This window comes from Anarhichas minor, unplaced genomic scaffold (genome assembly GCF_050575085.1).
Source record: "Anarhichas minor isolate MPS153535 unplaced genomic scaffold, ASM5057508v1 ptg000003l, whole genome shotgun sequence".
Lineage (NCBI taxonomy): Eukaryota > Metazoa > Chordata > Actinopteri > Perciformes > Anarhichadidae > Anarhichas > Anarhichas minor.
This window is the reverse complement of record NW_027466449.1, coordinates 4084319-4156407: the sequence shown is the minus strand read 5'-3', so window position 1 is coordinate 4156407 and position 72089 is coordinate 4084319. Positions and strand designations below refer to the sequence as shown.

General features: G+C 39.8%; 3 protein-coding genes, 1 long non-coding RNA gene and 1 pseudogene across 4 annotated transcripts; 2 read left to right on the top strand and 3 right to left on the bottom strand.

Annotated features, from left to right (window-relative positions):
* Nucleotides 1–26466: 26466 nt before the first annotated feature.
* LOC142948818 (complement C1q-like protein 2) lies at nucleotides 26467–28067 on the bottom strand (annotated as a pseudogene).
* Nucleotides 28068–32361: 4294 nt separating this feature from the next.
* On the top strand, nucleotides 32362–35972 carry tprg1l (tumor protein p63 regulated 1-like). Its single transcript, XM_076094304.1, has 6 exons — nucleotides 32362–32724; nucleotides 32929–33020; nucleotides 33389–33439; nucleotides 33544–33669; nucleotides 33921–34074; nucleotides 34369–35972. The coding sequence occupies exons 1-6, from the start codon at nucleotides 32497–32499 to the stop codon at nucleotides 34561–34563; spliced, it is 846 nt and encodes a 281-aa protein (XP_075950419.1). The 5' UTR covers nucleotides 32362–32496; the 3' UTR covers nucleotides 34564–35972.
* Nucleotides 35973–36077: 105 nt separating this feature from the next.
* wrap73 (WD repeat containing, antisense to TP73) lies at nucleotides 36078–49830 on the bottom strand. The gene is made up of 13 exons (XM_076094291.1): nucleotides 49678–49830; nucleotides 48997–49066; nucleotides 48475–48627; nucleotides 47185–47301; nucleotides 40583–40655; nucleotides 39675–39778; nucleotides 39368–39454; nucleotides 38646–38780; nucleotides 38057–38134; nucleotides 37878–37980; nucleotides 37635–37760; nucleotides 36784–36975; nucleotides 36078–36632 (listed from the first exon to the last, which is right to left on the bottom strand). The coding sequence occupies exons 2-13, from the start codon at nucleotides 49063–49065 to the stop codon at nucleotides 36520–36522; spliced, it is 1350 nt and encodes a 449-aa protein (XP_075950406.1). The 5' UTR covers nucleotide 49066; nucleotides 49678–49830; the 3' UTR covers nucleotides 36078–36519.
* Nucleotides 49831–52522: 2692 nt separating this feature from the next.
* On the top strand, nucleotides 52523–71599 carry tp73 (tumor protein p73). The gene is made up of 11 exons (XM_076094282.1): nucleotides 52523–53398; nucleotides 54252–54402; nucleotides 59622–59870; nucleotides 67979–68165; nucleotides 68390–68505; nucleotides 69099–69208; nucleotides 69682–69828; nucleotides 70062–70119; nucleotides 70404–70531; nucleotides 70861–71015; nucleotides 71208–71599. Exons 1-11 carry the CDS (start codon nucleotides 53340–53342, stop codon nucleotides 71357–71359), a joined length of 1512 nt encoding a protein of 503 aa, XP_075950397.1. The 5' UTR covers nucleotides 52523–53339; the 3' UTR covers nucleotides 71360–71599.
* LOC142952555 (uncharacterized) lies at nucleotides 64579–68501 on the bottom strand. The gene is made up of 3 exons (XR_012954678.1): nucleotides 68364–68501; nucleotides 64968–65074; nucleotides 64579–64884 (listed from the first exon to the last, which is right to left on the bottom strand). It is a non-coding gene; the product is annotated as an uncharacterized LOC142952555 (long non-coding RNA).
* Nucleotides 71600–72089: the final 490 nt, after the last annotated feature.

The following is a 72089-nucleotide window of genomic DNA, read 5'->3' as shown; positions in this document are numbered from 1 at the left end:
CATTGAACTGAATTGATTTTAATGTAACTAGATGCTTTTAATCAAATGCTGTACTTAAATAAAATGTTGAAGTACTTTTACTTGAGTATTTTCCATTATATTCCATTTTAAAGTACTTTATACTTCAATTCCACTGCATCTCACAGGGAAATATTGCACTTTTTTCTCTATTAGATTTGTTTGACAGCTTAAGTTACTTTAAAGATTCAGATTATTAAGTATATAAAGTAAATAAAATGAACACGTAACACATTAATGCATCGCTAATTATAGATATAGCAATATAATTATTCTAAAATTAGCCATTCTGCAATACATTTACTTTTAAGTATATAATGATGTTCATCATTTTGTACTTTCAATTGATTAATATCATGGATGCATAGCTCTTACTTGTAAGTATTTCAACACTGTAGTATTGCTATTTTTACTGAAGGAAAATATCCTAGTACCTAGTACTTCTTCAACAACTGTATGTTAATATTAGTCTAGTGGAAAATTAAAAGGATTTATTTCATTCACACACACTTTTTAGACAGTTAATGTGATGTAGTGCATGATTTGTTCACCTCTGCATCATGTGCTGCTCTCTCTCTCTCTCTCTCTCTCTCTCTCTCTCTCTCTCTCTCTCTCTCTCTCTCTCTCTCAACTAACCATATATCAATTAACATACATTACATTTTTACAAACTTCAGTTCTTTATTCCCTGAGTGCATAAGCAGCCAGCAATATGACCTCGGAAGTGTAAAGCTTCTTAACTGAAAATGGATCAATGAGTGTTCACTGAGCTTGTAATCTATGTGACAACAACAACAACTCTGTGTACAATAACAATTAGTAACCATTTGATAGTGAATGAACAGGCAGAACAAAATGTAACAGGAAAATTAAAGTTATAAAAGTAGAGATCAAAATACTAGATTTAACTACTTGTGTATTGAATAACAGGGTCACTATAATCTCAAGGACGACCACACAGTCAGTTTGAATCACAATATACAATACATAATGTAAAAGAAGTATTGATGTTTGAGTCGTGGGTTACCCTTGTTCAATAATACTTACTTCATACTACATTTATTTGGTTTTCTGCTACAATTAGAAAATATATTATTTCCAAACACAATTCAACAAGTGTTGAAGAAACCTCCAGAGATAGTAATGTAGTGATATCATTATACTTTTATTCAAATGTAAGAGAACATAACAATAATACAGTGTATACAATATGTACAAATTATTGTTGACATGAAGCTTTGACATTAAGTTTCATTTACAGGCTAAATACTGTGAATGAGACAATAATTAGCTGGTACTGATACAGTTTTCCTGTTTGTCTAGATAATCAGTACTTACAAATAAAGAAACACAGCGACTGTATCATACATTTGAAGGAATAAAGGGAATGTCCCCTCTCACACTAACAGCACCAGACAGTTTGAGTTTCTCTCGAACAAAGTAAAAAACAATCAGACAGTGAAAGTGAGGTTGTTTGGTTGGATGCTGTGGTGATGCTGAGCAAGTAGGTTCTGGTGTTTATCTGGATCCAGGTGAAGTTAGAGGACTTTGTTTAGAATTTCTTAACAATGTGAGATAAGTCATGGGATTTCTGAACATTTACACGCGTTTCTCAACTATTACGACACTCCCTTGATCTAATGTTAACAAAACATCTGGCACAAGTATTCCCTCACTGTCTATGACTGTGTAATTTGAATCAAATCTGGAAAGACATGCGGATGAAAAATGAATGAACCTTTTCTTATGAAAAGGATTGTTGTTCTGATGCAGGGTTGTCAATCAGCATTCATACACAGGAAAAAAATGTCATTTTCTGATATGTGGCTGCAGTGTACACGATAATCTTAAACTGAGGAAAACAAAGACCTGTTTTTCTTTTACATGGTGAAAAGCAGATTACCACAGAAGGTGCTATGATGATTTTCATTGTCAAAAATTCTTGAGTTCTCCCAGAGACGCAAAAACACAACATCTCCGACCTCTAGAAGCAGTGTGGCACCATTAGCAGAGCTGCCATGATGGGACGTCTGATGCTCATATGCTATAAAAATATGTTCTCCGTTCTTGACCAACACAGCAGCTGAGGGATGTGAAGGATCACCACCTGCACCTATGTAGAACTCAAAGTGGTAGGCTCCTCTTACTGGTGCAATGAAAAAACCTGTGGGACAGTTTTGTCAGTGAATGGGGAATTATCTGTTTATGATGCGGTTGAAGCACACATAGCAAAAAAGTCAATAAATATTTAAAATTGTGAATTAAAGTACCTGTGTTTGGGTTGTAGGCATTTCCGATGTTTGTGAGAACGTATCTGAAGACCAGAGGAGTGTGTGTGTTAAATGGTCCAATAGTTCCTGAGCCTGAAGCCAACAGAGATGTTGAGAAAGCCACCTGTTTGACTGAGAAAGAGAGAGAAACATACTCATTTTAGAGAATGATGTTACAGCGATAATGACAACATTGACCATGACGATAATGAGCTTTTTTCTAAGTTCATTATTGTTATCTATTAAAAATACACCATTATTCTGTGTATTATTATCACCATTCTAGATAGGGTTTTAAATGATCTATTACAACCGAACTGTTCAAATATCTTATTTTATCTTACCTTCATTATCTCTTTTCAGAGCCTCCACCTGGTTTTCTGTGACATCTGTCCTGGCTGTCATGTTGGTCAGCTCTGCTCTCGTGTTGGTCAGCTCTGCTCTCGTGTTGGTCAGCTCTGCTGCCTGTGCTGAAATTAATTAGAATAGGTGCAATGTGAAATACATTTTTGTCTCCAATAAAAACAATCTTTGACAGTTAAACGTATTTCATCATCATTGTTTTCATGAGGGTGTGCTTTAGCCACTGAAAACCTGTATATTGTTCCAACAAATTATTTAAAACTGTCCAGCAAAAATTGGGAAACATGTATTATTCAAATCCTGTGTATATATGTAGGAAAAGCAGTCTTATACTGTTCATATTGTCTCTAATATGTCATTTTGAGGTATAACGATTCAGCATTGCTCAATATATACGTGTACCTTTTAGCTGTTGCTTCAGCTTGTCCACCTCAGTCTTTTGTAACTCCAGTTCTCTCAGTTTGGCTGCCTGTGCTAAAAAAAACAAAAAGGGAAAAAAGAAGATTCAATGACATATTTTTTGTAAACATTATTTCGGTCTGTTCTGTAATAACAAAGTGGTTCGTGCTGCAAGTTCTTCCCTAACAACTTAACATACTACAGCACCTTCATTTTCTCTCTGTAAGTGCCTCATCTCCACCCTCTGTTCAGCCAACGTGGCGCTCATCTCTCTCAGCACAGCATTGATGTCTTGTGTGCAGGTCTGTTGGCGGTCAGAGGCATTTGTTGGTTCACTTCCCTGGGATTCGGTTTGCTTTCCATGTGGAATAATTTCATGGTCAGACTCTGTCTGAAGCTTAGCTGTGGAGAGAGAGCAGATCAGCAGCAACAGTGGAAAACACATTGTCATCTCCATTCTCAAAGTGGCAGTCTATGTATGCAGTTCTGTAGTTCTGTAGTCTTCTGTACTTTCTGTGTTAATCCCATCCTTAAATAATGTGCTTCAGTTCATCAGAAACATGTGCAGGACACCCTTTTGATAAGAATCATTACTTGGAGCAAGTCATCTGGAAAACAACACTGAAAACCCAGCACACTACTGTCTACCTGTTCAAACATAAATGACACAGTGAGATAGTGTGACCTCCCTGAGGTTGTTGATTGGCAGAGATGAGCAAAGACTTACCAGAAACCCAAGTTAGAGGAGAACAGTTTTCTCTCTTTGCTTCCTGAATAAACCCAGCACAGTAAAGTCAGACTTTTGTAAGAACAATAACAATAACACAATGTTACAAAAATGTTGGGAAAAAATCTAAATGACTAATTATTATGCATTTAATAATTAGTGAATGTTATTCATTTAACAGAAGCTCATGTCCTCTGTAGTGTTTAAAGCCTGTGTCCTTGTGTGAACTATCTGGGACACCAGGCGTCTTCAGCAGATGTTTAGTCTATTAAGAAGCAGTTGATTGCCGAAAGAACACTTCAGCTGTTTGTCCTGAATAAGAATGATAATAAACTTGGAGAAAGCGTCAATACTTACGCAGGCCTGATTTGCGACCATGATTTACGAGAAAGTGACCTTTGTACTAGAACAAATTGTTAAAGTGTCCAGATACGTAGACGCCTGTGTGAAACGCAAAATGTGTGTGTGTTACCCTGTGCCAGCCCACTGCATGTTGTTTACTTAGTATAAATACCAGAGACTCGGAGACAGATCTTCGAGCAGTCTTGATGTACATTCCGTATGTGAATCAACCCTGTCTCCTTCTTTGCAAGGAATAAATGTCCAATGATTAATGATTTTCACACCAGTCTCGCGTGAATTTTTCTAACAAAAAACATCCACTGAATCAGAATCAGAATCAGAACCGTTTATTGCCACGGTATGTTGAACATACAAGGAATTTGGCGTGACGGGAGGTGCAAACATTTAACAATCAACAACAATCAGTGCAAGTAGAAACATATTCAAATTTACAGAGAGATATTAAATAAAGTAAGATATAAAATAAATGAAATATAAAATAAAGATGAAATCTAAAATAAAGTGAAATCTAAATTAAAGTGAAATATAAAATAAAGTGAAATCTAAAATAAAGTGCACAAACGAACAGATAACAGGACTATAAACAACCAACAGATGACAGGACTATACACAAGTGAGATGTAAGTGTAGTGTAAAAGTGTCGAGTGTAATAGAAGGGATGCAGGGGAGTGACCAGTGGGAATTTGTCCTGGGGATGACAGAGTCAGTGGGGGTCCCGGGCTCTGTTAATGAGCCCGGCAGGCAGCAGCAGTCATGTGTGTAGTTTATGTGATCTTCACCGCAGCCTCAATTTTCATAACTGACATTACCAGGTCTAAAGATTCAGATTATTAAGTATATGAAATAAATAAATTGAGCACGTAACACATTAATGCATCGCTAATTATAGATATAGCAATATAATTATTCTAAAATTATCCATTCTGCAATACATTTACTTTTAAGTATATAATGATGTTCATCATTTTGTACTTTCAACTGATTAATATCATGGATGCATAGCTCTTACTTGTAAGTATTTCAACACTGTAGTATTGCTATTTTTACTGAAGGAAAATATCCTAGTACCTAGTACTTCTTCAACAACTGTATGTAAATATTAGTCTAGTGGAAAATTAAAAGGATTTCTTTCACTCACACACCTTTTAGACAGTTAATGTGATGTAGTGCATGATTTGTTCACCTCTGCATCATGTGCTGCTCTCTCTCTCTGTCTCTCTCTCTCTCTCTCTCTCTCTCTCTCTCTCTCTCTCTCTCTCTCTCTCAACTAAACATATATCCAGTGGTGTATAAAGTACCCAAAAGCCATACTTGAGTAAAAGTAAAGATACCTTACTGGAAAATTACTCCAGTAAAAGTAAAAGTCACCTATTAGAATACTACTTGAGTAAAAGTCTTAAAGTATCTGATATTTATTGTACTTAAGTATCAAAAGTAATTTTCTGATATTAAATGTATTAAGTATTGAAAGTAAAAGTACAAGTAAATGCTGTTAATAAAAAAGCAAAGGGTCAGAATTTTGAGAATTATGAAGTTTATTCTTTTAAGTGCTGTGATACCATGACCAAGGACATGGAGCTGTGTTGAACATAATTGGGTTGGCTGTGATCCATCCAGGAGCAACAATGTTCAACATAATATATTGTACATAAGTATACTTTTGCATCTACTATGAACTTATCATCATAATTCTCCGAAAAGCAATATGACAAGGAGTTGTAACAGTGCGTTTATAAGTATGCTCATTCCGACTAGAGGACGTAGAGGGCAAATGCATAATATTGTGTTCAGCAAAAAATATCCACTTGATGCATCAGGTCAGTGTTGTGAGAAAGGACACCTGCCTTGTAAACTCCTATGGGCCTGATTTGAACACAATAGGCAAAGGTTTTGCTCAAGCTGAATCTGCAATTGGGCGACTGCTACCATCATAACTCCATCTGATCATCCACAAAATGACTCAAATATCTAAACATGATCAATACTAAAGCAGCACCGAAAGTAACAACCCATTACTTGAAGCTGAAAAATGTCCTGTTCATCTTCAAAAGACAATTCTAATACAATGTAGCTTCTTTACATTCTATGTAAATAAGCTACATTGTATTAGAATGTAAAGAAGCTACAATGTAACTTCTTTACATTCTAATAGAATGTAAAGAAGCTACATTGTATAGAATGATTCTATTGAAGTTATTCCTTTTTTTTAATGTTTTAGACGAGTCACTAATCACTTTAAAATAGTGATTATAGCTGATTTAACTTACAGACATGAGATTGATCTTCTCATGTCACTCTCTTTATACAATGATATAAATTCATCCCCGTTTTATTGATATCTTACGAAAAGTTACTCCTCATTTTTCGTGCGTTTTTCCTGCAAAAGTCCAGCAACATGAGTCTGTTTTCGCTTGTTACATGCATACTGTCTTTTCAAAATAAACTTCCATCTTCACAGGAAACAACTAAGGTTTAAGCGATGAAACTACTTAGTTAGGTTTAGGAAAAGATCGTGGTTTGCGTTAAAATATCTACGGAAGTGACGTTGCTTAAGTACGGAAGTCACGTCACAAATAAATCAACATTGGCTTCTCGTTTCACACACGGCACAAACTGCGGCCTCCTGGAGGAAACACCAGTGTTTGTTTGACCCATCCACCTCTCCTCATCCCACCGTCCTGTGTGCAATTATACTCGTGTAGTCGCTCGCTAGCTATAGCATGTAGCATCCTGGGCATCACTGGGAATCTAAACACCGCGGCTTTGAGAGCACTTGTTTTGCGCATTAACGTGATTAACCAATGATTTAACCTGCAAGCTAGGACCACTGATTCACCAAACCTGCTTGCTTGCAGTCTCTGTTCCACCACAGTCCCCGATGTTGGTCTCATGATTCATTTTGTTTCTAAAGATAGATTTGATTTTGTAGCGAGTAACGAAGGTTTCAGGGGAAATGTATCGGAGTAAAAGTATCAGTTTTCTTTGCAAAATGTAGTGAAGTAAAAGTAAAAGTAAAAGTCAAGAGAAATATAAATAGTAAAGTAAAGTACAGATATCCAAAAAAACGACTTAAGTACAGTAACGAAGTATTTCTACTTCGTTACTATACACCACTGCATATATCAATTAACATACATTACATTTTTACAAACTTCAGTTCTTTATTCCCTGAGTGCATAAGCAGCCAGCAATATGACCTCGGAAGTGTAAAGCTTCTTAACTGAAACTGGCTCAATGAGTGTTCACTGAGCTTGTAATCTATGTGACAACAACAACAACTCTGTGTACAATAACAATTAGTAACCATTTGATAGTGAATGAACAGGCAGAACAAAATGTAACAGGAAAATTAAAGTTGTAAAAGTAGAGATCAAAATACTAGATTTAACTACTTGTGTATTGAATAACAGGGTCACTATAATCTCAAGGACGACCACACAGTCAGTTTGAATCACAATATACAATACATAATGTAAAAGAAGTATTGATGTTTGAGTCGTGGGTTACCCTTGTTCAATAATACTTACTTCATACTACATTTATTTGGTTTTCTGCTACAATTAGAAAATATATTATTTCGAAACACAATTTACCAAGTGTTGAAGAAAAATCCAGAGATAGTAATGTAGTGATATCATTATGCTTTTATTCAAATGTAAGAGAACATAACAATAATACAGTGTATACAATATGTACAAATTATTGTTGACATGAAGCTTTGACATTAAGTTTCATTTACAGGCTAAATACTGTGAATGAAACTATAATTAGCTGGTACTGATACAGTTTTCCTGTTTGTCTAGATAATCGGTACTTACAAATAAAGAAACACAGCGACTGTATCATACATTTGAAGGAATAAAGGGAATGTCCCCTCTCACACTAACAGCACCAGACAGTTTGAGTTTCTCTCGAACAAAGTAAAAACAATCAGACGGTGAAAGTGAGGTTGTTTGGTTGGATGCTGTGGTGATGCTGAGCAAGTAGGTTCTGGTGTTTATCTGGATCCAGGTGAAGTTAGAGGACTTTGTTTAGAATTTCTTAACAATGTGAGATAAGTCATGGGATTTCTGAACATTTACACAAGTTTCTCAACTATTACGACACTCCTTTGATCTAATGTTAACAAAACATCTGGCACAAGTATTCCCTCACTGTCTATGACTGCGTGTTTTAATGCAAATCTGTGAAGACATGCGGATGAAAAATGAATGAACCTTTTCTTATGAAGAAGATTGTTGTTCTGATGCAGGGTTGTCAATCAGCATTCATACACAGGAAAAAATAATGTCATTTTCTGATACGTGGCTGCAGTGTACACGATAATCTTAAACTGAGGAAAACAAAGACCTGTTATTCTTTTACATGGTGAAAAGCAGATTACCACTGAAGGTGCTGTGATGACTTCCATCATCAAAAATTACTGTGTTCGCCCAGAGACGCAAAAACACAACATCTCCGACCTCTAGAAGCAGCGTGGCACCATTAGCAGATTTGCTAACACCGGATGTCTGATGCTCATATGCTACAAAAATATGCTCTCCGTTCTTGACCAACACAACAGCTGAAACATGTGAAGCATGTCCCTGTGCAAGTATGTAGAACTCAAAGTGGTAGGCTCCTCTTACTGGTGCAGTGAACAAACCTGTGGGACAGTTTTGTCAGTGAATGGGGAATTATCTGTTTATGATGTGGTTGAAGCACAAATAGCAAAAAAGTCAATAAATATTTAAAATTGTGAATTAAAGTACCTGTGTTTGGGTTGTAGGCATTTCCGATGTTTGTGACAACGTATCTGAAGACCAGAGGAGTTTCTGTGTTAAATGGTCCAATAGTTCCTGAGCCTGAAGCCAACAGAGATGTTGAGAAAGCCACCTGTTTGACTGAGAAAGAGAGAGAAACATACTCATTTTAGAGAATGATGTTACAGCGATAATGACAACATTGACCATGACGATAATGAGCTTTTTTCTAAGTTCATTATTGTTATCTATTAAAAATACACCATTATTCTGTGTATTATTATCACCAGGGTTTTAAATGATCTATTACAACCAAACTGTTCAAATATCTTATTTTATCTTACCTTCATGATCTCTTTTCAGAGCCTCCACCTGGTTTTCTGTGACATCTGTCCTGGCTGTCATGTTGATCAGCTCTGCTCTCGTGTTGGTCAGCTCTGCTCTCGTGTTGATCAGCTCTGCTCTCGTGTTGATCAGCTCTGCTGCCTGTGCTGAAATTAATTAGAATAGGTGCAATGTGAAATACATTTTCATCATCATTGTTTTCATGAGGGTGTGCTTTAGCCACTGAAACCTGTATATTGTTCCAACAAATTACTTAAAACTGTCTATAAAAATTGGGAAACATGTATTATTCAAATCCTGTGTATATATGTAGGAAAAGCAGTCTTATACTGTTCATATTGTCTCTAATATGTCATTTTGAGGTATAACGATTCAGCATTGCTCAATATATAAGTTTACCTTTTAGCTGTTGCTTCATCTTGTCCACCTCAGTCTTTTGTAACTCCAGTTTGGCTGCCTGTGCTAAAAAAAACAAAAAGGGAAAAAAGAAGATTCAATGACATATTTTTGTAAACATTATTTCGGTCCGTTCTGTAATAACAAAGTGGTTCGTGCTGCAAGTACTTCCTCACAACTTAACATACTACAGCACCTTCATTTTCTCTCTGTAAGTGCCTCATCTCCACCCTCTGTTCAGTCAACGTGGCGCTCATCTCTCTCAGCACAGCATTGATGTCTTGTGTGCAGGTCTGTTGGCGGTCAGAGGCATTTGTTGGTTCACTTCTCTGGGATTCGGTTTGCTTTCCATGTGGAATAATTTCGTTGTCAGAGTCTGTCTGAAGCTTGGCTGTGGAGAGAGAGCAGATCAGCAGCAACAGTGGAAAACACATTGTCATCTCCATTCTCAAAGTGGCAGTCTATGTATGCAGTTCTGTAGTTCTGTAGTCTTCTGTACTTTCTGTGTTAATCCCAGCCTTAAATAATGTGCTTCAGTTCATCAGAAACATGTGCAGGACACCCTTTTGATAAGAATCATTACTTACAGCACACTACTGTCTACCTGTTCAAACATTAATGACACAGTGAGATATTGTGACCTCCCTGAGGTTGTTAATTGGCTGAGATAAGCAAAGACTTACCAGAAACCCATTAGAGGAGTAATAAAGAACAGCTTTCTCTCTTTGCTTCCTCAATAAACCCAGCACAGTAATAAAGTCAGACTTTTGTAAGAACAATAACAATAACACAATGTTACAAAAACATCCACTGGCAGGCAGCAGCAGTCATGTGTGTAGTTTATGTGATCTTCACCACAGCCTCAATTTTCCTAACTGACATTACCAGGTCTAAAGATTCAGATTATTAAGTATAGAAAATAAATAAAATGAGCACGTAACACATTAATGCATCGATAATTATAGATATAGCAATATAATTATTCTAAAATTAGCCATTCTGCAATACATTTACTTTTAAGTATATAATGATGTTCATCATTTTGTACTTTCAATTGATTAATATCATGGATGCATAGCTCTTACTTGTAAGTATTTCAACACTGTAGTATTGCTATTTTTACTTAAGGAAAATATCCTAGTACCTAGTACTTCTTCAACAACTGTATGTTAATATTAGTCTAGTGGAAAATTAAAAGGATTTCTTTCACTCACACACACCTTTTAGACAGTTAATGTGATGTAGTGCATGATTTGTTCACCTCTGCATCATGTGCTGCTCTCTCTCTCTCTCTGTCTCTCTCTCTCTCTCTCTCTCTCTCTCTCTCTCTCTCTCTCTCTCTCTCTCTCTCTCGCAACTAAACATATATCAATTAACATACATTACATTTTTACAAACTTCAGTTCTTTATTCCCTGAGTGCATAAGCAGCCAGCAATATGACCTCGGAAGTGTAAAGCTTCTTAACTGAAAATGGATCAATGAGTGTTCACTGAGCTTGTAATCTATGTGACAACAACAACAACTCTGTGTACAATAACAATTAGTAACCATTTGATAGTGAATGAACAGGCAGAACAAAATGTAACAGGAAAATTAAAGTTATAAAAGTAGAGATCAAAATACTAGATTTAACTACTTGTGTATTGAATAACAGGGTCACTATAATCTCAAGGACGACCACACAGTCAGTTTGAATCACAATATACAATACATAATGTAAAAGAAGTATTGATGTTTGAGTCGTGGGTTACCCTTGTTCAATGATACTTACTTCATACTACATTTATTTGGTTTTCTGCTACAATTAGAAAATATATTATTTCCATACACAATTTACCAAGTGTTGAAGAAAAATCCAGAGATAGTAATGTAGTGATATCATTATGCTTTTATTCAAATGTAAGAGAACATAACAATAATACAGTGTATACAACATGTACAAATTATTGTTGACATGAAGCTTTGACATTAAGTTTCATTTACAGGCTAAATACTGTGAATGAGACTATAATTAGCTGGTACTGATACAGTTTTCCTGTTTGTCTAGATAATCGGTACTTACAAATAAAGAAACACAGCGACTGTATCATACATTTGAAGGAATAAAGGGAATGTCCCCTCTCACACTAACAGCACCAGACAGTTTGAGTTTCTCTCGAACAAAGTAAAAAACAATCAGACAGTGAAAGTGAGGTTGTTTGGTTGGATGCTGTGGTGATGCTGAGCAAGTAGGTTCTGGTGTTTATCTGGATCCAGGTGAAGTTAGAGGACTTTGTTTAGAATTTCTTAACAATGTGAGATAAGTCATGGGATTTCTGAACATTTACACACGTTTCTCAACTATTACGACACTCCCTTGATCTAATGTTAACAAAACATCTGGCACAAGTATTCCCTCACTGTCTATGACTGCGTGTTTTGATGCAAATCTGGAAAGACATGCGGATGAAAAATGAATGAAAAAGATTGTTGTTCTTATGCAGGGTTGTCAATCAGCATTCATATACAGGAAAAAATAATGTCATTTTCTGATATGTGGCTGCAGTGTACACGATAATCTTAAACTGAGGAAAACAAAGACCTGTTTTTCTTTTACATGGTGAAAAGCAGATTACCACTGAAGGTGCTATGATGATTTCCATCATCAAAAATTATTGTGTTTGCCCAGAGACGCAAAAACACAACATCTCCGACCTCTAGAAGCAGCGTGGCACCATTAGCAGATTTGCTAACACCGGACGTCTGATGCTCAAATGCTGAAAAAATATGCTCTCCGTTCTTGACCAAAATAGCAGCTGAAGGATGTGAAGCATGTCCCTGTGCAGCTATGTAGAACTCAAAGTGGTAGGCTCCTCTTACTGGTGCAGTGAACAAACCTGTGGGACAGTTTTGTCAGTGAATGGGGAATTATCTGTTTATGATGCGGTTGAAGCACACATAGCAAAAAAGTCAATAAATATTTAAAATTGTAAATTAAAGTACCTGTGTTTGGGTTGTAGGCATTTCCGATGTTTGTGAGAACGTATCTGAAGACCAGAGGAGTGTTTGTGTTAAATGGTCCAATAGTTCCTGAGCCTGAAGCCAACAGAGATGTTGAGAAAGCCACCTGTTTGACTGAGAAAGAGAGAGAGAAACATACTCATTTTAGAGAATGATGTTACAGCGATAATGACAACATTGACCATGACAATAATGAGCTTTTCTCAAAATTCATTATTGTTATCTATTAAAAATACACCATTATTCTGTGTATTATTGTCACCATTCTAGATGTTTTAAATGATCTATTACAACCAAACTGTTCAAATATCTTATTTTATCTTACCTTCATTATCTCTTTTCAGAGCCTCCACCTGGTTTTCTGTGACATCTGTCCTGGCTGTCATGTTGATCAGCTCTGCTCTCGTGTTGGTCAGCTCTGCTCTCGTGTTGGTCAGCTCTGCTCTCGTGTTGGTCAGCTCTGCTCTCGTGTTGGTCAGCTCTGCTCTCGTGTTGGTCAGCTCTGCTGCCTGTGCTGAAATTAATTAGAATAGGTGCAATGTGAAATACATTTTTGTCTCCAATAAAAACAATATGAAAATTTAGATTTGATGATAAAAATATCCCCATAGTCGAAATTACGAGATAGAAAGTCATAATTATGAGATACTTTAACACAACAGTCATAGAAGCAGCTCTTTCGCTTAGGTTACCCTACATTTGACATAGAAATGGATTGTGAGTACATTGAAGACAGATTAAATACTTCTCGTAGGATCGTACTGAGCAAACGCACCCTTGAAAGGATTTTAAGCAACAAGCAGCTCTGTCGTAGAAAGAAAAAACCCGACAACACGGACACAGCGCATCTATCAGTGAACCACCAGATCCTCCTCTCCACCCTCGAGGGGATGGGCGTCTCAGGCTCTGCACTCTCCCTGTTTGCATCCTACCTGACAGGTCGATCCTACCAGGTGACATGGAGGGGGGCCGTGTCGGAATCACGCATGCTGACTACGGGGGTTCCACAAGGTTTAGTTCTGGGGGGGCCCTTCTCTTCTCGCTCTAAACACCATCTCTGGGATCTGTTATTTGCTCGCATGACTTCTCTTACCATTTTTATGCCGATGACACCCAGCTGGTCTTGTCATTTCCCCCCGGTGAGACTCAAGTGGAGGCACGCATCGCTGCGTGCTTGGCTGACATCTCGAAGTGGATGACGACACACCACCTCAAGCTCAACCTGGACAAAACCGAGCTACTGTTCCTCCCGGGGAAGGGTTGCCCGCACCGAGACCTGTCCATCACCATTGACGATACCGTGGTGACGCCAACTCGGACTGCGAGGAACCTGGGTGTGACCCTGGATGACCAACTGTCATTCTCAGAAAGCATTGGATCGGTTACATGCTCCTGCAGATTCCTGCTCTACAACATCAGGAGGATTCACGCCTTCCTCACTGACGAGACGGCGTAGGTGCGAATCCAGGCTCTTGTCATCTCCCACCTGGACTACTGCAACTCTCTACTTGCCGGAGCCCCGGCGTCAGCCATCAGACCTCTGGAGTTTGACCAGAAAGCTGCAGCTCGCCCGGTGTTCAATCGCCCCAAGTTCTCCCACACAACTTCCCTTCTCTGTTCTCTACACTGGCTACCTGTAAGAGCTCGCATCCAGTTTAAGACTCTGGTGCTAGCCTACAAGGCAGTGAAAGGAACAGCTCCTTCCTATCTCCAGGCCATGGTCAAGCCCTACACCCCCGCCCGACCACTTCGCTCTGCTGCCTCGGGGCGATTGGTTGCCCCGTCGCTCAGTGGTCCCTGCGGCCGATCGACCCGGTCACGGCTGTTTTCTGTCCTGGCCCCACAGTGGTGGAATGAACTCCCCACTGACGTCAGGACAGCAGAGTCGCTGCCCATCTTTCGGCGCAGGCTGAAAACTCACCTCTTCAAGAAGGCCTACCCTGAGCCTTCCACTCAGCACTTATTGTATTCATACTAGTTTGTTGCACTTATTGTATTCATTTGTTTCTGCACTGTACTTTTGCTCTGGTTTATGCTCTTAGATGCTTGTTTAAAAAAGGAGATGCACTTATGACTTCTGGTGACTAGTAGTTCTCTTGAATACCGATGTTGAATACACTTATTGTAAGTCGCTTTGGATAAAAGCGTCTGCTAAATGACTGTAATGTAATGTAATGTAATGTAATCAGTGTTTATAAGAGGCGTGAAGGCAGACTTGACTGTCAGTGAGCAGCTCTTGGATGTAGCCATGCACGGGACGATGACGGGGAGGGACATTTTTAATGCAGAGAGGTGACAAAAATAGCTTTGAACAAAGTTATTGTAATAACTTGTATTTGATGATATTTGTCTTTGTTATTTTCTTTAAAGGTTTGATCTTTGATAGAGTAATGTGGGTTTCTTAACCCTAAATTAAAAGGATTTCTCTTATAATAACAGAAATGTGCTTTAATATATTTTTACATTTATATAGCTGCATGTACAATATTTTTACACTTGAATAAACAATAATCACAGAGAGACAGTTATTTAACAATATGTTAGGGAGTAGTTATACAGTCTTACAGTTACAACCGGCCCTTTGAGGGCAACCATAATGCTGATGTGGCCCAGGGTGAAAATTGAAAATGAGTTTGACACCTCTGCTCTAATATGTCATTTTGACTGATAACGATTCAGCATTGCTCAATATATACGTGTACCTTTAGCTGTTGCTTCAGCTTCAGCTTAATGACAACATTGACCATGACGATAATGAGCTTTTTTCTAAATTCACTATTGTTATCTATTAAAAACACACCATTAATCTGTGTATTATTATCACCATTCTAGATAGGGTTTTAAATGATCTATTACAACTGAACTGTTCAAATATCTTATTTTATCTTACCTTCATTATCTCTTTTCAGAGCCTCCACCTGGTTTTCTGTGACATCTGTTCTGGCTGCCATGTTGATCAGCTCTGCTGCCTGTGCTGAAATTAATTAGAATAGGTGCAATGTGAAATATATTTTTGTCTCCAATAAAAACAATATTTGACAGTTAAACGTATTTCATCATCATTGTTTTCATCAGGGTGTGCTTTAGCCACTGAAACCTGTATATTGTTCCAACAAATGACTTAATACTGTCCATAATACTGTGTATATATGTAGGAAAAACAGTCTTATACTGTTTATATTGTTCTAATATGTAATTTTGACTTTTACCTTTTAGCTGTTGCTTCATCTTGTCCACCTCAGGCTTTTGTAACTCCAGTTCTCTCAGTTTCGCTGCCTGTGCTAAAAAAACAAAAAGGGAAAAAATTTGATTCAATGACATATTTTTTGTAAACATTATTTCGGTCCGTTCTGTAATAACAAAGTGGTTCATGCTGCAAGTACTTCCTCACAACTTAACATACTACAGCACCTTCATTTTCTCTCTGTAAGTGCCTCATCTCCACCCTCTGTTCAGCCAACGTGGCGCTCATCTCTCTCAGCACAGCATTGATGTCTTGTGTGCAGGTCTGTTGGCGGTCAGAGGCATTTGTTGGTTCACTTCCCTGGGATTCGGTTTGCTTTCCATGTGGAATAATTTCGTTGTCAGACTCTGTCTGAAGCTGAGCTGTGGAGAGAGAGCAGATCAGCAGCAACAGTGGAAAACACATTGCCATCTCCATTCTCAAAGTGGCAGTCTATGTATGCAGTTCTGTAGTCTTCTGTACTTTCTGTGTTAATCCCAGCCTTAAATAATGTCCTCTGCTGATAATCAGAACAGTTCATCAGAAACATGTGCAGGACACCCTTTTGATAAGAATCATTACTTACAGCACACTACTGTCTACCTGTTCAAACATTAATGACACAGTGAGATATTGTGACCTCCCTGAGGTTGTTAATTGGCAGAGATAAGCAAAGACTTACCAGAAACCCATTAGAGGAGTAATAAAGAACAGTTTTCTCTCTTTGCTTCCTCAATCAACCCAGCACAGTAATAAAGTCAGACTTTTGTAAGAACAATAACAATAACACAATGTTACAAAAACATCCACTGGCAGGCAGCAGCAGTCATGTGTCGAAAAAAGTCCGAGTATAGTATGTCGAAAAAAGTCAAATTATAGAATGTCGAAAAAAGTAATAAAAAAGTCATAGCCTAGTATGTCAAAAATAGTAAAATAAAAGTAATAGTATAGTATGTCGATAAAAGTCATATAGCATAATGAAAAAAGTCATTGTATAGCGTGTCGAAAAAAGTAATAAAAAAGCAAAAGAATAGACCGTTTAAAAAAGGAATAAAATAGTCATAGTATATGTCGAAAAAAGTAATAAAAAAGTAACAATACAGTAAGTCTAAAAAAAGTCTTAGTATAGCATTTCCAAAATAGTCATAGTATAGTATGTCAAAAATAGTCAGAAAAAACAATACATAAAACTCCCGTATCAGCTTCTCTGTACAGGCTTACTGTAAAATCCAGAATAGAATTTAAAATGATTGTCCTCACCTACCAAGCCATAAATAGTAAGGCACCATCCTCTCGTAAAGACCTCATAGTACTCTATCACCCCACTTGAGCACTGCGCTCCCAGAATGCAGGGTTACTTGTGGTTCCTGGAGTCTCTGGTAAACATGGCTTCAGCTACTAAGCTCCTCTCCTGTAGAACCAGCTTCCAGTTTCACCAGCTTCCAGTGGGGGGCAGACATACTCACCGCATTTAAGAGTCGGCTTAAGACTTTCCTCTTTGATTACACTTATAGTTAGGGCTGGCTCAGGTTTGCTTTGGACCAACCACTAGATATGCTGCTGTAGGCCCCGACTGCCGAGGGGCTTCCTAGGATACACCGAGCTCCTCTCTCTCCTCTCTCTCCTCCTCTCCCTCTCCACCTGTATATGTTCATGTCCCATTAATGCACATTACTAACTTGACTTCTTCCCCAGAGTCTTTGTGCTTTCTCGCCTCGCAGGTTTCCATTGATCGTGGTTATACTTGGACCGTGGTCGTGCCTCCTGCAATGGCCCTGCCTGACACCCACTGCTACTGCTATTATTATTATTAGTCATATTTCTATTACTATTACCGTCACTATTACTGCTTTTATTATCACCATTCGACCTGTCCAGGGTATACCCTGCCTTCACCCAATGCCAGCTGTGATCGGCTTCAGCCCCCCAGCGACCCTGAACAGGATAAGCGGTTAAAGATAATGGATGAATGGATTATCATAATTATTTTATAATGATATCCACTGCTGCTATTATTAGTAGTATTCATCATTTTTCTATTAGTATCCTGCTATTATTAGTGCTACTATTACTACTCTCATTATATGTATCGCTTCTGTCATATGAATTGACTATGTTGTAATTCTACTAAGTTGTTCACTCTGTACACATGACATCTATTGCACTTCTGTCCATCCTTGGAGAGGGATCCCTCTTCTGTTTCTGTCCCGGAGGTTTCTTCCTTTTTTTCTTTCCCCGTTAAAGGGTTTTTCGGCGAGGGTCCTGGGACAGAGGATGTTGTTGATGTATGCTGTACAGATTGTAAAGTCTTCAATGGCAAATTTGCGATTTAGGGCTTTACGAATACATTGAACTGAATTGATTTTAATGTAACTAGATCCTTTTAATCAAATGCTGTACTTAAATAAAATGTTGAAGTACTTTTACTTGAGTATGTTCCATTATATTCCATTTTAAAGTACTTTATACTTCAATTCCACTGCATCTCACAGGGAAATATTGCACTTTTTTCTCTATTAGATTTGTTTGACAGCTTAAGTTACTTTAAAGATTCAGATTATTAAGTATATAAAGTAAATAAAATGAGCACGTAACACATTAATGCATCGCTAATTATAGATATAGCAATATAATTATTCTAAAATTAGCCATTCTGCAATACATTTACTTTTAAGTATATAATGATGTTCATCATTTTGTACTTTCAATTGATTAATATCATGGATGCATAGCTCTTACTTGTAAGTATTTCAACACTGTAGTACTGCTATTTTTACTGAAGGAAAATATCCTAGTACCTAGTACTTCTTCAACAACTGTATGTAAATATTAGTCTAGTGGAAAATTAAAAGGATTTCTTTCACTCACACACCTTTTAGACAGTTAATGTGATGTAGTGCATGATTTGTTCACCTCTGCATCATGTGCTGCTCTCTCTCTCTCTCTCTCTCTCTGTCTCTCTCTCTCTCTCTCTCTCTCTCTCTCTCTCAACTAAACATATATCCAGTGGTGTATAAAGTACCCAAAAGCCATACTTGAGTAAAAGTAAAGATACCTTACTGGAAAATTACTCCAGTAAAAGTAAAAGTCACCTATTAGAATACTACTTGAGTAAAAGTCTTAAAGTATCTGATATTTATTGTACTTAAGTATCAAAAGTAATTTTCTGATATTAAATGTATTAAGTATTGAAAGTAAAAATACAAGTAAATGCTGTTAATAAAAAAGCAAAGGGTCAGAATTTTGAGAATTATGAAGTTTATTATTTTAAGTGCTGTGGCACCATGACCAAGGACATGGAGCTGTGTTGAAAATAATTGGGTTGGCTGTGATCTATCCAGGAGCAACAATGTTCAACATAATATATTGTACATAAGTATACTTTTGCATCTACTATGAACTTATCATCATAATTCTCCGAAAAGCAATATGACAAGGAGTTGTAACAGTGCGTTTATAAGTATGCTCATTCCGACTAGAGGACGTAGAGGGCAAATGCATAATATTGTGTTCAGCAAAAAATATCCACTTGATGCATCAGGTCAGTGTTGTGAGAAAGGACACCTGCCTTGTAAACTCCTATGGGCCTGATTTGAACACAATAGGCAAAGGTTTTGCTCAAGCTGAATCTGCAATTGGGCGACTGCTGCCATCATAACTCCATCTGATCATCCACAAAATGACTCAAGTAACAAAACATGATCAATACTAAAGCAGCACCGAAAGTAACAACCCAGTTATTACTTGAAACTGAAAAATGTCCTGTTCATCTTCAAAAGACAATTCTAATAGAATGTAGCGTCTTTACATTCATGATTCATTTTTTTTCTAAAGATAGATTTGATTTTGTAGCGAGTAACGAAGGTTTCAGGGGAAATGTATCGGAGTAAAAGTATCAGTTTTCTTTAGGGTGACCAGATCCATAACACCAAAAAGGAGGACACTCGGTATTAAGTGAAGCTGTGAATAATTGCATAGGACTCTGGCGTGCTCCCCTCTACAATACAACTTTGTGTGATTGCTACATGATGTCTGTGTAACAGAATAGGAAAAAATAGTCTTAAAGAGTCAAAAAGTGTTTGTTCACAGTATTTGTATTTATTCAATACATTGTGGTGTTCAAAAACTGACCACTGTGCTGAGTGTGACAAAGCATAACATTTGTGGACTTAAAATGTACAAATTAAATCACAGGTCACATAAATAATAAACAGATAAACAAAATATGTTCATTGTAGTCTGAACAACAAAAGACCTCAAACAACTTTCTTCATTTATAAAAAGATTTGATCTGTTGTTTCCCTAAATAACTTGTATTATGTAATTAAAATCATAGAGCTGGAGATCGGAAACACTTTTTACAACATGTAATGAAGAGAAACCATAATCATTGTGGGTTATTTTATAATGACGTCACAATCAGAATTTAAAAACATACCGGCGTAAATAATTAATAAATAAGACGCATTCCGCCGGTACAAACGATGCTGCGCGTATAAGCAGGACACAGAACGCAGTATAAATACACACGTATAAAAATACTCAATGCAGTTTGTTTAACAGGTAACAGACTACAGAGAAAACATCTCCACTCTGACAGTGATGATAACTGTGTCTTTATTAATATAAGTAGTAGTTTAACACCATTAAATCAACTGAAAACATACGATCTTTTTTTAAATCAATATTTAAAGTGCATTTTTATTGGAATGTTCGCTGAAAACGGCCCTGACCAGAAAACAACTCTGTACAGTGATCATGTACAGACACAAATGGAGAGGAGAGAAGACGCGAGGAGATATGTTTTAACAGACATGAGACGTCCTTTCCTCTGAAGCGTCACGTGAAGCGACGTCGGTTTCTGATGATTGAGGTCAGTCGGCCTCAGTGCGTAGATATGACGTAGCCAGCACACGGAGCCTTGTTTACGTTTTTAAACAATGATATAGGGCTAGAACCTAACCTAAGCCTATCAGATATTTATTTGACAACGCTTTTAACCAATCATTTGTTAGACTGCGTTCCAGCAAAATATTCTAGCGCGCAGCTCTTTAGGACCAGTGGAACTCCAAAAAGGAGGACAAATACGCGTCCGGCTTGATGCTGCGCCGGACGCCGGACAGGGCATTGAAAATCCGGACTGTCCGGCCTAAATCCGGACGTCTGGTCACCCTAGTTTTCTTTGCAAAATGTAGTGAAGTAAAAGTAAAAGTCAACAGAAATATAAATAGTAAAGTAAAGTACAGATATCCAAAAAAACGACTTAAGTACAGTAACGAAGTATTTCTACTTCGTTACTATACACCACTGCATATATCAATTAACATACATTACATTTTTACAAACTTCAGTTCTTTATTCCCTGAGTGCATAAGCAGCCAGCACAGTCAGTTTGAATCACAATATACAATACATAATGTAAAAGAAGTATTGATGTTTGAGTCGTGGGTTACCCTTGTTCAATAATACTTACTTCATACTACATTTATTTGGTTTTCTGCTACAATTAGAAAATATTTACTTTCGAAACACAATTTACCAAGTGTTGAAGAAAACTCCAGAGATAGTAATGTAGTGATATCATTATGCTTTCATTCAAATGTAAGAGAACATAACAATAATACAGTGTATACAACATGTACAAATTATTTTTGACATGAAGCTTTGACATTAAGTTTCATTTACAGGCTAAATACTGTGAATGAGACTATAATTAGCTGGTACTGATACAGTTTTCCTGTTTGTCTAGATAATCGGTACTTACAAATAAAGAAACACAGCGACTGTATCATACATTTGAAGGAATAAAGGGAATGTCCCCTCTCACACTAACAGCACCAGACAGTTTGAGTTTCTCTCGAACAAAGTAAAAAACAATCAGACAGTGAAAGTGAGGTTGTTTGGTTGGATGCTGTGGTGATGCTGAGCAAGTACGTTCTGGTGTTTATCTGGATCCAGGTGAAGTTAGAGGACTTTATTTAGAATTTCTTAACAATGTGAGATAAGTCATGGGATTTCTGAACATTTACACGCGTTTCTCAACTATTACGACACTCCCTTGATCTAATGTTAACAAAACATCTGGCACAAGTATTCCCTCACTGTCTATGACTGCGTATTTTGATACAAATCTGGAAAGACATGCGGATGAAAAATGAATGAACCTTTTCTTATGAAGAAGATTGTTGTTCTGATGCAGGGTTGTCAATCAGCATTCTTACACAGGTAAAAATAATGTCATTTTCTGATACGTGGCTGCAGTGTACACGATAATCTTAAACTGAGGAAAACAAAGACCTGTTTTTCTTTTACATGGTGAAAATCAGATTACCACTGAAGGTGCTATGATGGTTTTCATCATCATAAATTCTTGAGTTCACCCAGAGACGCAAAAACACAACATCTCCGACCTCTAGAAGCAACGTGGCACCATTACCAGAGCTGCCATAATAGGACGTCTGATGCTCAAATGCTATAAAAATATGCTGTTCGTTCCTGACCAACACAGCAGCTGAAGGATATGAAGCATGTGAATTATGTCCAAATGCACCTATGTAGAACTCAAAGTGGTAGGCTCCTCTTACTGGTGCAGTGAACAAACCTGGGGGACAGTTTTGTCAGTGAATGGGGAATTATCTGTTTATGATGCGGTTGAAGCACAAATAGCAAAAAAGTCAATAAATATTTAAAATTGTGAATTAAAGTACCTGTGTATGGGTTGTAGGCATTTCCGATGTTTGTGAAAACATATCTGAAGACCAGAGGAGTGTATGTGTTAAATGGTCCAGTATGTCCTGAGCCTGAAGCCAACAGAGATGTTGAGAAAGCCACCTGTTTGACTGAGAAAGAGAGAGAAACATATTCATTTTAGAGAATGATGTTACAGCGATAATGACAACATTGACCATGACGATAATGAGCTTTTTTTCTAAATTGATTATTGTTATCTATTAAAAACACACCATTATTCTGTGTATTATTATCAACATTCTAGAGAGGGTTTTAAATGATCTATTACAACCAAACTGTTCAAATAGCTTATTTTATCTTACCTTCATTATCTCTTTTCAGAGCCTCCACCTGGTTTTCTGTGACATCTATCCTGGCTGTCATGTTGCTCAGCTCTGCTCTCGTGTTGATCAGCTCTTTAGAATAGGGGCAATGTGAAATCCATTTTTGTCTCCAATAAAAACAATCTTTGACAGTTAAACGTATTTCATCACCATTGTTTTCATTAGGGTATTAAGTAATTTGTTCAAACTATTTTGAACTAATTACTTAATACTGTCCATAATCCTGTGTATATATGTAGGAAAAACAGTCTTATACTGTTTAAATTGTCTCTAATATGTCATTTTGACTTTTACCTTTTAGCTGTTGCTTCATCTTGTCCACCTCAGTCTTTTGTAACTCCAGTTCTCTCAGTTTGGCTGCCTGGGCTAAAAAAAAAAAAAGGGAAAAAAGAAGATTCAATGACATATTTTTGTAAACATTATTTCGGTCCGTTCTGTAATAACAAAGTGGTTCGTGCTGCAAGTTCTTCCCTAACAACTTAACATACTACAGCACCTTCATTTTCTCTCTGTAAGTGCCTCATCTCCACCCTCTGTTCAGCCAACGTGGCGCTCATCTCTCTCAGCACAGCATTGATGTCTTGTGTGCTGGTCTGTTGGCGGTCAGAGGCATTTGTTGGTTCTCTTCCCTGGGATTCGGTTTGCTTTCCATGTGGAATAATTTCGTTGTCAGACTCTGTCTGAAGCTTAGCTGTGGAGAGAGAGCAGATCAGCAGCAACAGTGGAAAACACATTGTCATCTCCATTCTCAAAGTGGCAGTCTATGTATGCAGTTCTGTAGTTCTGTAGTCTTCTGTACTTTCTGTGTTAATCCCATCCTTAAATAATGTGCTTCAGTTTATCAGAAACATGTGCAGGTCACCCTTTTGATAAGAATCATTACTTGGAGCAAGTCATCTGGAAAACAACACTGAAAACCCAGCACACTACTGTCTACCTGTTCAAACATAAATGACACAGTAAGATATTGTGACCTCCCTGAGGTTGTTGATTGGCAGAGATGAGCAAAGACTTACCAGAAACCCAAGTTAGAGGAGTAATAAAGAACAGTTTTCTCTCTTTGCTTCCTGAATAAACCCAGCACACTAAAGTCAGACTTTTGTAAGAACAATAACAATAACACAATGTTACAAAAATGTTGGGAAAAAATCTAAATTACTAATTATTATACATTTAATAATTAGTGAATGTTATTCATTTAACAGAAGCTCATGTCCTCTGTAGTGTTTAAAGCCTGTGTCCTTGTGTGAACTATCTGGGACACCAGGCGTCTTCAGCAGATGTTTAGTCTATTAAGAAGCAGTTGATTGCCGAAAGAACACTTCAGCTGTTTGTCCTGAATAAGAATGATAATAAACTTGGAGAAAGCGTCAATACTTACGCAGGCCTGATTTGCGACCATGATTTTCGAGAAAGTGACCTTTGTACTAGAACAAATTGTTAAAGTGTCCAGATACGTAGACGCCTGTGTGAAACGCAAAATGTGCGTGTGTTACCCTGTGCCAGCCCACTGCATGTTGTTTACTTAGTATAAATACCAGAGACTCGGAGACAGATCTTCGAGCAGTCTTGATGTACATTCCGTATGTGAATCAACCCTGTCTCCTTCTTTGCAAGGAATAAATGTCCAATGATTAATGATTTTCACACCAGTCTCGCGTGAATTTTTCTAACAAAAAACATCCACTGAATCAGAATCAGAACCGTTTATTGCCACGGTATGTTAATGAGCCTGGCAGGCAGCAGCAGTCATGTGTGTAGTTTATGTGATCTTCACCACAGCCTCAATTTTCATAACTGACATTACCAGGTCTAAAGATTCAGATTATTAAGAATATGAAATAAATAAATTGAGCACGTAACACATTAATGCATCGCTAATTATAGATATAGCAATATAATTATTCTAAAATTAGCTATTCTGCAATACATTTACTTTTAAGTATATAATGATGTTCATCATTTTGTACTTTCAATTGATTAATATCATGGATGCATAGCTCTTAATTGTAAGTATTTCAACACTGTAGTATTGCTATTTTTACTGAAGGAAAATATCCTAGTACCTAGTACGTCTTCAACAACTGTATGTTAATATTAGTCTCGTGGAAAATTAAAAGGATTTCTTTCACTCACACACCTTTTAGACAGTTAATGTGATGTAGTGCATGATTTGTTCACCTCTGCATCATGTGCTGCTCTCTCTCTGTCTCTCTCTCTCTGTCTCTCTCTCTCTCTCTCTCTCTCTCTCTCTCTCTCTCTCTCTCTCTCTCTCTCTCTCTCTCTCTCAACTAAACATATATCAATTAACATACATTACATTTTTACAAACTTCAGTTCAGTTGTTCTTTATTCCCTGAGTGCATAAGCAGCCAGCAATATGACCTCGGAAGTGTAAAGCTTCTTAACTGAAAATGGATCAATGAGTGTTCACTGAGCTTGTAATCTATGTGACAACAACAACAACTCTGTGTACAATAACAATTAGTAACCATTTGATAGTGAATGAACAGGCAGAACAAAATGTAACAGGAAAATTAAAGTTGTAAAAGTAGAGATCAAAATACTAGATTTAACTACTTGTGTATTGAATAACAGGGTCACTATAATCTCAATGAATACCACACAGTCAGTTTGAATCACAATATACAATACATAATGTAAAAGAAGTATTGATGTTTGAGTCGTGGGTTACCCTTGTTCAATAATACTTACTTTACATTTATTTGGTTTTCTGCTACAATTAGAAAATATATTATTTCGAAACACAATTTACCAAGTGTTGAAGAAAACTCCAGAGATAGTAATGTAGTGATATCATTATGCTTTCATTCAAATGTAAGAGAACATAACAATAATACAGTGTATACAATATGTACAAATTATTGTTGACATGAAGCTTTGACATTAAGTTTAATTTATAGGCTAAATACTGTGAATGAGACTATAATTAGCTGGTACTGATACAGTTTTCCTGTTTGTCTAGATAATCAGTACTTACAAATAAAGAAACACAGCGACTGTATCATACATTTGAAGGAATAAAGGGAATGTCCCCTCTCACACTAACAGCACCAGACAGTTTGAGTTTCTCTCGAACAAAGTAAAAAACAATCAGACAGTGAAAGTGAGGTTGTTTGGTTGGATGCTGTGGTGATGCTGAGCAAGTAGGTTCTGGTGTTTATCTGGATCCAGGTGAAGTTAGAGGACTTTGTTTAGAATTTCTTAACAATGTGAGATAAGTCATGGGATTTCTGAACATTTACACACGTTTCTCAACTATTACGACACTCCCTTGATCTAATGTTAACAAAACATCTGGCACAAGTATTCCCTCACTGTCTATGACTGCGTATTTTGATACAAATCTGTAAAGACATGCGGATGAAAAATGAATGAACCTTTTCTTATGAAGAAGATTGTTGTTCTGATGCAGGGTTGTCAATCAGCATTCTTACACAGGAAAAAATAATGTCATTTTCTGATACGTGGCTGCAGTGTACACGATAATCTTAAACTGAGGAAAACAAAGACCTGTTTTTCTTTTACATGGTGAAAAGCAGATTACCACTGAAGGTGCTATGATGATTTACATTGTCAAAGATTCTTGAGTTCTGCGAGAGACGCAAAAACACAACATCTCCGACCTCTAGATGCAGCGTGGCACCATTAGCAGAGCTGCCAACACCGGACGGCTGATGGTCATATGCTATAAAAATATGCTCTCCGTTCTTGACCAACACAGCACCTGAAGGAATTGAAGCATGTCCATGTGCACCTTTGTAGAACTCAAAGTGGTAGGCTCCTCTTACTGGTGCAATGAAAAAACCTGGGGGACAGTTTTGTCAGTGAATGGGGAATTATCTGTTTATGATGTGGTTGAAGCACATATAGCAAAAAAGTCAATAAATATTTAAAATTGTGAATTAAAGTACCTGTGTTTGGGTTGTAGGCATTTCCGATGTTTGTGACAACGTATCTGAAGACCAGAGGAGTTTCTGTGTTAAATGGTCCAATAGTTCCTGAGCCTGAAGCCAACAGAGATGTTGAGAAAGCCACCTGTTTGACTGAGAAAGAGAGAGAAACATACTCATTTTAGAGAATGATGTTACAGCGATAATGACAACATTGACCATGACAATAATGAGCTTTTTTTCTAAATTCATTATTGTTATCTATTAAAAACACACCATTATTCTGTGTATTATTATCACCATTCTAGATAGGGTTTTAAATGATCTATTACAACCGAACTGTTCAAATATCTTATTTTATTTTACCTTCATTATCTCTTTTCAGAGCCTCCACCTGGTTTTCTGTGACATCTGTCCTGGCTGTCATGTTGGTCAGCTCTACTCTCGTGTTGCTCAGCTCTGCTGCCTGTGCTGAAATTAATTAGAATAGGTGCAATGTGAAATACATTTTTGTCACAAATAAAAACAATCTTTGACAGTTAAACGTATTTCATCATCATTGTTTTCATTAGGGTGTGCTTTAGCCACTGAAAACCTGTATATTGTTCCAACAAATTACTTAAAACTGTCCAGAAAAATTGGGAAACATGTATTATTCAAATCCTGTGTATATATGTAGGAAAAGCAGTCTTATACTGTTCATATTGTCACTAATATGTCATTTTGAGGTATAACGATTCAGCATTGCTAAATATATACGCGTACCTTTTAGCTGTTGCTTCATCTTGTCCACCTCAGTCTTTTGTAACTCCAGTTCTCTCAGTTTGGCTGCCTGTGCTAAAAAAACAAAAAAGGGTAAAAAATTAGATTCAATGACATATTTTTTGTAAACATTATTTCGGTCCGTTCTGTAATAACAAAGTGGTTCGTGCTGCAATACTTCCCTCACAACTTAACATACTACAGCACCTTCATTTTCTCTCTGTAAGTGCCTCATCTCCACCCTCTGTTCAGCCAACGTGGCGCTCATCTCTCTCAGCACAGCATTGATGTCTTGTGTGCAGGTCTGTTGGCGGTCAGAGGCATTTGTTGGTTCTCTTCCCTGGGATTCGGTTTGCTTTCCATGTGGAATAATTTCGTTGTCAGAGTCTGTCTGAAGCTGAGCTGTGGAGAGAGAGCAGATCAGCAGCAACAGTGGAAAACACATTGTCATCTCCATTCTCAAAGTGGCAGTCTATGTATGCAGTTCTGTAGTTCTGCAGTCTTCTGTAATTTCTGTGTTAATCCCAGCCTTAAATAATGTCCTTCAGTTCATCAGAAACATGTGCAGGACACCCTTTTGATAAGAATCATTACAAGTCATCTGGAAAACAACACTGAAAACCCAGCACACTACTGTCTACCTGTTCAAACATTAATGACACAGTGAGATATTGTGACCTCCCTGAGGTTGTTGATTGGCAGAGATGAGCAAAGACTTACCAGAAACCCAAGTTAGAGGAGAACAGTTTTCTCTCTTTGCTTCCTGAATAAACCCAGCACAGTAAAGTCAGACTTTTGGAAGAACAATAACAATAACACAATGTTACAAAAACAACCACTGGCAGGCAGCAGCAGTCATGTGTGCAGTTTATGTGATCTTCACCACAGCCTCAATTTTCATAACTGACATTACCAGGTCTATCCCAAAAATCTGTCATAAGTGCTAAGTCATAATGTCATAATATGACTAAATGTAGAGGTTCGCAACTGAAAATGGAGGTTGTAAGATTATAACCTGTGACAAAGGCGTTGATATTTGACGAGTTGGGACAGAGAATGTGTTGTCCTAACTGGACAGTAGAGAAGAAAAAGGCCTCTTGCATGCTACTGCACACACTTTTAGGGCAACCCTGCTTGTCATTAGCTGGAAAGGCTTCTGATCAGAAGTCTGATCAAAATTGAGCAGTAATTGTGCAGACAATTATGGTCACTTTGCAATATGTGCATATGTGTTGTAGTATCAGCTGGTTGTTATAGTCAGTGCTGGTATTCAACCCTTCACTGTTAACCTTAACTATTGACATTTTGAGTGAACACCAATTTTGAGACTTCATCCACTGTTTGGTTATTAGTCCCTGATGCAGGGTGGTGCCCCGTTATTATTAATATACATGAATGATCCTATTGATTGGAGACCAGTGCCAGCCCCCAGCAAGCTTCTATGTCTAGCTTTCCCTCATTTGACATGTCGGCCTTAGCTAGTCTGCAGCAGGTAGATTCCGTAATATCGTCTTTTCGAACATACTGGGTGAGGGGTGTGAAACCTTGTAGGGACGAGAGGTTGCAGGAATGTGACAGAACAATTGGACTTTTGAGACAATGGGGAAGGATTGTGGAGCTGGGGGGTGTGCTGTACCGGACGCTGTGTGATCAGAAGAGGGACAGATTAAGCAGCTTTAGTTGCCAGCGGTATTACACCGAGAGGTTCTTGCTCGCATGCACACTGACCATGGGCACCAAGGGGTGGAAAGAACATTCAAGTTGCTTCGAAGTCGGTGCTATTGGCCGGGAATGTTTGCAGACATTGAGGCTTTTTGTAAGACTTGTGAACGTTGTATTGTTTCTAAAGCACCACAGCCAAGGGTGGTTGCAGCGTTGGGGAGTCTGTTGGCTTTTAGGCCGCTGGAAGTAGTTGCAATGGACTTCACCGTGCTGGAACCGTCGTCAGATGGACGAGAGAATGTCTTGGTTTTTACCGATGTGTTCTCCAAGTTTACGGTTGCTGTGCCAACCAGAGACCAGCGTGCAGTAACGGTCGCAAAGGCCCTGGTGAAATATTGAATTCAGCCCTATGGGGTCCCTTCAAGGTTGCACTCTGACCAGGGGAAATGCTTTGAGGCTGGGGTTGTCCAGTGTCTCTGTGGGTTGTATGGGATGAAAAAAAGTCGAACAACCCCCTATCATGCCGAGGGGAACGGACAGTGTGAGCGTTTCAATAGGACGCTGCATGATCTGTTGTGTACCCTGCGGCCGGAGCAGAAAAGGAGGTGGGTTGAGTACCTTCTGGAGCTGGTGTATGCTTATAACACCACTGAACATCAAAGTACTGGCTACTCGCCGTATTTTCTCATGTTCGGGAGGGCTCCAATGGTTCCGCTGGATGTCTGGCTGGGACAGGATAGGGAGGATTTTGACGGTAATGTGCAAGAGTGGGTTGAGGAGCATCAGAGGAGGTTGGGCTGTGCCTACACTCAGGCTAGAAAGAACATGGAGCAGGCAGCAGAAGCTCGCAAAAGGTATGCAGGCGCGCCTGTAGGTGACCATCCTTTACAGCCAGGCCAATTAGTGTATGTAAGGAATCGTCAGTTTTCGGGTCGGCATAAGATTCAGGATGTGTGGCTTCCCACCCCTCACCGAGTCATAGCTCAGCTGGGTGGTGATCTGCCCGTGTATTCTGTTGTCCCGATTGATTTCTCGAAACCCCAACGCAACCTGCATAGAAATGAGTTGCGCATTTGTGGTCCAAGCATACAGATGGATGGACAGGAACTGGGGGTCCAGGGAGTGGCTATGTCCTCACTTCCCGATGTAGAGTCCGATTCGGACGACTCTCTGATTGCGGTCATCGGGGCCAATGGACCAGGTGCGCAAGGGAGCATTGTGAAGGGGGAAGGGGAAAGAGAGAGGGAAGTTGGCTTGGAAGGGCTGTCTCCCCCCCGTCCAACGGGGGCTACCCCCTCTATGGGCGAGGAGAGAGTAAGTGCAGGTGAGAGTAGACATGTCCTGCATTCACCACAGACACTGCCATCACCTGTGCCTTCGCCATCACCTCCACTTCGGAGGTCCAAGCGTGCTACTGCGGGGGTTCATTCTAACCCGCACCGGCTGCCGAGGTCTGCGGTAAGCCATCTAAGGGAGAAGGAAGTAGCTCCTGTAGGGGTGGCGCAGTTGCAGCAGACAGACACTGACTGATCAAGGGGGGGTGGATGTAACCAAGTGGAACTGACGGGGTGAAACTATTGGGTCCGCCGGACCGGTAATGGGGTGCACGGGCCCTGATTAGCTGAAAAGATGCACCTGCTGGCAAATCGCGTTCTTTGTCTTTCTCTCCGCCGCCACGAGCGGGTGTTCCGAGTCCATCTACTTTCTCTCCCGCAACAAGCGGAGACGTAGCGTGACATGCCTTTACGGTGTTTTGAACCGGGTCTCTGTGGCAACGGGGTGCTACACTATGTATGCAGTTCTGTAGTTCTGTAGTCTTCTGTACTTTCTGTGTTAATCCCAGCCTTAAATAATGTCCTTCAGTTCATCAGAAACATGTGCAGGACACCCTTTTGATAATAATCATTACTTGGAGCAAGTCATCTGGAAAACAACACTGAAAATGCAGCACACTACTGTCTACCTGTTCAAACATTAATGACACAGTGAGATAGTGTGACCTCCCTGAGGTTGTTGATTGGCTGAGATAAGCAAAGACTTACCAGAAACCCATTACAGGAGTAATAAAGAACAGTTTTCTCTCTTTGCTTCCTGAATAAAGCCAGCACAGTAATAAAGTCAGACTTTTGTAAGAACAATTACAATAACACAATTTTACAAAAACATCCACTGGCAGGCAGCAGCAGTCATGTGTGCAGTTTATGTGATCTTCACCACAGCCTCAATTTTCATAACTGACATTACCAGGTCTATCCCAAAAATCTGTCATAAGTACTAAGTCATAATGTCATAATATGACTAAATGTAGAGCTTCACAACTGAAAATGGAGGTTGTAAGATTATAACCTGTGACAAATGTGTTGATATTTGACAGGTTGGGAGAGAGAATGTGTTGTCCTAACTGGACAGTAGAGAAGAAAAAGGCCTCTTGCATGCTACTGCACACACTTTTAGGGCAACCCTGCTTGTCATTAGCTGGCTTCTGATCAGAAGTCTGATCAAAATTGAGCAGTAATTGTGCAGACAATTATGGTCACTTTGCAATATGTGCATATGTGTTGTAGTATCAGCTGGTTGTTATAGTCAGTGCTGGTATTCAACCCTTCACTGTTAACCTTAACTATTGACATTTTGAGTGAACACCAATTTTGAGACTTCATCCACTGTTTGGTTATTAGTCCCTGATGCAGGGTGGTGCCCCGTTATTATTAATATACATTAATGATCCTATTGATATTAATTGTATTGATATCAATAACTAAATGTATTATACTAATTACCAATCCCGCTCCTGCCAGATCCCAACACTATGACTGAACCCTTATAGCTTAAAACTGGACATGAGCCAATAAAAACACTGAAGCAGGCTGAGGGTGTAGGACTAAATATGGAGACATCACAACCACATAATTATAGGTTAATAGGATGTGTAGAATCAAATCAAATTGGTAAATTTGGATTATTTAGTCATCATAGAACTGACAATTTAAAAAAGTGCGCTCATCCACTCTGAACACCTGTTTCCGCAATTAGCTCGGTTAAAACATGATGTCCCTTTAAGAGGAAGGAAATCAAAGAGGGGAAGTGAAGGAAGAGGGCACTGCTTCCTCATAGCACTCACAATCAAAACATTGTCCGTGCGCAATGGGTGAGACTGCATCTTCGAAGGGACATCGTCTTATCTAACACTTGGCCCACATTGTCTGGGGAGCTCCCCGGAACACCGTTAGTTGCACCATGCTCCAGCTGAACGACACGGTGGAGCCGGAGAGTCCGGGCGTTGCGATTCTCCACTCTGCAGAAGCCGAGGAGGGGGTCGAGGTTGCCTTCACGCCGCCGGAGGCCGGACGAAGCCTCGGACACGGAGCCTCCGTGGCCTGCTGCCCCCCGTTACAAACGCTGACGCCTTTCCATGTGCATAACCCCACTATGCAAGCGAAAGTGAAGGACTATTTCGTGTTCAGGGTAAGTGAATCGACACCACAGCCGATTTGATTCTGCATGTCTCTTTAAAATAGCCCCTTTCAATACAAAAAATACGTGTGATAAATAAACGGCACCGTTAACAGACCATGCTTAAATAGCAGTGCATTGGTCAAAGCTACACCAGCACACCACAGGGAGGAATGGGTGATGCTGATGAGTCCTGTTGTGTGATGCTGATCTCAGCCAGGCACCATTGAGCAGGCTGTGAGCGACATCAGGACCGTGGCACTCCCTTCTGAGGATGGAGAGGTGCTCAGCGTCTGGCTGCTCGCAGAGTAAGTATCCCAGCAGCACGTGACTGGTTTATTATCGGCCTGAAACACGGGACGGCTGTTGTGAGATGAGCTGCTGTGTGCACTGTAGGGGCCTAATGTACCTGCAGACACATCAGCTGTAGATTTGTTAAAGCCGCAGAGTGAATGTTTGTTTACAGTCAGCTGTCAGATTTTAAGGATCTTGTTTTCTAATCTAGCTGCTAATTATATTAAATGGGAGCCAAAGATTTGATTGTTTTTCCCTCATTATCTTGTAGATTTATACATTTATCTTTTTTTAACAATGCAACTGAGTGAACCAAGTAAACTGAGTAACTGTGCTTTACAAAGCAGCTGGCCAATTTGTCAATTTTTGTGTGTTTCTGCAGAATTGACCACTGGAACAATGAGAGGGAGCGACTCGTGCTTATAACTGATAGGTAAGTCAAAAATATATATTTTGTTGATCCAAATGTTTGAGGAAATATAACCACAATATGACATTGTTTGTCAACACAATGACATTTGTTGGTCGTGTGCACAGGTCGCTGCTGGTGTGCAAGTACGACTTCATCAACCTGTTGTGTCAGCAGGTCGTCAGGATCTCTCTCAACGCTGTAGACACCATCTCAGTGGGCGAGTTTGAGTTCCCGCCCAAATCCCTTAACAAGTATGCGAGCCTGTTTTCTGTTTAACATCTACTGTATAGAAAGGTTCACAAAATGATGTACAGGAAAGAAAGCGTTGTAATATTCAGAATGAAGAGATGAAATGTAATAAATGATAGTAGATTAAAGGCTGTATGTATTCAGATTTTTCTTTCGTCTCTTTCTCTAAACATGCGTGGCTCAGCTTGGTGACTTGGTAGCTGGCTGATCCTTAAGATTCCAACAGCTCTTACACCGACGTGTTTTCTTACAGGAGAGAGGGCTACGGGATTCGTGTGCAGTGGGACAAACGTCCTCGGGCCTCGTTCATAAACCGCTGGAACCCCTGGTCTACAGACATGCCCTACGCCACCCTCACAGAGCACTCCATGGCCCACGCTGATGAGACGGTGGCCTCTCTCTGCCAGGTATAATCTCTTTAATCGGATGAGACTAAAATGCATTTTGAGTCATCATCCAATGGATTATTTAAAATTTTAAATCTTCCCCTTCAGAGCCATTAGCATTGTGACATGTAATAAATGGAGCAAGATCATTTTAGCTAAATTCTCAAGTATATCCATTATTCCACACTTGAGAGTAGCTCCAGAAGATGTTGCTTTAATCCCAGATATTGCGTGTTATTATAGATATAAACTAACAATTGATTGGAAGTTTTTTTTGGAGGGGTGTTTCCGTTTCATGTTCTCTTTCTTACCAAGTTGGACAACTTCAGGACCCAGCTGGTGCAGGCAGTGAAGAAAGCCCACAGGGAGCACCCCATCCCCGGTCGGGCTAACGGTGTCCTGATCCTGGAGAGACCCCTGCTCATCGAGACCTATCTAGGTATCATGTCCTTCATCAACAATGAGGCCAAGTTGGGCTACTCCATAACCCGTGGCAAGATTGGCTTCTAAAAATCAACAGTTTCTCAAAATTACAACTGAATTCAACCCATGTGTCTGTGTTACACTGCGCTGTCTGAGAGAAGCTGTCGCTCCACTACAGTGTAATGCGCAATCTGTGTGTGTAAGTTGAGCCCTTGAGATGTGAACACCTCCTAAATTGGTGCGGTAAAGTGGTCAGCCTACTGTAGGTAAATAATGCGCAGCACTGCATGGATTGTCTATGTTTTTTGTTTCGTTTTTTTGCGCCCCGAGTACCTTTTCCTGCAAAGAGTTGCTCGCAAATCTGCCATACCCACACGTAGGCCCGCAGGAGTGTATGCACATGTGACATCAGTTGGAGACAAAGGAGAGAGCACATTAATTCATTACTTCTGTACCTTATTCTAGAGTGAGCTTCTTGTAGTCTCATGCTCCTTGTTTAACCATTGATTGACAGACAGTCAAAAACAATGACGTTTAGATCTTGGTCGGGGTCGTTATTTCACGGATGTGCTTTGTTTGGGCTCGTTTCTACAGCAAACCAGCCGACCAGAGTAGAGCAGTGACAAATACAGTGAAACCAAAACACCAGCTAAGAATATGTTCCATATTTGCTACATTAATAAAAAGGTTTGACATGAAGGATTGCATTATTCTGATCACAGGGCAGCTTCGCGGGATGGCATAGCAGCTTATGGATGGAGGGATTTCGTTTTTTTTACGGTCATCTTACATGATTATTATAAACTCTTGAGTGTCAATGAACCTTGATCAGTGGAGATGATAAACTACATGTTGTGACCTTCTTCTCTTATTGGCCAGTGTTGTGCTCTCCATGTTTACATTTGCTTATTCATGTCTTTGCTCAGAGGATGGAGCTCATGTTCCACATGGAGCGCTGCTTTAGCTACTATAGCTACTATAGCTAAATGTTGTACGTTACAGATGTTTTATGCAACATGAACTTGTAAACAGTGTCTTTATGTTTGTTGATAAGTTGCCTTAAAAAGGTCCTGCACTCGTTTTAGGCACACATTTGCACTCGGCTGCATTAATCTCTGCAGTGGGAATGAACGATGGCTTACTAAATGAAATTCACGCAGCCAAAGCTTTACATCATTTCCTCAACCACAACCTGTCGGTATATATCTTGTGAACAAGATTTAGGTGTTTTGTTTTTTCCCTAAACTGCATCCTATAATATATAATTGTTGTGTTACCAAAGTTACCAGGCCATATTTTCATGCTCAACAATGCCAATGAATAATTGTGTCTTTACTTTTGCATGTTTCCTGCACGTTACATTTGCATGACAGATGTTTTTTTAAAAGGAATATCTTCAAATAGATTTGTGAATACTATTTGAGTTTTATTTATCTGCTGTTATTTTGTTGCAGTAAACTCACGAATGCTTCCAGAAAATAAATATGTCATTGCCAGTTCTGACGTATTTAATTTACGAGAGAGAACTTATTACAATCATGAACTGCCTGGGCCGAGTACACAAACCTTTTTGATAAACTGAAAGATTTAGATGTACAAACTTTAGCAACTCACCGTAAGCTGTTTATTTATGACAAAATGTATTCAAAATAATTACACAATTTCAAGGTAAAACACATACAAAATACTTAAGTACAGTGAAATCTATAAAACTTTGTAAACCTCTATCTTTTCACAGTGGTCGAAACTAGTTTTGCAGTACACATTCGGTTATTTAAAAAAAAAAGTGTCTGTCGCTCGGGAGGAATGTCATGGCAGGTTTTTCATGTTTTTGACTTGAAGAGAAAAGGAACATCCCAGTAACCTGCACTGAGGGCCTTAAAAACTTGACGAGAAGCTGGAATTCAGCATGTGAAAGTTGAGGTTTTGAGTGTGCTCGTCTCCACCATAACACATTACCGGCCAAGTGTGTATTGCCAAATAAGCTAGACCTGGAATCAAGTTATTCTCGAGACCTGGAATCAAGTTATTCTTCTTTGTTATTTACTTGTCCTCCTGGTCGATGTCCATGTAGCACAAACACAGCTGCTCCTTCCCGAGCAGCATCAGAGAGTCTCCACTGCAGTGCCAGTTTAGAGACTGGACCTGTAAACCACCTGGCAGAATAGAGAGAATTGTTGTGTTATCTTTACCTTAGAATGAGCCGTTTATGTGTACATACAGAGCGGGTCGTCTTCCCGGGTTAGTCATTAGAGAGAGACGTTAGAGTGCTTGACAGTTTCAACTCTTAGTGGCCCAGCTCGTTACCTTCAGTGGGGACTTGGACAGAAACGCAGCCTCCCGGGGACCAGAGGTAGAGTTTGGTGTTGCCTGTACACAGTGCCAGCCGGGGCCGTCGGGGGTCCCACTGAAAGCAACGCACAGCCGATGTCTGCTCAAGCACAGCCACCAGGCTCAGCTTCTGCATGTCCCACACCCACACAACACTGGCCATGTTGTCTGAAGTCAGAGAAACACAGATGCATATTATAGAGACATGAAACACTAGCATTGCAGCAAAAATAAGTTAACACTAAAGTTTATGACCAAAAATGTGGAAACTGTTATTTACATATAATAGAGTATACAGCTCCCACAGCAGCCAACTGCCTACCAACGACAAGTTAGATTGAAGACTTTTAAAGATTTGTTTTAATGCCATTTGTAATTAAAGTTAAGCCCAGCTTTTCAATAACCACATTTGAAGAAAACAATTACTTGGGGTAGGGACAAATTTGCTCAAATGTTTATTGTAACAATAAACATCTGCGTGACGTTAATGCAAGATGCATATGGGAAATTATATTAAAAACATAGATGTTACCAATTATTTTGAGGATTTAAAGTTACAAAAAGTTTTTTTTGAGTTGATTTTGGCGGTCCCTGTGGACGAACGTCCCTTTAAAAGACCTCTCAGTCTGAGCTGAAGGAGTTTCTGGGGGACCTGCATGATTTCATCAAACAAGCACTCCCTCTGATGGTCTCGCTTACTTATGCAGGTGATATAGATGCATCAGTATTAAACTAAGACTAAGACAGCCTTTTAAGACTTTTTAAGGGTCCGCAGGAACCCACTTGGTTCACAATGACAGTAAAAGTGAACAGCTGTGAAGTTTTACCGTTTTTGGTGGCTAGATAGCGACTGTCTGAGCTGAATGCCAAAGTAGAGACACCAATCTTGGGGTTGGCTCGGTCCGGGTCTGGTTTGACCACAGGAATCTGGACTGGCGCTGGGCAGATCTCGTCTGGAGTAGTCAAGCAGAAAAAATAGTTTATATATATATTGACAAAATTGGTTAATTGACCTCTGTAGTTTTAGTCAAATACTGCTTTTAGATCACTCTCTTCAAAGGCTGACATACATTTGCTCTGGGTGTTGAAGAGGGTGGTGCCCATTGTGATGTTGTGTAGCGATAGGTCATCAGTGCCAACAGCTGTCCTCTTCTCCACTTCCTTATACACAACCTTGAAACACAACAAACAGTTAATAATTTAACTGCAATACCTTCAAGGCTCGTCATGAATGCTGGGAAATACTCACTGCTTTTGTGTTGTTGATGGACGCCGGGTGCTCAAACTGTGTGATTTTCTTCCACGAGATATGATTGAGGATGCGCACCTGACACGAGGGTAATGAAGTCTCGTCATTTACTTGGAACAGATATTGATAACATAACAAATCATATTATAGGATTATGTCAAAACATATCAGACGCTTAAAAGTTTATACTATTTTTTATTTGCAGAAATGAATCAGCCCATTTCTCTGAGCTCCACCAATTTAAAAAATGAAAAGTGACCTTTGTTCCCTTTGTTTGTTACTTGAGACTAGCAGCTTGAGGCTACATTAGCTACTAGCATCACACATCTGAATCTCTTGACTAAACTGTCCCTGGTCGAGGTGCATTGTGGATAATATAGGTGACCGGTTTTGACAAAGAAGAAGAAGAAGCTAATTTTAAAACTGTCCATTGTGCGTCTGATAATGTTAGAGCAGTGTAAATGCAATGCCAAACCAGTGGAGTACTATATGAAGGCACATTTACAACCATTACCGATAGTTATGTCCTTTCAAGCTATAATGTGATCCTATTTTTTAATGTCGACAGCAATCAAGAGTTTGTCCATACTTTCTCATCAAAGCTGCCAATGGCCAGGAACTGGCTGCTGGGGCTCCAGGTCACAGACTTGACACCCAGCGACCACTCGTAGGCACTGTAGGTCGACAGCAACCGCCCATCCAAAGAGTACAGCAACACCTTGTACTGTGGGGAGGAAACAGCCGATAGGTTCATTTACAGTCTATGGTCTCGGTTGTTTTATGGACAAATTGATCTGTTCAGACAGGATGCGGCGAGCACCGCGGCACCGCAGCCAGTGTGTGTCGGCCTGGCTCCGTGGTGGCTGATTGATCGGAGCACCTGTGACTTGATCTAAATGTGGAAATAAACTACAGCAAAGCCAATAAAAAATAAGATGAATTCCTTTAAGATTTACAACAAAAACATTAACATTTCTTCACCTCTAAATGGATAAAGCACTTTGAAATGCAGCATCAAAGCTCATTGAGTGAATCATTTTGTGTTTGTTTCTTCAAAATTAACCGGGTAGTTACCGGTTAAAATTAAACAAAACGGGCAACCCTAGTTAGAGCATTTGATGAATTGATGTCAGGATGTCAAGAGAATTTAAACAAATATAACAAAAAATGCTAAAATGAACGCCTACCCTAGCTTTAAATACTGATCCACTGGAGCAGATAGACTTTAGTTCCTGCTCAACAAAACTAGCAAGGCCGTTAATCTGTCCCGTTCTCTTGTGAAATGTTACGTCTGTAAAGAAAAGGACTCACCTCCAGGCAGCTGTCCCACACTGCCAGCACACAGCCATTGGGAGACCACTCCAACCCTGCCAGGTCCTGTGTCTCAGTCTCAAAATGCTGTGAGAGAGTCAAGTTAAATAAAATCAAATGAACTCTGTATAAATTCTTCCTACAGAAAAAGGAATGAATATTTGGAGTACATGTAGCAAATCATTTTTCAGATGTTTTACTAAATCATATTCCTACCGTCACAAACATTTCGATTTCTTCACTGTTGCCGACTCAAATGTCAAATGTATAATCACGGTCATAAAACTCAAGCAAAATACTTACTTACCCTAAGTAAATGCCAGTCGTCACACACAAACACACTGACATAGTCTTTGCAGTCACGGCGTTCAGCCAAGGCCATGTAGCAGCCATCTCTGCTGAAATCTATACCTGTGGGTGGAAGATGACGGGAGGAAGCTATAACCAGACCAGTTATGGCATTTAATCAGAAGTATGATACCTTACAATGACAAGTACACCGTAACAACAAATGCATGTTCATAAAACAAACAAACCACCAACTATAAATCAACCTAGAAGGACGTGCATTAGTTAGGTGTAATGCTTATAGTATAGTATAGTCCATGAAATGAATGTATCAAGTAATAACATGTTTTAATTGATTCCTCAGAGAAGGTTTAGTAACAGCAGCAGCAAGGAATAAATAAATACAATGACGCAATAAAACATATTTTCGTCTTTGATAAAAAAACATCTGTGTATATTGGCTAGAAAAAAGCCAATTATCTATTCTCATAACTGAATATGTAGCCTCGTGGCTTCCTGTTTATTTCATCCAATGTAATTATCCGACACTTCGGCACCATCGGGTCGGTGGTATGCAACTATCACGGCCACATTATTTATATGAGGGTTTAGAGGATACACAGGTCGCAGAGGGACATAGTATTGTATGAGGAGAGTCATGGACAATCATTTCCCCCCCAAGCTGCTGACAGGCCTGTTATGAAGAGCATGCCCCATTTACTGAAGAGGGCCACAGCTGTCAGCGAAGAGGACCATAGTTTGGCCTCATACCCCCGGGTCGCGCCACAAGGTAAAGAATGGCATGCGATTCCTGGGGCATGCCGAGGCACTCAGACCAGCGGCCCTGCTCCCAGGTACTCATGGTTATACATATACAATCATAAGCCACAGGAAAAACATATAAAGCAATATCATTCTCAGACTGACCTTTCTGACATGCTTTGGGATACTTGATGTAAGACACAGCTTTGGTGCACAGGGACCAGACGGTGACTCTCAGCTGTCACGGCACCAGAGGGAAGAGGAGAAAAAAATCACTGTGGATTATCTCACAAGTGAAAGTATTTTGATGAGGATCCTTTTACTCTGGTTATTGAATAGTTGTCCAGTGGAAAAAAACTGAGGTCATTTAGAAACTGCTGTCGTTACACAAACATGTCTCTGGGATTCTTGTCTGTAACTTCTTGTTACTTACCAGCAGACGTATACAGTGATAAGTTAAAATACCAGCCGTTCTGATAAATCTGTTGAGTACAGCTCAAAACACCACATGTAAAAGAAACATGTTGGATTCCAGATGGGGTGTTGAAGATTTTACAAGCTACTTTGAGAAAACTGCACGATGATTGTGGACCAGATACCCTCTCTACTAGACCTCTACTAGACTTCTACTACTCTAAATAAGATAAATTCAACACCTAGCCTTCGGTAAGACGTTCTTAACTGCGGCTGTGATCTAATGAGTGTTGTCTATGGTGACTGGGTGTCAACAGCGACCCAATACGAGCTCAATAACCAGGCTGCTATCCTTATGAGGCCTCTAAGTGCGCCTCTGCATCCAAAGACGTTTCCATCAGGAGAACAGATCCAGACTACAGGCCAGCATGGGCCACCACGCCCATTAACGGCTGTGGACAGAGTGCCTTATGTCTTTGAAGAGGTCCATGATAAATCTCTGTGAGGGATATAAGACACTGACATGGAATCTGTCCATCATTAGATGGATGGCCCTGTTGGGCCCCGAGTGTGTGAAGTGCATTTCCACAGGGGATGAACACGTATGTTCAAGGGGTTGCAGTAACTGACAGGGATCGAAAGAGATTATAACCATTCATTTAGGACTTGGGCAAATATTAAATGAACAGATCCAAAACACCGACACATGTGGGATCAGTCCACTGATGTCATGTTCGACAAGTGTCGCACATTAACAGCAAGTTGCACAGCCAGCAGGTTGTGAACATTCCCACGAATGAGAAGCAGAGCCAAAGAATAACTATCTGGCCACAAGTCGGCATAACAAAGACCACGTGTGCTAATGCTCAGTTTCGACAGCTGTCACTCAAATACCAACCAGTCTCACTTCAACGAGATCGGTGGCACTCAGCCAACAGAGAAGCATATTTGACTAAAGCGTACGATGTGTTGTATCTTGCCAATCAAGAAACAAGGAGCGCATGAGTATTTAGGTCTGTACTACTGTACCATTGCCACTTCACAGAGAAAGCTGCAATCCCACCGACAGCCTACAATTGCTCTACATTTACGTACACATTTGTATTACACATAGAGTGGTCATTACTAACATAAAGTATCAAGGGCATGCAAGCACAACACTGGACCTTTACGGGTGTTGAATGCATGGCCCTCATACCTTCCTTTACAGCTTACAGTAAGCCAATATGCCGTGGGTGCATTGAGCTATGTGGGATCATGTTTTGATCGTTAAGATGTGAAAATGTTTAACTTAAGCTAGTTGTGTACGCTGTATACACACATAAATAATAACATAATATAAATATAATTAAAGAAATATTTTGGCTATATAACTTTGAGCCTACCATTAAAGCTGTATTTTGCATTAGAGAATGTGCAATGCTAAAACTACTGAAGTGACGAGGCTTTCATCAGAGTGTCCAGACAGACATTTGAACCTCGGAAAGTCTGTCACCCAACTGGGCTGAAGTGTCGACTCTCCTGTTTGGTCGAGCCATCCAGCTGTGTGGACCCTGTAATAACACCTCACTGCACGCTTCCTGGACATCCCCCTCAGACATGGTGCCATGGCAACAAAATATCAACATTGCTCAAACAGAAACAGACGTACACTTCTTGAACCCGCCACATAAGTGATGAGTGGAGATCCAGACCTGAAAGGCAGTGTAACTTTAAACTGGGTAGGCGGGTGGGTAGAAGAAAATAGGTGGGAAATGCTTTTCCATGTGGGGTGCTATGTAATAAGATCCTTAGCTGGTAAAGATACACTTTAGATGAAGCATCCTCACCAAAAGGTGAGCAGGAGCTTGGGGATGGGGGCTAGGGACTTGAGGGTGGCATGAAAAGGCTAAACTCAAATATAACAGCTGCTGTTTATCCATCAGAGATGGAAAATCCCCCGTCTGTGCCGTGGTTAGCATAACTGCAACTGGTGATCAGTAACGGCTGTAATTACAGACAAGTGCATTTTGTTCAGTTTTGATCACTAAATGTACAAGAATTCCAGATTAGAGATGCTTTCTTAGTTATTTTTACCAAAAAAAGGGGTGGAGGCGCTGAGAGTTATTGTTTTATAATACGGCACCTGCAAATCCCCTTGAGACTGTAACTGTAATCAGGAAGTGTACAAATGATATCCACTCGACATATTATGACAAGACAATCGTCTTAAGACACTGCCAAATGGGACAATTAAAGCTAATTTCCACCATCACTTCCACTTAGTATCTATTAGCAAGTGTTCATGACAAGAAAACCAGGGAATTCGGGAATCTTACCAACAGTGCAGCCTGCAGGAAACATGAGAACCACAATCAGATGTGGACCAAAGTTACTGACAGCAACCTGGAATAAAACCTATCTATCAGCCATTCTTGTTGCTGGCCTATGTGAGTGGGAGAGAATGGGCGAGTGTTTCTGATGCCATATAGGCCTATCTGTCAGCAGAGGATTAGACTGCAGGCATTCCACATAGGAAGCCATCTCAAACCAATATAGCCTATTTCTCCCGTTACAGCCTCATGATTCTACCAAGGAACTGGAGCCTCTTGCAGCCCACACATAGGTATGGGTGAGCTATTGTCCCGTCCTGCAGTGAAGCAGCTGCCTACATTTGCAGTTTAGTCCGGTAGCGTTGTTGCCAACAATGCTACGCGCTAGCAGGTCTCCAGCAGTACTGGCCAAGAATGCTATTGCTAATCCAATCCCAACAATGTTTAAAAAAAAAACAAAAAAACATTAGAGAAGTCAAGCTCAATGATGTCCTTGGCTGGAGGTTTTCCACCCTGACTTTATCACATGGATTAACGTGGATGTGTGAGTGGCATTTTGTGAGGTCCTAAGATAAACGACGGGAATGGGAATTCAAATAGAAGACAACTTGCGTGAAGTCTCACAACACATAGGGTTAGGTTTCAGCAATGAGACTTTCTATTAAATCAGTGACACGGCGCCATCCCATATTTAAAAACAACTGTTTTTTTCATCACGTCTGGCTCAAAACTCATTGTAGTTCTGACTTTTGAGGAAAAACTCAAAAGCATTTCTCGCTGCCTGGACAAGAGGTCCTTACCTGTAGTATGTCTACGGCTGCCACCCTGTTAGCACTAGGGACACAGACAGTAGGCTTTTGTCATTCTCCCACTGGTCTACTGTCAGTTGTGAGCCGATACATTACTGTGTACCGATCACAAAGATCTGACAATATTCTGTTTGGGTTTGAAAAGAAAACACAGTAACAGCTACAAACGGACAGTCAGACACAAAGCCAGCTAAGCAGATTTACTGACAAATAGACAGACAAACACACACACACACAGTGGCACGATCCACACCATAGGCAGCTGTCCCTAAACAAGTTAATATAGCAGGCTGTTTATGAGTGGGGCTGAAATTCAAACCCGACACGAACACCCGTCTGGCACAGCCTTAATGAAATGTTGGGCTGGGGTGAAGGTAAGTTCAGTGGACCCCTTGGCAATGTGGTAGCCGGTGCCTATTTTGCCTCTGTTAAATTAGTTTTTCAAACTCGACTACTAAAGGATGCTAAGCAACGTTTAGTGGTACTCAGCTTGCGGCTCATGTTTAGCCAGGTGATAATGGCAGTAAGTAACACGTTGTTGAATGCACAACAGGCGAGAAGATGTTGAGACATGGACTACCATGTCATTATTAAACCATAACAAATACCCATCAGGGATTTATATAAAGTCTCGCCATGACAATCAAGAGTGAGGAATATGTTGATAATACTAATGTATCAGGTCTTGACATTGGTTTCTCAGAGCTCCTGATCAGAAATATTGACTTGGAGTGGCTCGCTTAACAGATCATCTATAAAACTAGAATTAGTAAAACCCCCACATGTCTCCGCTCTCTATCATCATAGTCTTCGGCCGCTTCTCGTTCCGGTTTGCTGCTCTAAGCGACTGGAACGAGTTGCAAACGAAGCTAAAACTCCAAAACAATCATTCCGTTACCGTCCTTCAATAACTCTTTACAAACGATAGTCTCTGATCACTGCAACTGTTTGTGAGTTTGCTTCTACCTGAACACTTGTTTTTTATATATTGTATGCATCATGTTAGTTTTGTATGAGATTAATTGAGATGTTTCTATGTTTTATTCATATGTAACGACTTGCTTCCTGTTGCTACCTTTTTGGCCAGGTCATCACTGTAAATGAGAGCTGGTTCTCAATTGACTTATCTGGTTAAACGAAGGTTAAATAAACAATTACATGCCTGACATTTTTGCGGGAAAAAACAATTGATCCAAATAGCTACCAATTATTTTTCTGATGATCGAATAATCGTCTCGGGAAATGAATCCCATGAAAGCATTTTAAATTGGTTATGATGAGTCATTTGACACAGATACATTGGGGGAAAAAAACTTTAGATATTGATAATTTGAACTATAGTGCTCTATGCAGATGCTATATCTTCTTAGGGAATGAGCCTCCGTTCTATTTCTTTAAGACGCAGACAGACACAAAGCAGACATGCCACAGACACTTGCACTCCCTGCACCCTTCTCCAGACCAGACACAGTTGTGTGTTGGGCCACAACACCTGTCAAATGATTCCCGGAGTCAGGTTCAGCATGACGGACACAGCCCAAGACCCCCATCATATTCCACATGTAGCTGCTATAGCTTCTCACCCCTTACAACACGAGCTTATTATGAAGTGAATGTAAACCAGCAGTCAAGAGGACTTGAATGGAACTAAACACATCTTTATTAGTCTGGGTTCAATTCTGCAGACTGTTATATAAACAACACTCAACGTCTCCTGACTCTCTCTCTTCATTGGCCTGTTTTTGGCAGGAGGGATCAATTGTCACATTGCCTTTCACATGACGCAGATTTTAAGTATTTAAAGTAATGAAACAAAATCTCTCTGGTAGTAAAACTGATTTAGTGTACCTTGTTATATTGAAGGGTGAATATTACTGTATGAAAGAATTTCCAATAGAAACCCCCACTACTATAAAGGAACGCTTGATTATACTAAAAAACAACCAAAAAAAAAACATGAACTACATAATTCTTAAGGCCACGATTAACAAAAACCCATCCATGCCTATGCCGACATGAGCTCTTTACAGATTCTGTATATTGGTGCACAGTTAAGAATTGCAGTACAGAACTATCAGACTTTTTACAACGCTAATATTGCAAATATCAGTATCAGACTAAAAGTCAGTCTTGGTATAATACATTATTGATTCATTGATGTGTACACAGACGTGAGGGGCGGAAACACCACCAGCCAAGCTCAGGTCAAGTCAAGCTGAACTTCAGCTCCTTTTCATACTTTGCTTGCCTCCAAAGTGTGAACTGTGATTTTATATCACTGCATTGAGACTATAGTTTTCACAAAATGTAAGAAGCATGACCAAGCATGACCAAACAAGACCATTTTTCTGAATGGCAGTAGATTTGTGCACTACTTTTGCTACGCTTATGCCTAGCCTTCACACTACACCGGCCGTTTTAGCTTGAAAACTCCAGGGTTGCGTTTTAGCGTGGATGGGCAGAACCAGAGACCCAAGTTCACGTCTTGATTGGCTCTTATCAGTCAAGTCACAACGTGTCCATCCCTGATTCGTCACATCTCTATGGAGCGGACGTTTGAAGGCATGGTTTGCATCTTTGAGGAGGGCGGTTGACATGAACACTTTCCATTTGCTAGCTGTGCTTTTTTTCCACTAAGTTTGTCCCTATTTTAGTGTATGTGTGTGGAAGACAGAGGAAGATCTTAAGCATCGAACAAGATACTCATATTTTCTGTAACTAAGCATCCGCAGAGTAGACAATCTGCTTTCCTGTTTACACACCACGTGCATGCTGTACATGAATGGTCATGTGATATGCGTTTTCAGGCATGTTAGTATGGCCGGAAATTATTATTATCTTTTTTTAAACGCTTGTGTTTATGCTTTGTTCTCAAAACACGGTTTTGTAAACAAAAACGTATTAGTTTGGTTGTAGCCTAAGAACATCATTAATAGGATTTGCTGCCATAGAAAATACCAGACATAGATTGGAAGGGCATATCTACATTGCACCCATGTTCCAGAGGTACTTGAGACCCGTGTATGACAGGACGCTAACAGGAGGGGAACTATGAAATCAGGCTGAATACATGCAGCAGGTGGGGGGGGAGTGTAGGGGCGGTCAAGACAGTCTCTGGTGTCTGGCTATTTTCAGGTCCCCCTTCCTTGCGGGCCAGCAACAGTTGAAACCAGACAAGCATAAACACACTTTCGTGTGCACGAATGCATGCACGCACCAACTTCACACTCACATGGAACTCGGTGGTGTTGAGAATGTGACGTCCGTCTGGACTCCAACGCGAGGAGACTAGTCCTATTGAGCCTTCATCAATCTTACAGTGCCAGTCTGGCTGTTCAAGAGACCACACCTGAAGAGAAACACAAGAGTGCCAGAAGGACAGCAATCAGCCGTCACTGATGATACCCATCATACGCATCCTGCATCTCCCTAAACTTGATTTTAAATAGTAAGAAACACTTGAGCATCAGAAACCATGAAAGACTGGCGGTGGATCCCCCTTCAAAGGTAAGCTACTGGCTCCGTGATGCACACAAGACTGACGTTACACTAAAATATCCCTTTGTATTGAGGAAACAAAAATGATCAATGTCACTGTTAAAAAAGGATTCATGGAAAACAGTTTCACCTTTTCTAAAATAAGAAACAACTGTGATGTAAATCAGAATATGCTTTAAGTAACTGCACTTAAGTGAAATTTACAAAGTTACTCAAACTCAAAACCCTCCCGGTGAAGACACAGAATGCATATTTTGAAGAGGAAATATTATTTTTACATTTGTTAAAATAATTTCAATAGTTTGTTAAAACAGGATGTGGTGAATTATTGGCATTATGGCCTTTTAGTAGTTCAATGCAAAACTTTCTGTGCAAATAACATCCAGAGAGCACTTCATCCCATGTTTACCTGTCTGACAAAACTCTAGATAAGAAATGATGGATTTTCCAGTCACAAAAACAAAAACACACAAACATACGTTGCAATCCTGTTGTTTGAATTAAATTCTCTAAATGATACTTTAAAATATTCACCAATAATGTTGTTTTTTCCCCATTTCTCCTCTTTATTGTCTCTAATATCTTATTGATTATAGGACACAGAACTAATCAAATATGTCTTAAAACCATATTATATGTACATTTTAAGTGCTCTATTAAACAATACAAATCTAGTGTTTTGTTTGGGCAATTTATGGTTTTTAAGACTGCAACAACCCATTTTATTTGTTGATTTATCGCTCAATGACTAATTTAGATGTCTTAGTTTATTGTTTGATCCATAAAGCGTAAAATGACCACTACAAGCTACTGGAGCCCAAAGAGATGCCTTTATATTGCTTATTTTTACTGTCCAATGGATATAGTGAAAAAAAAGAAAAAGGCGAGACTACGTAAAACATTTTCTGGATTTACATATAACAATTAATTAATCACATCCCCACTGACAGTATTAACCTCCCAGACCTACCACCAGCATTTACACTACATGCTGAGTTACATACTCAAATTCCTGTCCTCTCACCTGGACCAGTCCCCTCTTGTACATAGCACAGAGGATAAAGAGAGAGTCGGAGGACCAGTCCATGTAGGATATCTGGTCCAAGCAGGTGTAGAGCTGTAGGATCTGCAGTGTGCTCACATCTCGCACCACCAGCCTGTACTGCACACAGGTAGCCTGACAAGTACAGCCAGATAGAACAACACTTCTAACTCACTTCACTTTTATAAGATAATCCTTTATTAGTCCCACAGTGGGGAAATTTACAGGATCACAGCAGCATAGTGGATAGTGCAGACAAGAGACATAGTAAAAAACAAGTATTATAAATAAGTAAATAAGCAATAAACAGTAAGGAATATTAACTAAGTAAAAAAGTAAAAATCCACAATAACTAAAAATATAACTATAAACTAAAAATATGATATATATTCGTAACTAGCAACCTAACCAGGGAAATTAAATCAGTGTTAAGTAGTAGTTCTACTGCATTACAAAACTATACATTAGCAAAAATATATATATATAAATATTTAAAACACTTACCAAATATTTCCCATCAGGGGAAACTTTGCAGAGTTGGTTGGATTGCTTAAAAACCTCAGAGAAATTCATCCTACGGAAGAAAAGAAATACAGTTATCACGATAGTTATCATTGTTGTATATATATATATATATGTAACCCTGTAAGCTTGAGAGATGTACAGTTTTGACAGACAGCCTACTGGTGTACTTCCCACATGTTAACACCTGATGGCACCATAGGTCCAATAATCAAACACGCTTCACACAGTAAAGATACACACGGGTTACATACACAGAAAAATAAATGGTTCTTCTGTCATGCAAGAACAGTCATTGCATGGGGAAAGCACTGCGTAAAGACGATGCATTCAAATCCAAACTCAGCAAAGAGAATTGAGCTACAGGTAGCTAAGTTAGCCTAGCATTAGCTAGTTGGCTTGCAATTAAAAGTAGTACCGTTGGCCACACATTAACCCAATCTAAATCACGACTTAAATGCCATTTAATCGTCGAGCTATTACTATAATATAGTTCACGTCTAACGTTGTAGATAGAAAGAAGAAACTTTAATGCTAACGGTAATGTCAGCTGTTTGTTTGTTGTCACTGGACTCATTCAACACTCACGTTAGCATATACCGCTACTAGCAATTTAGCAGTTAGCCAACCTTCACTATCTTTACCCTAAATGATAGAACTTACCTCTAGCGGCTATTGAGTTGCTTTCGTCAATTAAATGAGATTTAGAAATTCCCACGAGCAGTAAAGAAAACTTTTATTCTTCGCATGATGCTTTAGGGGCACCGACTGTTGATCTAACTGTTGCTAGTTTGTTTGTATGAGCCGATGATGTCATACCGGTGCTGTCCAATCAAATAGGTTCTGCTGCTGTGTAGTGCTTTCTGGGAAATGTAGTTCATTATTGTGTTTTCTCTTTTAGCTGCGTATATGTGTCAGCGTGTGCGTGTGTATGTAACTTAATACATAAGGAACAATATAATTGTGTTTTACAGGCTAATCAGCTTGCCATGTTGTAGGTTAATATAATTGGAATGTTTTTTTATTTATTTTTAACCTCATCATATATCTATACTTTTTCATGTAGTCTGTGGATTGTGTTTTTTTCACAGAAGCCTGTCTTTTAGTCAACGGCACAAGATAGGCTAAATTACTTTTCATATTCAGCTGGAAAAGGTTTTCCCGCTTATGTGCGCCCAAACCGCGCTACCGCCTCCCTTCTTCTCCCAGCGCAAAAAAAACGCTTCACCTCCTCCTCTGTCTCCCTCAGCAAAGCTCACACGTCCCTGAACAGCATGCAAACCATGTTTTCCTCGTGACTTCGCAGTTAATTATATTTTTCCGAAAAGTCAATAATCTCAACCGCTGTTATCATATCTACTGTAAAGTCGCTCGATTTTCCAGTTCTTTAGTTGTTGCTGTTTGTTTATGGAGGGTCACTCTCTTGGCATGTTTGATAATAAACAGGCAGGTGCTCGGCGCAACATAATTCTTCGGTATTTGGATTGGAGTAATAATAACCTTCAGGTACGTTTATTTTGCTTTATTTTGTGATTTATTTGAATGGCCTACAGTAGAATCGTGATCTTAGCCTATTTAGCTGATGTCATATTGTTGTTTATCAGCGGGCCTAGTTTTTCGGTATCTCTTGTTTTCCAAATTTTACAAATAATCAAAATTCAAAATTAAAAGCATAAAATAAGTTGCTGTCAAGAATGGCCCAGCTGTCTTAATAATTTGAAAATGCTGGTTAAGTGTCTTAGTTTAAAATCTTTCTGGTTATTGTTCTGATGTGATTTTTCAGCTGGACGTGGTTTGGTTGGTGCATGTTGTTTGTTAAGGTTTTGCGTTATGTGTTCTCAGCACAGGCCTACATAAATAGGTCTAATAGGTTAAAGAAAATCTATTGAAATTGTATCAAATAAAAAAAAATGTATGCCTTAGAAAGCATCCCCTATAAAGTGTTATACTGCTATCCGTATTATTTATTTTTGTTCAAATGACATGTGTGGGCTATAGCTTACTTGGTAAAAGACCCCGAACGATTGTGAATCATTTTTAACATAGGCTATAGGCTATAGCTCAGTGTCATTATTTTAGTAAAAATAAATTTAAAAAAGATGCTGAGTTATTTATGATATCAACACTTTAGTTTTTATATGTACAGGACTTATTTCAATAAAAATCTTTAGATTACGAGCGACACCCAATCAACGATACCTCGTCCTATGATTCCTCATATGGGATATGATTTTCACTTGGGGCTGTGGAGGAGCGAATCTAAAACAATTTTAAATTAATTTCCTCTCAGTTGGGACAGTGTATTTTCTTGCATAAAATGGCCCTCGGGAAGCCAGTGTGTGTGTGTGTGTGTGTGTGTGTGTGTGTGTGTGTGCGTGCGTGTGTGTGTGTGTGTGTTGTCATGGGTGCCGTAACCCGGGAGGGGAGACTCAAAGTAGAGACAGGTGAATATCAGTTGTCATTGTCGAACTTGAAAAGACATTTAGGCACAGAACCAGCAGAGGCCGTACTTTTTAGAATAACCTTTCAAAATAGCTGAAGGCAATTTATAATTAAAAGACAAATAGCCTACATATTTATTTTCAATGCATGTCATTAAATCAACTTTTTCAACGCTTATCAATATCTATCTATCTATCTATCTGTCTATCTGTCTGTCTGTCTGTCTGTCTCATCCATAAGAAAAGGACAAACCAAACGTTCTAAAAAGCAATGTCTGAATTGTGTTGATCATAAGTAATAAATCATAATTTTGGTCAGGGTGAAAGGAGCAGACGAAGTGAAAAAAAAAATCGTCTGTGGTCCGGTGGATCCCAATTAAGCTGCTCCAAGTGTGGAGCAGAACTCTGAGGCCAACCCGTTTCATTCCCTCTGCTCGTCCTGCAGCGACGCTTTGTCAGATCCCTTGTGCAAACACACGAGCGTCTGGGATCTGACGAGGCGGCACTGAGGGACGAACTAGGAATGGGACCTGGTTTCTGAGGCGGCAGGCACCTCGAGAACCGCGGGAACCGGCAGTCACAGCTGCTGCTGCGCTCCGCGGTCACCACATTACTTGAGTGACTAGCCCGCGTGCACGTCGCAGGCCTCTTTATCATGCCTGTGCTGTTTTTTATGTCACGCCAATTTGATTATGTGGCATGTATCCAAACTGTATTAGACGAGCCTAAACGTGTGGTTGGGCAAATGGCCACATGATCAGCAAGAAGAACAACACAACTTTTGATCAATAATCATGACATCACTTTAGATGTTTACTGAGCTGCATATCTTCAATCGATTCAGTAAAGGCCTCCATACTGAAGGGTAAATATCTCTGATTGTAGAGATACAGTTGCTGTACAAATGAAAGTAATTAAACTGAAAACAAATTCAGAGAAAATGTAACACATCGCCTCTACCTGCATCGATTCCAGAGGAAGGTTTTGCATGTATGACTACTGTAAGCTGCAGCTTACATTTTTAAAGCCATGCACCTTTGCCACACTTTTTCTTGTGCAGTCGAGGGGGTTACTAAGGAGATATGACGCTGCTCTGGTGCGCAACTGTGGATATAGTAAACTTTGGTAGAACAAATATGCCCGACAGGATTTTGTGTTGTAGCCTATGTCATCTCTGACACATCAAACTGGTGATATGGAGACCCCACTTTATCAGTTTTAACGTAGGCCTGCAGAGCAATTGCTTTTCTATTTGTGGTGACAAACACGGATTTATTTGATAACTCGAAGTATTTTTACTCAAACCATCGCAGAGGCCCGGGTGTCCCTTTGCAGGTACATTTCTAAACTGTCACGATAATGTCTTTATCCAGCTGCTCTGTCAAAGTAAGACACGTTTCTGTCATTAATGAGAAGCGATTACTCTGCAAAGTGTGTAGACAACCAGAGGATAATGCAATCCGCTGTATAGCTCCACTTGCTTTTTGCTTCGATAGCTCCATTATGTCTGAACACATTTTAAGATTGCAGTGCAGGCTGTGTTATTTTGAGACAGAGGCGGAGGTGATGCTCAGACTTTGCAGAATGAGTGATGAGGCGGGCAGGTCTGAACACGCCCAAGCCCCCTGACACCATGCGCCACCTCACTGGGACTACATTAGTGTGCTCACACCTGGATGAGTGTGTTGTGTGTGTGTGTTTCGAATTGCTTATTCTCCCTTTTGAACACGGATAATATGATTATCTGGTAGTTTGTTTCCAACTATTTGAATCATTCTTTTTTTTTTTTTTTTTTTTTTGTATTCCAAATAATTTGATGTGTGTGCGCTCGTGTGTGTGCTCTGCAGAGTAATCTGTCCCTCACCAGACTACCCGCCCTCTAAGATGTCCCAGTCCACTGTCACTGAAGAAGGAGGCACCTTTGAGCACCTGTGGAGCTCCCTGTGAGTGTCAACAACACCTGCTGATGATTGTTTTAGTGAACATATTTTCCAAATTACGTAATGGTTTTATTAAAAATGTGAAATGCATCAGGCAATGATCAACAAACACATGTGATTCTGTCATCAACTAAATGATCTAATCAATAAACTATGATAGGATTATTCCAAATGTAATAATAATCCATAGTGTGTTCTGTTAATATAATTTAGGAAAGGGATGTCCTTTTTAAGAATACAAAATAAGATATTTATTAGAGGTTTTGGTGAGCAGACACAGAATCAGAGACAAACAACTATCGACATGTTCAGCCACTTATGTTCATCTATTCTGTGCTTTTCTCTGCACACGAGAAACTGTAAATATTTAAATTTTCCAACTAAGTTGCTTCCAATTCTTTCTCAATGTTGCACTGATCCTTCTGGGAGATTTCAAACTGCATTTTATGAGGAAAACATTTTTCAATAAAAGTAAATATCGCAGCTGTTTTACTCTTTAACAATATTTTAGGAATATATATTACTATGCATTACTAAATATTATAGAACGTCTAGTGAAAATCTGATATCAAGGTTTCTCTTTTCTTTTGTAAATATATATAATAAATACAACATTTTTCCCTGTAATAAAATTCAAAATATTCATACTTTTTTTTTAAACAACAAAAACGATCAAGGATTAACTTTACCCAACATTTTATTTGACTTTCTTTAAAACTACAATAACTTAAACAAGTTATCAAGTTCTGTTTATTTGCACATCAGGTACCTTGTCATGTGACACACTTGTGCTATGCTAATTCGTTTGAAAGCTCATCCCTCTTTGATCAACTTGTATGGTGTCATGTGTTCTCAGGGAGCCAGACAGCACCTACTATGAGCTCCCTCCAGGCAGCCAGCCAGGTGAGCGCCCAGTACCTTCCACCAGCACCCCGGGGAGCCACCGCAGTGCTGCAGAGGTCTCTATGGACGTTTACCAAATGAGGGACATGAACGACAACGTGATGGTAGGAAGCTCCCATTGCAGTCCAGTTTGTATCTTTGTGGTCAATCCTTTGCTGTTGAGAAGCTGTAGTTTATTTCTGTGAGCTGAAGGTGTTTTCCTGCTCTGTGTCCGATCTGATGATTTCTTTGTGAATAAACACACACACACACACACACACACACACACACACACACACACACACACACACACACACACACGCGCGCACTCTTTCAAAGATCTTTTCTTTTCCCATTTTGCTTGTTGTTTTGTATTGTCTCATGTTTTCCCTCCAGTGCTGAGGAGATTCCCTCCAATGTAGTTTCCCTCTTCTCTGCAGCATTTTCCCTCTCTCTATCTCCCTGCTGAGCAGACTGTTGGGACTGTGGGGTGTGTGTGTGTGTGTGTGTGTGTGTTTGGGGAGGGCTAATTAAACCCCTAGCCAGGACCCCTTGCTGCTCCACTGTAGAGCCATCTGTTGGCTGGGGCGTGTCTGTGCGTTTTACGTAAAAAAAAACATGCAAATATGTTCGCAGGTGTATGTACCTGCATATTTTTGTTTCTGGAAGGAAACTTAATACCCAGAGAATGTATGCTAACGTTGTATGTCCAGCCCAGATTTCAGCTAAACCACCATGACTTTTCTCAAAAGGAATTTAAGAGCACATTTTTGAGAACGTAATAAAAGGGGTCACGTTTTTGCAGGATCACACTGATATGCACAGTTCATCTTGTACATTTGTTCACTCTGTCCGTCTCTTTCTTACCAACATGAAATCAGAAGTCTCTCCTCAACACGCCTTTCCTTCCCCTTCTGATCTGGGATATTGGTCATGTAATCTTTAAGCGGGCAAGCCTGGGCCTGCCTGGCCGTTTAATGAATAGTCATGTCAGAAATAAGGGGGCGGAGCGAGGATTTGTTGTTCGACACCTATGCAAGGCAAGTTGAGATGGCCCAGTCAGTAAAGTGAAACAAGTGGAGGAGAAGAGAGGCAGGACATCCCCTGTATCCTCCATCATGTCCCGCTTCACAGAGTGGTCAGCTGGCCGCAGGGAGCTCGACTCTTACAGTCACACTTGACCACAGCAGACTGTACGACCTATGAGAGCCGGGTCACAGAGAGATCCTAGGATAGCCTTGTCTTATCTTTCAGGAGCCTTAAGATGCTGTGTGGCGTGGTAAGTGGACAAGAGTAACTTGTTTATGTTCTTGCATATTCAGCACTATTCTTTTATGTTTGGAGATGGTGTCTTGCAGGTGTGGTAGTGAAGATGGTTTGAGTCACGGAATGTAGAAGTTCTGGTATTACTTTGCTTCAGGGTCATTGTTTCAAACAGATGAATATGCTCATGACTCAGCATGCTGTTTGAGAGCGAGATGAAAATCTTTTTTGTTACATGGATGTTTAAATTATATATTTCTATTTCTATTTATATAGGTTGGCATGAATGTGGACCTCTTGAGAATGGCATATCCCGTTCCTGCACTTTGCCAAATATTCCCAACAGGGGGCAACCTTTTTACACATTTTACCTTCTCTCATCCTCACCTTAACATAGCTGGCGTGGTTGAGAACGAGCTGCAGTTTTCAAATGATGCCATGTCACTTCATGAAGCCTAACTTGTCAATTTGGTTATGTTGTTTCCTTATGTCAACAGGGCCATACGACAGCATGTGAGTCTGTGTTGTTAACTGTTTATTGAGTAGCTGTAAACAGAGGTCATTAGCGGGGTGACACTCTCCTTATTCTCAGCCCGTAATGTTTCACTCACCTTGACAAGTAAGGGTTGTTGTGGCAGGCTTATCTATGTTTCTAAATATGTTTAGCCTTTAAAGCTTGGCTTTGAGTTTCAGCTACCAGGATGGCTGCCCATAGGGGACATCAGATGCTGTTGGGATGGGAAGCTTAAACACTTACACACACACACACACACACACACACACACACACACACACAGTCAACCCACACACACACACTAACTCACACAGTGGCGGCTGAGGTTTTAGCTCTGTTTCAACTTGTTACGGATCGAGTTCAGGTATTAAGACCAAGCACACCTGCGAGCGCACATGTTTGTGTGACAGCGTGTGTGCACTTTTGCATGTGTGTGTGTCAAGTGTTTTTGTGTTGTTGAAACACCTGGGCTTACCTTGTCCCCGCAAAGCCCCATTGACAACACGTGTTGATGGAGATTTCAAAGGAAGTCAGTCAGATATTAAAGGGCGGACATAATGGCTCTTTTATACACCTCTCGAGAGAAAACACCCATCAGGGCACATCAGCCTATACTCATTTTCATATTTTTCATGAACACATTTGTATCTCAGATATTTCAGGGCCTATTTTCCACTGCCAGACATAATACACACTTGATTAAGGGGGCCACTAACAGTATTTTTCATTGTCAATTAATTTGACATTATTTATCAATTCATCTACTGATTGTTTTGTCGGCAAAATATCAGTAAATAGAAAAATGCCATGTATCTTCAAAATTGTTCTTTAATCCAAATCAACACTCTAAAAACCCTCATATATGATAAAGAAAGCAATGAATTGTCACATGTAAAAAAACAGTGAAAGTTAATGAGTATCCAATCAAAATAAGCTTTAGTTGTTTTGAACCCAGCTGTCTCATGTATGAGGTGTTGTGCTGCGTGTACCTGAGTTAGAGTCAATGTACAGATCCAAACACCCACTCATGAGTGCATCCTCATTTAACCTACAGATAGTTTGCATTAAGGCTAGGCCATTGACCTGTCCCTTTGCTTTCATCTGATGAACCATGGCATGAGGTTTAGTTTACATATCCTTGTGTAACTTTGTCTCAGTTGTGTCTGTGTTTTTTGTCAGTGTCTGATGTTAAAAACACAAAGCAGAGCAGAAATTAAGTGATGCTGTATATTGCTTACGGTTGGGGATTTATAACTTATATAAAGTATGGCATAGGTGAAAATAATAATTCCCATATCCAGTCTTGAACGTGAGGTGTGCAATGGGGGGCCTGGGGGAAAGATAGCACTGCTATCATGCTTTCAGCCGGCATACTCGCGTTATCCGTTGTACTTCGTCTTCTCCAGGTGCTAGAGAGTTTGTTGTTGTTTTGGACAACAAAGTGACCAATAGGTCAAGGAGGTTATTTATGTCCTCAGGCGATAAGTTATCATTTTACTTTCCTTTGCGCTGCAGAGGACATTTCATAAGTCGTCTTTGATAAAGTTTGAGCAAATCAAATTTTTTTCAATTGGTGGCATTTTTTGCATACAAATTGAATATCAATAATTGAATTCCCCCCAAAAGCGTTGTTTATTTTGTTAAATAATAAAGGCTGGCCCTTCCTGGTTGATTTGTCAACTAGTTGGTTATTTTGGTCTTAGTCAACTAAGATTTCTTTGGTCGATTAGTCGTTTTCTATGCTTTTTCCAGGCGGAGTGACTCATTTCCAACAAAACATATGAACACCAAATTTAAAGTGTTGCTTTTGTGTGATTCTTTGTGGAGGAACTCAGTTTTACAGTAAATTAACTAATCGATAAGTTGAGTGTTAGTTGACGAAGAACTTCTTTGGTCAAGGACAGCCCTATAAATTATATTCTACTGCAATTGCTTGGTTTCATTTTAGATGTGGATTATGGCCAAACATGTAAAAACTCCTTATTTTGAACCCTAAACATCCATAGAGTATACAATTAAAATAAACCTTTTATTCAGATAAGTTCCATCCAGTAACAATGATTTCCTTCAAAGCGTCCGGACCTGCTGTTTTAAAAAAAAGTCCAGCCTTGACTGCTGACTGAATGCTATGTTGATATACAATACTGGGTAGGTCTGACCCTTGAACTCTTGTTCTTTCATGTGTTTTCCTTCTTGTCTCTCTCTCTCTCCCATTCTCTGTCAGACCAGACAGTGTTTACTTAGTGCAGGGCTTCACAAGGTGTTTTGGAGCGTGTGTGTACATGTGCCCCGGCATTGCCGTCTATGTCCGGGCTTGCCATAATTAGAACGTTGTACCATTTTTTGGGTTCCCATCCGTCTTTCCCTCTCTCCCGCTCTCCCTTTTCGTCTCAGTCTATCGTTTCTCTCTCTCTACACCAGTCCTCACCTTTCTCCCTGTCCTGGCTGTTCATGTGTCTGTGTGTGCATGAGTGTGTTGGGTGTTGCACTGATGCACACCTCACTTGAACTCTCTGGTTAGGCTATAGTCCTGCACTCTCTTTGCTTTGATCTGTTTGGACGTTTCTGACTGAAGAGTTGACAAATGAGACTAGAGCACTAGAAGATGTACTACGTGAAAAAGAAGGTAAAAAATGTTTTGTTTTTTCTTCTGCTCATAGGGTAATTGTGTGCGTATGTGTTGCTATTTCAGTTTGAGCATCGGTGTCAGTTATTTGACACACGTATATGTATACAGTTCAAACAGCAGGAATAGGATATTTTTTTAAATCCACAATATAGATAGTTTGTGTTTTCATATTATTACGTGTAGGTCAGTTTGTCTTGTTGAATGTGTATCAACTGATGTTAAATTGGTCGGATAATAGTTTGTTGTTCAAATAAATGAATTGTCTGATGTTGATAAGAACGTGGACAGGAGGACTCACAGTACTGTAGTTGGTTGTTTGTGCGTTCTGACTTTTCAGTGTTTCTGTTCCAGTTGAGTGACAGGGAATCAACTAATGAACCTGGGTGATCCAAAAACTAATAACTGCAGCACCCACAAAACAGTTTTCTGTCCACAGTCACAGAGTTCATTCATTTTGACAAGTGTGTCACCACACACACTTCAGTGCAACGATTCTTCCCTCTTCTCAAACACAGTGGAGAGGAAAAGAGGGCAATGGCAGGCAATTAGGCAGATTATGCATGTGTTTTACAACTTGTCTCAAATAGCCCCAAGGAGGCTACTGTGGGGAACTCACAGTAGTGGCACTCACTTACACTCAATCATACACACACACACAAAGTCATGTTTGTGTCTCTACTCTCGTTTTTCGTAAGTCTTTTTCATTTATAAATCGCACAAAAAGGGCCCAGCATTTATCACTGACACCTAGACAATTATACATGCACCCGTCCAACACACATGCAGCGTCACACTACCTGTAACTTGCTGTAATCCGACCTATTGTAAGCATCCAAGCCCTTGTCTGTCCCACACCTCTACCTGTACCCTCCCTCTCTCCTCCCTCCCTCCTTCCCTCTTCGCTTCCCTCATTCTCTGCCGTCTTCTTTTCTCCCCAGTCCCAATACAACTTGCTGAGCAGCAGCATGGAGAGCCTGGGGAGCCGTGCGACGTCCGCCAGCCCCTACAGCTCGGAGAACGCCTCCTCGTCGACCGTGCCCACCCCCTCACCCTACTCCCAACCCAACTCAACCTTTGAGGGCCTGTCACCTGCCCCGACCATCCCCTCCAACACTGACTATCCCGGACTGCACACCTTCCAGGTGTCCTTCCAGCAGTCTAGCACCGCCAAATCTGCAACATGGACCGTGAGTACACACACTTTCTTGGCTTTGGCATATGTGTGTGTCTGTGTGTTTGTGTGCTTCTCCGTCTTTTTCTTGGTCTCTGTCTTACTGAGTGACTGTTGTGCACATAAACCTGCACACAGAGACATTATTTCACACTCACTCAAGCTGGCACTTGTGCAGGCTTGTCGCATGCAAGAGAAAGTTGTGCAGCATTGAGTGATTCATCTTGTCCTATACTCACCTCTCCTAGTCAAATCTAATGGGGAAAGGTTGGTACGAGGTCCAGAAAGTTTTTTGCCCTGTGTGTGTTTGTCTTGTTAGACAATTCTAGCACTGTATTTAAAAAGAAAATTAGTTTATGTACAATGAGTGTAATGCAAGTTTAGGAATTGTTGGGTCACTTATTGCCATACTCTATGAGATTAATGCGGTAATAACACACATATTTGGAAAAGGCTGTTATAGTATGTCAGAATGTTTGTCTTAAACCATAAATTATACTGTGGTTGTATGAGTTACTGAAAGTCAACATCCGGTATTTGATTTGAACCTTTGGGACATGCTTCGTACTGAGAGGGCTTGTTGAAAAGAATATTATCCTTAGTTTTGAAACAGAGACAATATGATGCATTTCCATGTAGTACTAAAAGAAATGTAAGAAAATTATTGTTTTTACTGGTATACTGTGTTTGCCACCAATACATGGTAGCAGTGGTAATGGTTGTAGTAGTTGTACACAACTGAAAGGATGTATTTTAGCATTTTATTGGGTACAAGAACAAACCAAAACAGCTGAACGTATACAAGACGTGACCAAACCACACAACTATCTTGTGACGGGAAGGTGGTGAGAGACAGGTGAAATGGGAGCTTTGTAATTTGTCATGAACTGATGAGAATTCTCCCGCTGGAAAGGTGTCACCTCTGACTGTCACACAGTTGACCTCCCTGAAACAAGAGAACCAAGAGACAAACTGCACATCCCTCACTGGAAGTGTGTATGTGTGTGTGTGTGTGTGTGTGTGTGAGAGATTGACTGAGGGGCTCCTCCGCGGCTGTGTTTGCTGGAAGTAACCATGCATGGTGGGCTCCTTTACTGAGCCCTCAGTGATGTAAGAAGATCCCCTTCTGGACATTAGAGTGGTGGTCTTTGACCCGCTGCTTTTCTTTCTCTGTCTCTTTCTTCCTCTGGTCTTAACTCACACTCATGGCTGTCACCTCTGGCGCCTAAAGTTTCGTCCTGTCTTCTCCATCATCTCCTTTCCCTCACTTCAAGTCTCTGACTCAGGTCTTTCTCAGAGCCAAACTACATCAACAGAAACCAAGGAAAACATGGACAAAAATGATAAGCTTGTTTTACCTGAGAAATCACTGCAACTTAATAAAATCCTGAAATACACCTGTTTCAACCTATTTGGTTCAGCATGGCTCTTACAATTCTGTCCTTCAAATTAACCTGCCTTGTACTTTCTCTTACAGTCTACAGTTTGGAATATTCCTAATAACTTGATTAAAGGGTGCCTGCCATCTTCTGTTTCTATAATCACCCTGCAGTCCCATCTACCCCTTTGTAACAAAATAAACTCCTCTTATCGACTTTGGTTTGCATGGATAATAGTTTAATTATTCCAATTCACGTGCCTGAACAATTCAAGTCGTAGCAGTTTTTTGTTACGAGGGGAAGGGAGACAAAGGAGTTTTTGACTGGCACACGACTTAAGATACAGATGATGACGCAGCAGAAAAAAGGATTTTGAGGAAACCTGTGATTATTCAGATTGCTCTGCTACGATTAAACAGGAGGGGTTAGAATGAGAGAGAAAGACTGGGTGATTGCTCATAGCTTTTATGGAGTTTACTGTATTAAAGGCTTTGTCTTTTATCTTGCATGCCTGACTATAATATTGGCAAAGTATCAGAAGATGTATTTAAGTGTTATTATACAGTAGCTATGAAACGACAACATTTTTCATGTGTGAAATACAGCAGTATGATCATCCTGTAAGATATATGATACTATTGTTCGCCTTACAGATATAGATAGATAGATAGCACACAACATGTATGTATCTGCAGCATCTACAGTACATGCGGTTGTTTCCTTTAAAAAGTTCCAAATAAAAATGAAAGCATGCAGGAGTTTTTTCATGTTTCACAGAAAAAACAAACCAAGAAAACTTAGTGCACTTAAAGGTTTGCCAGGCCAGGTTTGAGGCTCACATCATGTCGGCGAGTCGAGAAAAGAGATTACGGTCAAGCCTCTCAGAATGAATACGCCTCTACTACAGGGAGGGGATTTCCCAAAAAATAGACCAGGGGTGCAGAAGGATATGTGTGTGTGTGTGTGTGTGTGTGTGTGTGTGTGTGTGTGTGTGTGTGTGTGTGTGTGTGTGTGTGTGTGTGTATTTATCCAAAACTCATTGCAAGGCCCAGGTTTGCACATGATTGAAACAAAATAATGGCTATATGTGGTCCAGACTGAGTCACCTTGTTCGATTTAAGGAGTTAACAGTCTCTGGGTGTCGAGCTGATTTCTTGTGGCCTCAGGCAGTGGGGAATGCCGAATGCCATAGGGGCATATTGACTATAATCAGTTACTTTGCCGCCCCTCGTCCCCACCCCTTAGCCTCCCACTGAGAACAAGTGGCATGCAGTGATTTTGGAGATTACAAAAAACAGCTACTTATTGCATCAAGCATTTCTCATTAAATCCCGTCTTCTCAGATTGACAACTGAATGATTTACAGTTGGTTGGTGGCTTCATACAAATTGCAATCAAACCAGTCCACATTGGCTTCATCATTCAAAAAGTGAAAGAAGAGAAGAGCAAAACAAGAAGAAGAGATTGGACCAGAAGATACAATTCATTTTTTTTTCTCTTCTGCCATAATATTTCTGCATATAGTAACTCCATTCAAGTCCATGTTAAGCTAGTCTGGTAATCCTCCAGTCCCCCTCCTGTCTCGTCAAGACACTGTGCATTAGTGATAATAGCTCTGAAACTCTGCCGCTCTCTTGAAGATGATTCCTTGGCATGGACGCAGGCAAGCATCACTGTGGCTGGAAATGAGATCTAACACCTCAGCCTTGTCAAATAATAAGACCTCTTTCCGTACACTCAGACTTCATCTTATGAGTATGTGTGTGTGTGTGTGTGTGTGTGTGTGTGTGCGTACAGTATGTGTAACGAGTGGGAGGGGGTGTGACGCAGTGGGTGCGGGCTCAAGCATGCACTACAAGGCAGCTTGTCAGAAGCTGCTCTTCCCAGCTAATAGTCTCTATCCGTTAGGACACAGGTCCCAACACGCCCTGCAAAATGCATCCTTCCCTTTCTTTCCCAATGCATCATCTGCGGCCACATCACCATTGGCCTTCCTGCTGAGCATCGGATCTGGGAAAACACACTCAATAAGGAAGATTATTTACACACGGTACTCAAATGTGTATTATCAATGACAACACATAAGTAAATATATTAAGTTGTTCATAGTTATACAAGTTTGTGTCATTCAGATCAATTTGTACTGCAAATGCAAGAGATTTCTTATAGTCACCCAGCAGAATAAGTGCTAAAAAGAAAGCGGCCTTCCTGATTGATATCTTGACTACATTAATTCCTGTTCAACAGTGTACGTTGTCCAGTATCAAGATTGGTCAATGGATATGTTCTGGACTGTGGGATGCCATCAATAATGTTAATTATTTGGTCTGTTCTGCTGTGTGTCCCTTAACACTCCGTGTAACACTGTGTGTTTGACATCCTGTCTGGTCGACTTTTGCAATATCCATGGACTGTGCCAGTGTTGTTCACGCATCCTTCAGAGTATGGTGATTAGCAGTCAATATGAACACAAAAGGGAAACCTTGCAGGAAGATTCCCAATTATTTCAGGGTTAGATCTTTACTAAAGAGAACCAAGTTATAGTTATAGTATATATTGTTAAGGAATCAGTCGGTAAAGGTCATTCCATCTTTTCTTATTTCCCTTGAAAGTCTTATGGAGATAAACCGTAACTTTAACAGCAGTTACCATGACCTCAAGGAAAGTGGTGGAGATCTTCAATTTTCTAAATTGATTTTAATCCAATATGATTACAGGCTGCATAGAGATCTAGCTTAGGCTGCGCTGATATGTACAGCAAGCATAATGTACGTCAGCTCTGTGTGCCTGTGTATGTCTTCCAACATATTCAATATTGGGAGAGTTAAGCGAATTTGCGGTGGGCAAGTTGTTGCTTGTGTATATGGATGACGGTCTGGCAATTATCACCCTGTCTCCAGGAGCCTGTCAGGACCTGCCTCCACTGGTCCACCACTGCGTAGAGGCATGGATGGATGGGTGGATGGGTGGGATTGCAATAAAAATGGACGATTGTATAGTTAGTAACAGAATTATACAGTGTAAAGTCATGATCACATCATAACATTTTGGGATGGATTTATATATGTTTCCAGCACATTTGATCAAATGTATAGGTGAGCTGCTGATACATGTGTGTATAGCTTAAATTACATTTTATTAATACAAAAACTCCCAAATGACCTCCAGATAAGAAAGAAATCCAGCATGCAAATTATGTTAACGTGAACATATCACCATCTTTACTAGGTTGGTAGTCCATAAAGCTTACAGGCAGAATCCATATTGGTTCTTTGCAAAGCTTGTTTTTACAAGACTAGCCTGTTTGTTACAGTTAATATGACACCTCATAAAATTGTCAACAGATTCCATTGAAAATTGATGGAAAGTTAGGCAATTTACCAAAGTTTATGATGCAGATTCAGGAGATATTAAAGACTTTCCTAAAATCTTTGAACATTTACATCTTCAAGTGATCCAATCTTTTCCTCTTCTCTTTCTTAATTTCCTCTTCTAACTCACCTTGACCATTTTTTCCAGGTCATTGACAAAGCAAATGATATCTTTAGCCTTTGATCGTGTTTGTTCTTTCTCCATCTTTTTGTACTTCCTTTCCATCCCTTCATCCTTCTGATACAGAGCCCAGTTCATCCATCATTCAGCATCTTTTATCTGTACCAGAACATACACCAGATACTTTGATTTCATTTATGCTGCACTACACTTCGAACAATGACACACAAAGCTGAACTCACATTTGTATGTATGTGTGTGAATGCCTATGCCAAGTCGCTGCATGTGCACACACGTCTGTGTGGAGGACAAGTTGAGACGTCTCCCATGGCATCTGTACCCCGGTAGACTGAAAACAGAAAAAGTAATTTATAACTTTTTCATGCACTCTGCGATGTCCAAAAACAATACCACCAAACCCAGCTCCCCAATCATCCCGCAACTTATCATAAGATTATCTTCTTCTCATCTTCTTTGTGTGAATAAAGAATCAAACTTTGCAATGGTCCTTTTTGTGTAACACGGGACACGATCTTGTCTTTTATATTTGATTTAGTTTCTACTTCAAAACACCTGCAGAAAAACAATGAACAATATTTTTGAAACGCTCTTTGTTGTTTTTACATGTTCTCCGACATCTAACATTTGTGAGTCAGTTGCTAAAAAGCATTGCATTGGTGATGTAGGCTACTATAGATACTAAAACAGTAGTGGGCTGCCTGCATTTCCCTACACAAGTGCATTAAACCACCATGATTGGATATCAATGACTCATTTATGTGATGCTGTCTACTGAAACCTGAAACCACATTTCCTTTGTTCCACTTTTCAAACACTGAAGGAGTTACTATTCGTTTTGCTGTGATCATGCTGGAAAGCAAACCATTGGTCATCAGTTTTGGAGATTTGATTTGTTACTGCAGGAAAAGTCCCGTTGTCTCTAAATACAGAAGTCTGCCTGGCTGTTGCATCTCAGAGAAATTATTTATTCATGGTATGGACAGGCTGTTGAGACTTGTCAGGGAAAGCTAGGTGGGAAAAGGTAATGTTGTGCACAGGTATTTCCATTTCCCTCGAGGGAGGGATCATGGCTAGGGGTGTGTGTGTGTGTGTGTGTGTGTGTGTGTGTGTGTGTGTGTGTGTGTGTGTGTGTGTGTGTGTGTGGTTTTAAGGGGCTTAGTAACGGTATCACAACAAGGAATCCAAGCAGTTGTTGTTGGAATGACTCCTTCCCAGCCGTCATTGGGCTAGAGGCTGTCTGGTGTCTGGGAGTCAAACCAGAGTCCGGATCATCAGTGGGAAATTTAAAGAAGTTATTACATTTCAATTTGAAGAATTTACCTGATCTTTTCCAAAAGAAAAAAACTCTTAACTGGACATTCAAAGTAACAGTAAGGTGTAGAAAGAAACATAGGGGAAAGCATGACATGACTCGGGGTTAGCAGAACTTTTGGGGACTGGAAAGACCCTCACTGCCTCCTGAAGGCCTATTTCTGTCAAACTCCATACTGCCAGTTTGTAATACAGGCATTCAATTTATTATATATATATATATATATATATATATATATATATATATAGTAAAAAAATGTTTTTGTGGAAAGGTAAAGTTGGTGGAAGGTTGCTTCGAAGTTAATATGTTTTGCATTTTCTAAAAATCCTTGATTATTGATGGATGATACTTGGCTAACAGATCTGGTTAATATGGTTCAGGGTTTAACTCCAATTCATCTATCAAACTCACATTTGTCTTGCATAAAAGCATCACTAAACCCAGGATAATATAATCAAATTTACCAGATAAAAAATGGAAAAATTATGCTTGAAATGGGATTCTGGTTACGCTGAGGTTTAAGATGCAGATCATGTAATGGTTCAGTTTGAGTAGGGCCATTCATTCGACTCTCTTCGTGTTTTTGGTTTGTCTCTACTTTTTCTCATCTGAAATACCACGTGGCAAAATGCCGTTGAAATGTTATATACATCTTGATATGTATTGTATTTCTGCCATATGGTGTGCTGTTACATTTGTATTCAGGCCCACTGCAGCAAGTCCATGCAGGACAACTGTCTTCTCAGTTTTTTCCTTGAAGGTCTCAGTTTGATTTTTACAGGGAAGATTTTTGAGATTTTGTGATTGTGTTGGGACATGTTAAGGCTTCTCCATCCCTTGTCCCGGTGTCTTTGGATGTCTACTGGTATTTACACACATACATGCATGTATGCATGCGTGTGTAAATGCTTGTAAACTGAGGAATCACTGAAGATTTGGCTTTAGCACAGATCAGAATATTTTCATTGAACTTTACTGTAACTGAGTACCAGTGGTAAATGTTTAATTAAGGTTTTCTTTCAGCTTGTACACATTCTCAGACACAACTATTTTTTCCTTTTTGTCCTTTTGAACTTCCACTTCTCCTCCCCCAGCTGTAGCATCTCACATTATTATACTAACAAACCCAGTCTGCTGGATAATAATTAGTTGTTCATTCTAATAACACAGTAATTACCTTTACTACGCAGACGAAAAATGTACTGCTGACTGTTTAACAGTCCCCGTGTATTTTCCCTTTCCTCTTCCTTTCATGCTCTCTCTTTCCCCAAATACAAAATTTGTTCCTTAGTCATAACTTGATGTGATAATTATAGTGCCCTGTGGTCACAACCCATAGATTTATCATCGTATTATCAACTAGCTCTTTATTTGTCCACATTTTCATTTCAATACTTTTTTGGCTGTCATGCTCATTGATAAGGTAATGGCATAAATCAAATGCAATTTTAATTTTAAACAACAATTCCACCTCCAGAGACATTGTTTTTGCTAAGATGTTAGTGCACACCTTTTGAAATCAACCCTTCCCTCCTTTTTCCCCTCCTTAGTTTATTCATAGCTACTATGTGAGAGCATTTACATAAGAAGACAAAACACTCAGTTTGCATGTCTTTAAGTTTAATTTGCAGTAGGCTGTTTGAAAAAATGTAAATAAGAAGGCATTACTCGCTATTCCCTTGATAACTTGATTCTTTATGTATCTTCATGTCTTAAAGTGTAAATTGGAATTTAAAATTAAAAGAGAAAGTAAAATTCCTTGCAGTTGGGAATGCAAATTTAGACATAACTGATTTTGCATTTTGCATTTTGTTGGACAAAGCTTTAGTTCACACTCCCATGCAACTGACTGCTAGTGATAACAACCCAGACCACTGACTTGAGCCTCTCCGGTCCTGTGTGTGTTATTTCCCCACCCAGTACTCTCCCTTGCTGAAGAAGCTCTACTGTCAGATTGCCAAGACCTGTCCAATCCAAATCAAGCTGTCCTCCTCTCCTCCTCATGGCAGCATCATCAGAGCCATGCCCATCTACAAGAAGGCGGAGCATGTCACAGAAGTGGTCAAACGCTGCCCCAACCACGAACTAGGACGAGACTTCAACGATGGTATGATAAACAATCCTGGTCCTTTGACCATAACTGACTGTACCTGGACATTTTATGTCGACAACATTATCCCCAAACTATTTTGTCGTAGTTGGTTGAACAAAATAAGGGCGATGAAGTGAATGACATGACATTTAATAACCAAGACTGTCTGTTATCCGTGATGCTTTGACTTCGATCAACCAACTGTGTCCTTACCTGTTCTTTCATCATTCTCGTCAAAGGCCAAGCAGCCCCGGCCAGTCACCTGATCCGAGTAGAGGGGAATAACCTCTCTCAGTACGTGGATGATCCTGTCACTGGACGGCAGAGTGTCTTCTTGCCGTATGAGGCTCCACAGGTTGGTGGTTCATCAGCTACTGTGGATCACAGAGACACACAATACATTGCAAGCTTAGGGACGGGACTCATGACCTCAAACACCACAAATTATGGGTGAATGTACAAAATATTTGAGATATTTACTCTTTTCATGAAGTATACCCATGAGGTGAATCCTAGTTGATTTTCATCCATCTCAATATCTGAAAGATATCCCTATTATGTTGTACATTCAGCCCAAGTGTTTTAAAAGACACACAATGGATCGGTCAAGCTCAAAGAAACAGTCAATTTCTCCGAGGTACTTCGTAAGAAGCACATCTATAAATAAAGATGCCGAGCATGTCCATACAAGTGCAAGAGTGAGAAATCATCATGACTGTGATTGCACCTGGGGAGGTTAATGCAGAGTATGAGCGTCTCGCCTCACATCAAAGTGCACAGCAACACTGCCCTCTAGTGCTGAATTAGCATATATACTGTAAAATCTATCTGTAAAACGGGATGTTTGCTAGCGAACAGATGCGCACACTGATAGAAACTGTTTGAACAAAGTGTCATTAAACCAACAAAACTTCAAAACAGCCAATTATTCTCTATTTTGTGTTTCAGGTGGGGACTGAGTTCACCACCTTCCTGTATAACTTCATGTGCAACAGCAGCTGTGTGGGCGGCATGAACAGAAGACCCATCCTCATCATCATCACTTTGGAAACCAGGGAGTAAGTCAACAATTCACAATTCATACATGCAGACAGTTCAACCCATGTCTCTCTTTTTAACCAAACGAGCAATTCTCAGCTCTTTGTCATGTGCTTTGTTTTGATTCTTTCTTGCGCCGGGTATTTGGATTTTATGAATTTACAAATGTTTTACAACAGTACATACTTGTTAATGATACAGGACAAAACCCATCAACATACAGATCAATGGAAAGTGCAGAATATTATACATATCACATTATACACACTGTTATTACTACATATAGTCAATATTCAGTGCCATTTACCATGATAATGTACAATTTAGCAGTCTGGCTGCAGCCAAAGAGTATAGTGTGAGACTATTTAGTGCATTGATCCACCAGGCTAAAGTAAAACTGAAAAGTAAAAAGATACTTGGCCTTGTTAGAGAACCTGCATTTTCTTAACAAACGTTATTTGAGTATATTTCCTATCCCCGATTATCTCTGCAGCGGTCAAGTGTTGGGCAGACGGTCGTTTGAAGGTCGGATATGTGCGTGTCCTGGCCGAGACCGCAAAGCAGATGAGGACCACTTCAGGGAACAACAGGCCCTGCATGAAAGTGTGGCCAAAAATGGCAGTGCCAACAAGCGCAGTGAGTTGAATAAAATTGAACAACACGTTCATCTTAACTACAAATTTAAATAGTGACTTTTTATATGTCGTGATACTTAGATGTTGCTCTCTGGCTGTTGGTGTACATTCAACAATCAACCAAGATATCTTGGTCCTCAATCAGAATACGATTTTGAAATGTGTCAGAAACCTGCTCAATCATAATTCTGATTCTGTCGTCTGCAGACTTCAAACAGAGTCCTCCAAATATTCCCAGTCCAAATATTAACATGAGGAAGAGGCGGCATGGAGAAGAAGAGATTTACTATATTCCCGTAAGAGCCTTTCACACACTTATCATTTGACATGACAGTAGTGTTAACAGTGTAATTCAGACATAAGTTACAGATGATTTAGACTTGATATATGAGATTTTAGACCTTTAAATTGTCAAATTCATTCATATTCGTATGTGGAAATATTTACGCTACAATGACTAGTCAAGTAAATTTGACCAATATCACAAATCTCTTGACTAGAAGAGAGTAGCATTGTATCAAACACTGGAAACATTTTTTTTTAAGGACTGCCTTATTGTATGTGTTGTGTTTGTGTGTAGGTTCGTGGTCGGGACAACTTTGAGTTGCTGATGAAGATTAAAGACAGTTTGGAGCTGGTGGAGCTGGTGCCGCAGCCACTGGTGGACTCCTACAGACAACAAACACAGCAGCAACTTCTGCAGAGACCGTGAGTCAATCCAACACTAACACTATGCACAAGCACACAGACGGCTACTGGTAAACATGCACACATACTGTACATATAGGTGACTGAAAAGATTTGATTGACCCAAACACATGAACAAAAACAAAAAAGGCATATAAAAAACTCAAATTTCTTTATTGTTTTTTTTAGCTGAAGTCTGTGATTAAAATAAAGAGAAGGATGTAATAGAATAAACCTCACAAAAACTGGACATTTAGAGTCTTGTTGAATTCATCAAACTGACTGTTTTACTCGCTAACACACAGACACGCATTCCTCTAACCTCAGTCACATTCTCCTGTTTTCTCTAGGAGCCATATAGCATCCCCCTCCCCTTACTCTCCACTGTCCAACATGAACAAACAGAATGCCCACGGAGGCCTCAACAAATCGCCCTCTGTCAACCAGCTGGTGGGGCAGCAGCACCAGCAGCATCACACTGCCCCCACCTCCATAGCGCATATGGGTGAGTATCTATATATGTGATTCAAATCAAATCGGATGTACTCACAAAGCACATTTTTTAAACCAATTTATTGTAAAGTTTTCTGATCAGAAAATATCAATGCAAACAGAGCCTGTTTATGCCATTATAGTTCAGTTCTTTGTGCTATTCTGCCACTCATTATTTCATTGATCACCCCTCCCTTTCTCACAGGTTCAAACATGCTCAACAGCCACCACATGCAGGGAAATGGTGATATGAATGGTGGACACAGCAGTCAGACTATAGTGTCTGCCTCCCACTGCAGCCCGCCCCCTCCGTATAACCCTGACCCCAGCCTTGTCAGGTACCTCACCCTCCAATGACACTCCTTCTTTATCCTCCTGTAAAGGGCCAGCAGACAATCAGATGCACTTGTTGGGTTAAATTCAAATGTTGATACCAAAAACAGCTCGTTTGTTGGACCATGTTCGTACAAATTTGATCAAACAGGTTTTTGGAGAAGTTCCTAATTTGCAGCAACATGTGTCTAGATTGAACTGTGTTATGCAGTCAGTTTGATTTGATTATGGCTGCTTTGTAGAGGCTTGCCATTACATCACAAATCGGGCAGCCATGGCTGGTGCCTTAATGAAGGTCCATTGAGGAATTGGCTGCATGGAAATAATCTCTCTATATAATTGGGGGGTAAATAAACAAAGGCATTACCTTGAAAGGTTGTGTTATGGGAGAAGGGTAATTTGGTAATGTTTTAAGTAAAAGTGAAAAGTGTGTATTGGTATTTTTGTTTCCAAACTTTGGCTACTTTGATATAACAACTGTCCTGCCACCAGTAGTACGAGATATGTCTAAAAATGTCTGTCTTGTCTTTGTTAGCTGGCGAAAAGTAATTTACAAAACAAATGGTGTTCTTGCCTAAGCTTGCTCCTATTAAGTAAGTCAGCTCCCATTCAAAAACATGTTAATCATGTCTATTTACTCTGCTCATACAGCCAAGCTGCTCAAGAGTTGTAGACCTCCACTATGGCTGCCAGAGGGTTTGTTATGTCACCCAAAAGCCCAAACTGTGTGTCATACACTAAAATCATTCACACT

Bases quoted from the DNA above. Each gene is read 5' to 3' on its own strand.
- tprg1l (XM_076094304.1), top strand. From the start codon at position 32,497: ATGCTCCAGCTGAACGACACGGTGGAGCCGGAGAGTCCGGGCGTTGCG. The intron at 33,670-33,920 runs GTATGCGAGCCT...GTTTTCTTACAG, and splicing joins CCGCCCAAATCCCTTAACAA to GAGAGAGGGCTACGGGATTC. The intron at 34,075-34,368 runs GTATAATCTCTT...TTTCTTACCAAG, and splicing joins CGGTGGCCTCTCTCTGCCAG to TTGGACAACTTCAGGACCCA.
- wrap73 (XM_076094291.1), bottom strand. From the start codon at position 49,065: ATGAATTTCTCTGAGGTTTTTAAGCAATCCAACCAACTCTGCAAAGTT. The intron at 48,628-48,996 runs GTAAGTGTTTTA...TGTACTTGTCAG, and splicing joins CCCCTGATGGGAAATATTTG to GCTACCTGTGTGCAGTACAG. The intron at 39,455-39,674 runs GTAAGTAAGTAT...ACTCTCTCACAG, and splicing joins ACGACTGGCATTTACTTAGG to CATTTTGAGACTGAGACACA.
- tp73 (XM_076094282.1), top strand. From the start codon at position 53,340: ATGTCCCAGTCCACTGTCACTGAAGAAGGAGGCACCTTTGAGCACCTG. The intron at 68,506-69,098 runs GTTGGTGGTTCA...TTTGTGTTTCAG, and splicing joins TGCCGTATGAGGCTCCACAG to GTGGGGACTGAGTTCACCAC. The intron at 71,016-71,207 runs GTGAGTATCTAT...CCTTTCTCACAG, and splicing joins CACCTCCATAGCGCATATGG to GTTCAAACATGCTCAACAGC.